General features: G+C 48.7%; 2 protein-coding genes, 1 long non-coding RNA gene and 1 pseudogene across 12 annotated transcripts; 2 read left to right on the forward strand and 2 right to left on the reverse strand.

Moving 5' to 3' along the window:
- Positions 1-7,639: 7,639 nt before the first annotated feature.
- On the reverse strand, positions 7,640-9,419 carry LOC123066395 (uncharacterized). Its single transcript, XR_006431332.1, has 3 exons — positions 9,278-9,419; positions 8,881-9,167; positions 7,640-8,798 (listed from the first exon to the last, which is right to left on the reverse strand). It is a non-coding gene; the product is annotated as an uncharacterized lncRNA (long non-coding RNA).
- On the forward strand, positions 8,120-17,784 carry LOC123066383 (putative disease resistance protein RGA1; annotated as a pseudogene).
- Positions 17,785-32,126: 14,342 nt separating this feature from the next.
- LOC123066402 (putative disease resistance protein RGA3) lies at positions 32,127-39,020 on the forward strand. Of its 10 annotated transcripts, none has more exons than XM_044489513.1 (11): positions 32,127-36,236; positions 36,309-36,385; positions 36,724-36,852; positions 36,938-37,071; positions 37,141-37,240; positions 37,325-37,452; positions 37,534-37,773; positions 37,852-37,965; positions 38,355-38,523; positions 38,669-38,803; positions 38,877-39,020. In XM_044489513.1, the coding sequence occupies exon 1, from the start codon at positions 32,181-32,183 to the stop codon at positions 36,228-36,230; it is 4,050 nt and encodes a 1,349-aa protein (XP_044345448.1). In that variant the 5' UTR covers positions 32,127-32,180; the 3' UTR covers positions 36,231-36,236; positions 36,309-36,385; positions 36,724-36,852; positions 36,938-37,071; positions 37,141-37,240; positions 37,325-37,452; positions 37,534-37,773; positions 37,852-37,965; positions 38,355-38,523; positions 38,669-38,803; positions 38,877-39,020. The 10 variants fall into 10 exon arrangements, with proteins under 10 accessions (XP_044345448.1, XP_044345438.1, XP_044345471.1 ...); XM_044489503.1 differs by having other exon boundaries at positions 37,913-37,965; XM_044489536.1 differs by having other exon boundaries at positions 37,913-37,965; positions 38,719-38,803.
- A 1,242-nt stretch (positions 39,021-40,262) lies between these two features.
- On the reverse strand, positions 40,263-41,717 carry LOC123066474 (reticulon-like protein B9). The gene is made up of 4 exons (XM_044489550.1): positions 41,380-41,717; positions 40,975-41,297; positions 40,810-40,879; positions 40,263-40,723 (listed from the first exon to the last, which is right to left on the reverse strand). The coding sequence occupies exons 1-4, from the start codon at positions 41,513-41,515 to the stop codon at positions 40,548-40,550; spliced, it is 705 nt and encodes a 234-aa protein (XP_044345485.1). The 5' UTR covers positions 41,516-41,717; the 3' UTR covers positions 40,263-40,547.
- Between the last annotated feature and the right edge of the window lie 29,891 nt (positions 41,718-71,608).

Raw genomic sequence — 71,608 nt, forward strand, 5'->3', positions numbered from 1 at the left:
CTTGCCCGAGATTCGATCGTCGGTATACCGATACCTTGTTCAATCTCGTTACCGGCAAGTCACTTTACTCGTTCCGTAACACATCATCCCGTGATCAACTCCTTGGTCACATTGCGCATATGATGATGTCCTACCGAGTGGGCCCAGAGATACCTCTCCGTTTACACGGAGTGACAAATCCCAGTCTCGATTCGCGCCAACCCAACAGACACTTTCGGAGATACCTGTAATGCACCTTTATAGCCACCCAGTTACGTTGTGACGTTTGGTACACCCAAAGCATTCCTACGGTATCCGGGAGTTGCACAATCTCATGGTCTAAGGAAAAGATACTTGACATTGGCAAAGCTCTAGCAAACGAACTACACGATCTTTGTGCTATGCTTAGGATTGGGTCTTGTCCATCACATCATTCTCCTAATGATGTGATCCCGTTATCAACGACATCCAATGTCCATAGCCAGGAAACCATGACTATCTGTTGATCACAACGAGCTAGTCAACTAGAGGCTCACTAGGGACATATTGTGGTCTATGTATTCACACGTGTATTACGATTTCCGGATAATACAGTTATAGCATGAATAAAACACAATTATCATGAACAAGGAAATATAATAATAATACTTTTATTATTGCCTCTAGGGCATATTTCCAACACCTCCTTGCTGAGGGAAAGCTCGTCAACCGCCACCACCTTGCCCAGGATCCAGGACATCTGGCGGATGACGGGCTCAGACCGAGTGATGTCTGGGAGACCGGCCACAAGGATCCAAGCCGTGTCCAAGACGACCACCGCCTTAGGGTCGAGGACCAGCTCGGTGATGGCGACGACGAGCTGGTTGAGGGCGAGGGTGATCTGGCCGCTACAGGTGGCATAGCCATAGCTGATGGCGTCGGGGAAGATCACAGTGAAGATGTTGCCGGCGGTAGGCGTGACCACCGAATCTCACTGGCGCCGGTAGAGGTGGTTGAGCTCGGCCTCGATCATCTCTGGGGAGGCCACCCCATCCTCCATTGTGACAATCGCCTGGAGCGAGGGGGTGGGTGGAGGAATGTCGGGGACCTCGAGGTGGAAGAATCCCAACCCCTCGATGCCGTGGCCATACATCATGAGCTCAGAGGTCAGAAACGGTCTATCCGGGCATAGAAGGGCGAGGTGGCCCGGGTCCTTGCAGATGTAGCAGCACTCGGGGTTGACGCAGTTGACTTGGGAATGACCCGCCACCCCGCAATTGAAGCACGGGACGGGGGAGGCCAAAGACGGGCCCCGGGGCAGCCGAAGAGCCCGGGGCGAGCGAGGCAGGGGCAGCCGGGTTGCCCCGACCTTGACCGCGGCGCTTATTCTTCTTATTCGGCCCTTGGCGGCCACGAGGTGGTCCACCGCCCGCAGCGCCTCCGGAGGTCGAAGCTGATGATGCGGCCGCGTGGGGTGGCACGTATTTCCTGGCCGCGGTAGGCGGCGAAGGAGCTTGGGGACGAGGGGACGGTGGCTGGGGTGTGTGAGCAGGCGACGGACTGCGGCCGCGTCGAGGTGAAGGCGAGCAGCACTGGGAGCGCCAGTCCCCGCAGCCGCCGGGGGCGAGCGGGAGCGCCCGCGCCAGTCGGAGCGGCCAGGGGAACGGCGATCATCACGACGCCCGTCCCGGAGCTCACGCAGCTCGCGCCGGAGTTCTTCTTCACGACGAAGCGCATCCGGGGAGGGGCGGGGAGGGTCGCGCCGGTCCTCGAACCTCCGCTTGTGCCTGGCCTCGCCGTCCTCCCACTCACGCTTCATTGTAGGCCGCACCGTGGGAGGAGGGGGAGGAGCCGGGACGGAGGAAGGAGGGGGAGGAACCGGGACGGAGGCCGGCAGGGCAAGGGGCAGGGGCGGTGAGCCGGGCGGGGGAGTCGGGGAGGAAGGAGGTTGCATGTTGGTGGCGGCTGGAAGAGGGGACGAGGCTCTCAGGAGACCGCATGGAAGCCAAACCCCAGGGGATGGCTGGGTGGGCCTAGGGCACGGGGGGAGCCCAGCCAGACCTGGGCGGCCCAGCCCACAAGAGCTAGGCCCAGTCAGAGCCAACGAGCACTGCGTCGGACTACGGCCCAGCAGGCCACGACCCACCGAGGCAGGGCCTAGGGGGCGGAACGGGGCAACCACCCAGAGGGTTTTCCCTCGACTGGCGGCCGCCACCGCAAGCGCCGACGCCTGCGTGCCGCCACCGGACGGGAGCCAGGGTCGCCGGGGAGGAAGGATGAGCCGAAAGCCGCGATGAACGGCCGGAAGGGCGAGGAGCGGGCGACGGGGTTCGAATGGTCGCCGACGAGAGGAGCCACCGGAGGGGGCGATGCCGGAGCAAAGGAGCCAGCCAGGGGGCGGCGCCAGGAAGCACGTGCCCGCCCCACCTCGGAACGACTGAAGACGCCCCAGGAGCGCTGGCGGCTTTGGCGCACTCCTCCACCTCGCCAGGCCGCACCTTGTCTCCCGGGCGCCCGAGCAGAGCTCAGCGGCGGGGTCTATGGCGGCTGCCGCGAGCCAGTAGCTGAGCGCCGCACAAGGGGGGCTGAGCGACCGGCCACACAAGGCGGCTCGACAAGACAAGGGGCCGAAGAGGGGAGGGGAGGCCGCAAGGCGGAGGGGACAGCGGGGGAGGACTCGGCTTCCTCTTCGACTAGGTCAGCCCACCGAATTCGCGCCGGGGCGGCAGGGGCAATCTCGGCAGGGGCAGGGTGAGGCGACACCGGCGAAGGCGGGGATGGCGGGAGCGCCGCCGAGGAGCTGGGGAGGGCAGGGGCGCCGGGCGCGGCGGTCGCCGCGCAGGGGGACGCGTCGCCAGAGCCCGCTTCCATCTTGTCAAAGGGTTTCCATCTTGCAAAGGATCCACTAGAGGGAACATTTCTCACTTGGATCAAGCAACCACTCCAACGGCTACATGTTTTCTTGATAGTTATTCAAGGAACGGCCCGAAGGAACCGGCACAATCTTGTGATATTTGTCTTCAATGCGTTGCCAATACTTCTTGCCATTTTAATTTTTGCTGGTCACTGCTTCGAGAGACATACTCTCCCATGCTTGAATCAAGCAAGCATCCTCCACCTCGGTGTAGTTTCCGGACCTTCTCCTGAAATTGGCTTGGCTAGCATCTCCTCCTCATGAAGCTCTTCCACTTTGTCATTGTCGTCATCCTTCTCCTCTATCTCCGGAAAGGACTAGCCTTGCAGTTGCATTCCCGATTTAAGATCATCAAGTGGCGCACTCAAGTCCACCACGTTCTCCTCCAACAGTTCGCTATATGTTGGATCAACATGGTAGCTACAAAATCAAATGACTGGAACACCAAGAATCTGTTGCAATGTTCAATCAAATTTGATCGGAGCGATTTTTTACCTCTCTAGCATTTCATCGAGCACGTTGCGGGCGTCAGTGGAGTCGAAGGGATTGACCGGCTCATTGACGACCAAAGGGGGTGGAGGAGGGGCCCCGCCTCACGCCGCCGCCTTCTTCTTCTTGGGGCCCTTCGCCTGCGTCTTTGCATGACCGCCGGAGGGGACAAAGGAGGCGGCCACAGGAGGGACATGGGGCACGAGGCAGTGTCAGTGGTGTGGCGGCGGCCATGGCTCCATGGATAACGTGGATGCCCTGCCGCTTCTGTTTCCCGTCGGTGGCTGACGGAAGTTGCACAGCGGCGGGCACCGCCTCGTGCCTGTGGCGACGATGGGAGGACGAGGAGGCCCCGATTAGGCCACTGGCGAATGGAAAACACAGGTTGGTGCCTACAGCAGCTCCATGGCAGCGATTGGGGGCAACACGGAGGCGAGACGATGCGGGGGCGAATGGAATTGCGGTGGCAATGACGCAGGAGGGCGGCGTAGAAGAGGGGTAGTTTCCCTCCCGCAAAATCACAGATAGGATAGGGCGAGCAGAAAATGGAGGAGGGAAAATGCAAGATTTGGCGGGCGGAGAGCGTTTTTTACAACTCGCCCTACAAAATTTTGCGAGCCAGTCGGATATATGGTACATGTTCGGGCTATTTTTCTGGTCCTTTACCGTATATGCGGTTATTTTGCAGGCCGGATGGATATAGCGGCTCTGCTAGAGATGAGGATCTAGCAGGTACGCTATATATCCCGCTGCCGGCCCATATATTTGCGGGCGGGATAGCGTATCCGGCTTTTTCGAGCCAGAACAGGTGCACCAAATTTGCAGTGCCCCGTAAACATTATACGGGCGTATGGCAAACCGACCCCTCTAGCTGCTATATATATGGGGAGGGGGACAATCTAGGGTCCCATCTCGCATCTATATCCGCCACGTTCCTTCCCCTCCGCCGCTTTCCTCTTCTTTTCCACCACACTTTTCACGTAGCTCCGACAAGCCATGCCGGGAGAAGGCCGCGAAGGAGGTGCGTGGCCGGCAGCTCCAGCGGCCACGCTGTCGAGCCGTGGCGCTGCCAGCAGGCTCACAACTGCGGCGCCCTCTTGCACAGCAGCGGGAGCCGCGGTTGGCGCTGCTTTGACGAGCTGTATGACGTGCTCTGGCCGGCGACGAAGGCTCTCTACGATGCGGAGGTCGCGCGATTTGCCGCGAAGGAGGCGCTGGACGCCGCGAAGAGGGCGCCGCCACAAGTTTCAAGGCGACACACGCAGAGTACGAGGTTGCCTACACCATCTACAAGTCCGCCTACGAGTACCACCTTGGCATGAAGCTGTGAGCAGCCGCCGCCCTCCGTCGTTTAGGGTTTAGTTTGTTTATGTGTGTGATGAACTCCGGCGAGGTCCGAACTATCTAAATGTAGTGGGAACATGTTTTACCTTAAGTTTTAATTTGTAAGTTCATTTACGGTCGCTCCCGCGACCCGCTCCCGCTCCCGAAACCCTCGCCGCCGCCACCTTCCCCTGCCCGTCTCCGGCGGGATTCGGCCGTCCTCGCCGGCGCGCGGCCCGGATCCGCCTCCCCTTCCCCCGCCCTTCCTTTCCCGCCGGTCCTTCCGCCCTCGCGCCGCCTCCCCGGGAGGCGGCCGGGGCGGCCGGCGGCCCCCGCGCCTCTGCTCTAGGCGTTGCCCCCTCATCCTCTCCCCTGCCGTCGCCGGCGGGCTCCCCCGGCTCTGGCCCGGGGGCTGCCGGCGGCAGCAGGATCTCCTCTCCCCGCGCGCACATCCTCCTGGCCCGCGGCAGGGGGCGACGGTGGTGTCGCTCGGCTTGGCGGCGGTCCGGTGACCCGGCGGGTTGGCCGGCGGCGGACGTGGTGGCGGCGCTGCTCCTTGGCGGCGGGGCGGCATGGTGTTGCGGGGTGGCCGACGTTGCGCCCCCGACCCAGATCTGGGCCCGCCGGGCCCCATCTGTGTCCTAGCGGGCCGGCCCTCCGGCGTGGCCTCGTTGTCTGCGGCGCGGTGAGGAGGAGGAGGAGCGGCTCGGATATGGGGCGTCGGCGCCGATTGCGTGTCGGCAGCAGCGCGAAGGCGGGAGCTTTACGGGCCCACGAGGGCTTGGCCGGGCCTGTGGGCCCACGGGCCTGGTGTGCTTCTGCTATTGCGTCCGGACGTCTACCGTCGCTGACGGTGGAGGTGGGGCCCTCTCGCGTGCCGATGGTGCTGGTGCCCTAGTCCCGGCTCTGATTCTTCGCCGCCCTGTCCTCACTTCGCGGTGCCGTGGTGAGACGGCGTGGGGGCCTCATGACCACGTTGGCGCAGGGTGGTGGTTGGTTTGGTGGCTGGATCCGGAGCGCCCGAGGAGCGGGTTGGGATCGGGGGAAACCCCTGTCGGCTTGACCGACACTGGCGCGGTGGTGCCTGTGGGTGCTACCTGACCTTCCGGGAGGGCGTCAGGGGCTACCCTTCCTCTCACCTCGTCGTGTACCGGGGGAAATCCTTGGCAGCAGCGGCGTCCTCGTCGCGATCCTTTTTGGAGGTGTTGATAGGTGCCGGCGCTTCGGAGTTTTGGAGCCTAGTGAAAGATCCCGGTGGGCGCAGCGATCGCGAGACTTCTTCGTTTTTGTTGATCCGTCGTTGTCGGCATTGTTTCTTTTGCTCTTTCTCTGTCGTTTCTTTTGGGAGCGCATGTGCTGCTTCCGCCCCAGTACCTATTCCTGTATGGTTCGATTGATTGCTTTATATACAAAGCGGGGGAAACCTTTTTTTGGTAAGTTCATTTACAGTATTTGTTCTTGCCGGGCAAAAAGTGCCCGTCAAAATCGAAATAGGATGAACCATAAATCAATTTTGCAGGCCGAGATTATAGCAGCTCTGCTAGAGATGCTCTTAGACGAAGTTCTTTTACACCAAAAAACGTCTATCTTGAATAGTTCTTCCTACACCATGCGAGGTATACTGGATTTGGGTTCACACAGGCCGTCTCCTCAAACAAATGGTTTCACGTGCGCCGGCCTTCCTTTGCGTTCTGCCCACCACACAAACCAATTATTGCAAAGGCTAAAGTATAGTGTTCCTCGCTACTTTTGGTGCCTTTAGCTGATTAAAGCAAAGCTGAATTACTCTACTTTATTCGGCTGCGTGCATATATACTGATGCCCTCTACAGAATTATGAAAGCCCTCTTAGAGCATCTATAACCGCATACAAATATGACCTCTCAAATGCTCGCGGACGCGTCCGGACATCTCATACTAGATTCTTAAATTCATACAAAAGCATACAAACTAAATAACCTACGTAGTAGTACACGATCTAGCTACTCCTCATGGGAGATGTCGACAATCTCCGTGCCCGGCTCCACGTACATGGGTGGGAGCTACAACTCCGGCTACTCCGCTCCGGCCTCCTCCTCCTCTATCTTCACTCGAGTTCGACGAAGAGCACGTCGGACGCCGCCTGCTCCTGCCTGAGGAACTGCAGGTTGGCCTCCACATAAGCCTCATCCTGGATGGACTCCAGGATGGCCTGCTGCTCCGCCATTGCTGCGGCTTGGGCGACGGCGAACTCCGCCTCCGCCATGTTGAACCCCGGAGCAGGCTGCTCCGCCTCCTCCTTCTGATCCGCTACCTCCATCGGCTCCGGTAGCTGCTCTCCCTCCTCCTCCTCCTTCAACTGTTACTCCTCCTCCTCCTCCTCTGCCTCCGGTGAGTCCGGAGGCAGCCTAGCAGCGATGTGGGCGGCGCGCCTTGCCTGGATCTCCTCCACGATATGCTTCGGGCGCTCCGGCGTCAGCATATCGTACGTCGTGATCTTGCGCCGGACCATGATGATGCCGAAGAGCGTGGGAGAACGGGGAAGAGGAGGTGGACGGGCTCGAGTGGCGGCGCAGAGGAGGAGGTGGATGGACTAGGGTTGGGAACGCCGGCCGGCATAAATAGCCGGATTTGGCCTCGGGCGGCGAGCTGGAGCGGTGCCACGCGGTGTTCACACCGCGGCGACGGAGAGGCGTCCGTCGGACCGCCGGCTTTCCGGGCGATTCCACCTGGGACCCCACCGTCAGTCCTACGTGGCGGGTGCCCTCATATCCGCCCATATTTGGGCCAGATATGAGGGGTGCCGGTCAGCCCGGGCGATTCAGGCCCGTTTGGGTCAGATTTTCGTGACCGGTTAGTGGCCGGCAGGCCGCCCAGGCATTTGGCCGGTTTGAGGCACCCGGCTGTAGATGCTCTTAGGGCATGAACTATGGTGGCATATGGAGCCTCATCAGTGAATAGAAAATAGGGACTTTAGTACATATGCATCTCTACTCTTCACTTCAACTTTTTAAGCTTTTTACATCGGACCATATTTTTTCTCGTCAAGCACCCGTCTCCTGCAGAAGATTCCGCTTCCCTATCCAAAACTACTTTTTCTGACATATAAAAACGAACAGAGGTCAGCGTTCGGGAGAAGGAAGTTGAATGCCATGTGGCTAAAGTAGATGCCTTGCCTAATTGCAATTCTCCTTTTTTGTGGGGTGCTTTGTACCTAGATCTGGGAGCTTGCTTGAAAAAGAAAAAGAAGTAGATGCCTTGCCTGGCCTGTAGAAAAAGGAGATCCAAATCTTGTCTCCTCACTGCTTTTAGTAAATGTAGTTTATTATAAGTGCATTACCTGACCTGCGAGGAGTGAAGCTCCATGATTATTTTAGGTTGAAGACCAGTGTATATATATATAGGCGCCATAGATAGATAGCTACCATCTCTGCTCTCAACTCCCAAGTCCCAACTTCTCTCTGAATAAGAAAAAAAACTTCCCAAGTCCCAACCACTTCATCTCGGCAAGGTGAACCGAAGCGCAGATGGAGGCGGCCGTCGGCGCGACCAGCTCGCTCCTCGGCAAGGTGCTCACGAAGCTGTCCGAGGGCCTGGTGGCTGCGTACGTTGACAGCCTTGAGCTCGGCCACAACTCCCAGCAGATCAAAACCAAGCTGCTGCAAACACAAGGGCTGCTGCAACTGCGAAAATATAAAATAGCACAGCTGCACCCCGGCCCTCTTATCCGGGTCGTCCATATACATCGGGATATGCGTCAGCCTTTACCGTAAGATGGCATGGCCACGGTTACATCGGGTGGGTTAGTAGTACCCGTCGCCCGTGATATGCCTATCTCATAGCCTAGGGTACTGTTCAGCTAGAGAAAAGTTCAGGCACTATCGGACACGGGGGGAGGCGGCCCGTGACAAAGGTATGTCTGCGTCCCCACTCGTACCTCCAGGAGCATGCTAGGCGGCGGGGGAGGGGGGTCCAAGGATCGCAGAGCATGAACTGAAGCCAAATCCTTGCGGGAGGCAGGAGTGGCTGGTGAAAGAGGAGTCGCCGGGACGGGTGGGCCGCCGGGGACGACCAGTGCCGGGCCACGGCGGGCACCGCCGCCCAGGTCATCTCGCGCCGCCAGCCATTGGACGCCGCTGCACCAGGTAAACTTGTGATTTCAGCTAATCGCATAGGTTTTGTAGATGGTCGGGATTTTTTTGGGGATGGGGCGCATACCAGGACTGAGATTATTCATGGATTTGTTTCTTTGGCAGGCAAGGTTAGGGTCAGGTTTGGGGCAGCAAACAAGCGTCAGGTGTTTGTCAGTAATCAGCCATTATGCAGGTAAGATGGCATGTAATCTTAAATTTTTGAATCTCGGACTGTTTGATAATGGGATCCGGGGATGCAAAACGATGTGCACATTATGTAATGATTGGATAGTGCAGGGTAGATCCGACCCCGACCACCCTCCATCGATCGGCCTGACTGCGGAGGACGGGTCGCCGGCGCCTTGGTTGGATCTGTGCTCCGGCTCAGGGACAAGAAGGAGAGGGGATTCAGAAACTCGCTTGGGGAATCTTAAGAAATCGACTATATCGCATCCCGGACGAGCGTTGCGATTGATACGTACCTGCAGACGGCCGCCGGGGAGATTCCCAGTGCGGCGAGCGCCGGCGCCATTGACTCGCCTCCTTGGACCCAAGCCATTACATCGAGGAATCAGGAGACCGAGCAGTGCGCTGTATGGGGGAGAAAAACCAGCCGTGGCTCACGGGCCGCGTCGGTACGCAAGGGGTCGGGTAGAGTCAATAAAATACAGAGGATGCGGTGTAGCTGTTACCCTACGACGACAGGAACCGTGACAGGAGTCTGACACGATAATACATGCACTAGATCGCTATCCTGAGGTGGGCATCTCGAGGGAAAGCGCGTCGCATCGACCGCTAGGATAGCGCGGCCCCGGTGCAGCTGTACGAAAAATCCGCGTCCAACGCTGCAACTGGCCGAGGGGAGGGACGTGAGCAACGTCGCCGCCCTTCAGGCCTTGTTGGAGGAGCTGAGCAAGAAGGCCGACGAGGCGGAGGACTTGCTGGATGAGCTCCACTACTTCAAGATCCAGGACCAGCTCGACGGCACCAACTATGCTGCGTCGGATCTCGGCGATGGCCTCCGCGGCGATGCTCGCCATGCTCGTCATGCTGTTCGCCACATCATCGGTAACTGTGTTTCATGCTTTTGTTGCTCTCGCACACAAGATGATGGTTCTGCTCCTACTGCTGTTGCCAATAGCTCACACCAGCATGCAACCAACTCTGCTACTGCTAGTGCTGATGATGGTGGCCATGTCGATAGGTTACATTTCGACAGACTGGCCATGTCCAGCAAAATCAAGTCTGTGATAGAGGAAATACACTCCCTATGTGAACCCGTCTCTGATTTGCTCAACAAAATTCCAAGCAGCAGCACAGTTGTCACCCTAAAACGGCCTCACATAGGGTCCACAATTATACAAGATACACTGCACGGGAGGAGAGACATTTTTGAGAAAATTGTCAATGATATCACAAGTGGCACACATCACGGTCAAACTGTTTCTGTTCTTCCTATAGTCGGCCCGGGGGGGATTGGAAAGACAACTTTCACCCAGCACCTGTATAATGATAGTAGGACTGAAGAGCACTTCACTGTTATGGTTTGGGTGTGTGTATCGACTGATTTTGATGTGTTGAAGCTCACCCAACAGATCCATAACTGCATACCTGCAACTGAAAGCGAAACTGCAATTGAAAGAGTTATTTACCCAAAACCACCACACTTGGGGCTAGGGTAACAAGTCAGTACCAGATTTGAGCCAGGTCACAAAAAACCACCAGTTCTGGGCCTAATACGTAACGCGGAGCACTGACGGGATGATTTGGCCGCAAAAACAGCGAAACTGACAAGTTGGGCCCACCTATCAGGCTGACGTGGCGTGCTTGTGTGGACATTATGCTGAGTCGGACGAGGGTCCCACCTGTAAATGACTCAAGTGCTTATATTTTTTTCCATTTTTCTTTTTCTTCTGGACATTTCAACAAACAGGTAACGTGCGCTGACTGACATTTGCGCACTGCACGCCGCCAACGCCGCTCGCCGCCCTTGCTCGCCGATGGTGGCCGCGCCCGTGCTCGAGGCGCCCGCCGGGAGGCCCTAGCCGCGCTCGTGCTCGCGGAGCCCGCCCATTGGCCTTGCCCGCGCCCGTGGTCGCGTGCACCATGGTGGAGCGCCATGGTCGCGCCCGTGCTCGCGGTGACCGCCAGAGGCCCTGGTCGGGGGTGCGTCATGGTGCAGCGTTCTGGTCACGCTCGTGCTCGAGGAGCGGCCCTTGCCGTGCGCACCGTCATGGAGCGCCATGGCCACGGCCACGCTCGCGGCAGTGCCCCGTGGTGGCTTCCCAGACCGAAGCGCGCCGACGACCTTTGGACCCGGAGAGGTGCTCGGCATCGAGACGCCTCCCAGCATGCGCGGCCGCGCCTTTGACTCTGACGCCGGTGAAGCCCTCCCCGTGGCGGCGCGGCCCTGGACTGCTAGCCACAGCGGCTCGGCTGTGATTTGGGTGGCGTGGCGGACAAGAGCTGGAGGTGCGGCTGGGGTTGGATCTCGCCCGGGGCAGTGGCTTGTGGTGGCGGGTTGTAGGTGGCTCGGGCGGCGGGTGGTAGGTGGCTAGGAAGGCGGGGAGGCTCTGGTGGTAGGGTGGCTCGCCGGGGTAAGGCTCCGGCGGCGGCGATGGATATGGTTGGGTTGGTGGGGAAGAAGATGCTTGGGGGGAGAGAGAGAGAGAGGCCGACGGGTGGGCCTTTGGCCACCTCAGCAAATTATCCATGTAGGCATTGCCACGTCGGTCCGACTGGTGGGTCCTACTTGTCAGTTTTGCTGTTTTTGCGGCCAAATCAGCCCGTCAGTGCTCCGCGTTACGTATTAGGCCCAGAACTGGTAGTTTTTTGTGACCTAGCTCAAATCTGGTACTGACCTGTTACCCTAGCCCCAAGTGTGGTGGTTTTGGGTAAATAACTCCAATTGAAACAACCAATCTAGATTGGCTTCAGAAATCCATTGCATAGAGACTTAAGTCCAAAAGGTTTTTAATTGTCTTGGATGATATATGGAAATGCAATAATGAGGACGAGTGGAAAACCCTGCTAGCTCCCTTCACAAAGGGGGAAGCCAAAGGCAGCATGATACTTGTCACAACTCGATTCCCAAAACTAGCAAGAATGATGAAAACAGTTGACCCAGTAGAGCTGCAAGGCTTGGAGTCTAATGATTTTTTCACATTCTTTGAATCATGTATATTTGGTGAACATAAGCCTAGGCATTATGAAGATGAGTTAGATGGTATTGCAAGAGAAATTGCCTGCAAGTTAAAGGGCTCCCCACTAGCAGCCAAAACAGTTGGTCGACTATTGAAGAAAAATCTTTCCCGGGAACATTGGAATGGAGTTCTTCACAATCATGAGTGGCGAAACCAGAAAAATGATAACGATATTATACCATCTTTGAAAATTAGCTACGATTACCTCCCTTTCCATCTGAAAAAATGCTTCTCATACTGTGCCCTTTATCCTTAAGATTATAGGTTTAGTGATTCAGAAATTAATTGTTTTTGGATTGCAATAGGCATCATAGACTCTAGCCACCCAAGCGATAAGAATTACATGGAAGGTCTAGTGGAAAATGGTTTTCTCATGAAGGGGGTTTCTAAATCTGGTCTTGTTGGTGAATACTATGTAATGCATGATTTAATGCATGAGCTATCTCAGAGTGTCTCTGCACAAGAATGCCTCAATATAAGTGACCTAGATTTTAGAGCTGAAGCCATCCCACAATCTATTCGGCACCTATCCATCACCATAGAGAATAGATATGATGAAAAATTTAGGGAAGAAATGGGTAAACTAAAAGGAAGGATAGACATTGTAAATCTACGGACGTTGATGATCTTTAGAGAATATGAAGAAAGAATCGTTGAGATCTTAAAAGATACGTTTAAAGAAACAAAAGGCCTGCGCATCCTATTTATAGCAGTGAAGTCCCCAGAATCTCTGCCACAAAGCTTTTCAAAACTTATCCACCTTCAGTACCTCCAAATTCGATCACCCAATGACACAGAAATGATGTTACCTAGCACACTATCCAGATTTTACCACTTAAAATTCTTGGACCTAACTTGTTGGTTTGGTAGTTCTAATTTGCCTAAAGACATTAGCCGCCTTGTGAATTTACGCGATTTCCTTGCTAAGAAAGGACTCCACTCCAATGTTCCTGAGGTTGGAAAGATAAAGTATCTGCATGAGCTAAAAGAATTCCATGTTAAGAAAGAAATTGTTGGATTTGATTTAAGAGAGTTGGGGGAATTGGGAGAGCTTGGGGGAACACTAAGTATACATAATCTTGAAAATGTGGCAACCAAGGAAGAAGCTAGTGATGCCAAATTGATGTTGAGAAGGGATTTGAAAGAATTGACATTAGTATGGGGCAGAGAGCAACCGACTGATGTAGATGCTGATATTCTTGATGCTCTTCAACCACACTCTAACCTTACAGCACTTGGCATTAGAAATCATGGTGGCACCACTTGTCCTGGTTGGCTGTGTCCTGAGATAAGGGTAAACAATTTAGAGACTCTCCATTTACACGGCGTGTCTTGGGGAACTCTTCCACCTTTTGGGCAGCTACCATATCTCAGGGAACTCAGCTTGAAGAGCATTTCTGGGCTGCGTCAGTTTGGTCCTGACTATGGTGGTGTTACAGGCAAATGTCTTTTGCAGTTGAAGAAAGTTGTGTTTTATGACTTGTCAGATTTTGTCCAGTGGGTTGTGGAACCTAATTGTGATATGTTTCCAGGTCTTGAATGCATCAATTGCAGATATTGTCCCAATCTATGTGTGATGCCCTTCTCGGAGTGCTCTTGTGCCAGTTTGTGCAGGCTTTACATTGATAGTTGCCCAAAGTTGTCTCTGCCCCCCATGCCTCACACCTCCACACTAATTGATTTTGCTGTTGAAAATCGTTCAGAAAGGTTTTCTTACCAGGGAAAAAGAATGGATGTTAGGAATTATGCCGGTGCTTTGGCATTCCACAATCTGGGTGAAGTAGAGGATGTGTGTATTCGAGATGAATCACACATTTCGTGGACAGACCTCAGAAAGCTTAAATCCTTAAGAAAACTAGCTGTCACAAGATGCGACAGCCTGTTTTCCGGAGAAATGGATGGCAGTGTTGTCTTCCACAACATGAATATTGAGACTCTCAGTGTAGATCTATCCCATCTTACCGGAAAATTGCTGTCAAAAGTGTTCAATAGTTGCCCAGCTCTTGGTGAATTGGAGATACATTCTTCACTGGAAGACCAGGAGGAACGAGTACTACAGTTCTCATCATCCAGCTCACTACGGACACTTGTTTTCAAGAAGTCAAAGGGCCTGGTTCTTGTGCCTGCGGAGGATGGAGGAGGAATCCAGGACATCACGTCGCTCCAATCATTAATAATAGAATATGGCGGCAAGTTGTTGTCTCGGTGGCCCATGGGAGAAGCAGGAGGAGCTCCGATGACCAACCCTTTCCCTGCTTCCCTCAGGAAACTAGTTATTACCGAAGAGTCAAGCATGCGGTCAATGGCTCTGCTCTCAAACCTCACGTTTCTCACCCATCTAAGTCTAATTGGCTGCAAGAATCTAACACTGGATGGGTTCAATCCCCTTATCATGGTCAACCTCAAGAAAATGGAGGTCTGCAACAGTGGCAGCAACTCTCTAGCAGCGGATCTGCTCTCAGAGGTGGCAAGGACCAAATCAATGCATGCGGGTTCCTTCCAATTGGAGAAACTGACCGTGGATAGCATCTCGGCAGTGCTCGTTGCTCCCATTTGCAACCACCTCTCCGCCACCCTCCACGAATTGCAATTCTTTGATGATGAGCTGGCTAAAGGCTTCACGGAAGAGCAAGAGAATGCCCTTCAGCTCCTCACCTCCCTACAGACACTTAAATTTTTTTGCTGCAAGGTTCTGCAGTCTCTCCCTCATGGATTACAACGCCTTTCTTCTCTCAAAGAATTACATGTCATTGAGTCTCCTGAACTACGATGCCTGCCAGAGGAGGGCTTCCCCACTTCGCTGAAAGTTCTGCGTCTATGGAATGGCAGTGCCGAGCAAAAAGAGCAAGCTGAGAAATTGAAAGAAACATACCCAAATTTACGACTAGATTATTATTATTTTTAGCCCAAGGTAACACTTGTCACCTCCCTATTCTAATTATCTATAAAGTGAGGCTTCCCCGTATTCCTGCTTTATCTTAACTTCTAAATTCTGACAGGCTCCACTGTTGCAATATGGACATAGCTTCTGAAATCTGAAAGGCTGCCAGGCACCTTTGGTCTACATCTGCATGCCAATCTGCCAGTTAGTAACGGAAACCCAACTTCAGCTCATCAATCTGTATGATTTAATTCACATTCGATTCATGACTTTGTTTCTGTATATACACGTACAGCTGTCCTATAATCAATTCTTATCCAGCTTCCCTTTTCCTAACCAGAACTATTAAACTTCTTATATGCAGGAGGCGAGGTAACCAGAACCCTTGTTCCGCGCATACTTTTGAAATGGCGCATTACAGCTTTCATGTGCCAGCTGCATGGTAAATACAAAGACTAAGGCGACAGCTGATGGACCTATAGATGAATATGTCTATTTTTTATTTACCTTCTTTTCACAGAATCTCATCAGGTAACCAATTTGCACCTCTGAATCTGCAATCTAGTTGCTCGTGTATCAAAATTTTAATGCCATGCATTCTGCTATCTTCTTTCAGGACAGGAAGCAGGCTTGTTGATAATTGGACCTTTTTTTCAATAAGTCAGATCGATTCTGAAAATATTCCTCTAGTTCTGCTTTTATGGAATTATTAATCCAGTGTGCTTGCCAATTTTGATTGAAAAGTAAGTATCAAGTAGCACATATCTTCACATAACGCTTCTAACACTTCTTGGATATTGAGGCACTTACCTTTTGCTGTCAGGTATCAACAAAATGAAGGAAACCCACATTTTTTTTCAAGTAAGCGGCAATAGGAACTGAGGGTGTAGGATCTGGTCTTATTCCTCAAGTCCCTATGAAGGATCAACTGTATGAGCATTCGGAAGCTTAGAATGACATCACGTTCAGTGTCCAGGCTGCTGATACTTTGCCACGATAATTCGCAACAATCAATGGTACGTCTGTCCGGTGTTTCCGTTTTACACATACAACCACCCTATAATTCCTATGCAACTTCCCTTTCTCTACGGAATGATAGAGAAATTTTAACATGCTCCCAAACTATTCTGTGCTGTTGTAGAGAAATTTTAAGACGCTCTTAAAATATTCTGGACTGTTCATTCCTTTTGATCCAAACGTTTAGATTCAACGTGGTGACTAGGAGGTAATAGGTCACTCATAAGTCATAACTCTTAAATAGGCATCATTGGCATTTATATTTGAATATTTAACATAGAAGGAAGCAATGCATTTGGAAAGTATCAATTGACAGTATGAAAGCATATCGCTATACGTTATCTAAGACATTTTCTATAACATATTAAGCCATACTAACTAATTTAATGTTTTCTGCTAGTGTGCAATATGATAATTATCAGTATCCTTCGTGTTACAGAAACATTGCAGGTTCTGTGCTTTGCTTTCTTGGAGCATTCAATTTGCTTATGCACTCATTGGCCGTCTTCATCTAAGTTATAGTGAAGCTTATCCAACAGCATGTGTTTCAAGAGATCAACAGTTTGGGTGGATGAGCATCACCTAAGTTATAGTGAAGCTTCATTGCCTCCATTTCATCCTCTGGTATGTTCATTTACGTAAGCAGTTTTTAGATGATGACCATGCTTGTTACTTCATATGGTTTATTAGGTAGCAGAACTCCCTTATTGTTGGCTTAATGCAACGATGTTTGCTTAGCCTTTTCTGAACCACTTAATAATAAGACACATTTCTTTTCTCTTTTCATTGACTCATCAGTCTGTGCTACAATCAGGTTTATGTTCCGGCAAGTACTGATCCTGCGGTAACCAACTTCCATCTGGTGTGGATTTCATATAAGCTGACGTTTCACCGGCACCCTTGACAGTTCTAGCCTTTTAGGTAATGATAATTAAGCATCCATATTTGTGAGTTCCCTTTCCTTGTCCAATTTCTGACCTTAAGTTCATTACTCCCTGCACAACGATTACAGCCAACAGTGAGTTTCGCAGTTGGCATTCAGGACATAGCTCCTCTGTCTGAATAATAAAAATAAATAAAACATTTGGCCTGATGTTCTGAGTGAGGCTGAGCCTTGGAGTCCTGCAGTGACCGTATGGTTAGTAGGTCAATCTTCCTTTTCTGTTAGTTCTTTACTAATAAAGCTCAAAAGTGGTAAAATATCTCCACTTGTGTCCTGAAAGTCCTGAGTTCAAGACAGCCTCTTTGCAGAAAGGAGCAAGGTAAAGGCGTCTAGAAATTCCCTTCCCCAGATGCCACAATGTGTAGCAGCTTTCGGCAATGGGTACACCCTTGTCGAAGCTTAAAAGTGAGGATGTGTCATGCATCAGAAGTGGTAACCAAATGTTTACAGAGCTCACATTACATTTGGCGTGATCATTCAGTCAATTGACACTGACTCGTTTTGGTGTGATCGTCCAGGTGTTTCTCTCAATTTGCTCCCTGTTGATGAACCCATAGCCCGAGCATGATTTCAAGGTCAGCTTCTTGGCGAAGGTGTGGCGCCAAGATGAGATGAGATGGAAATGTGCCACCAACGGTTGATACTCTGCATCGAGCGCATACCACAGTCAGTTTGTTGGCAGAACTAACCCTGTATGTCTTCCTTGATTTGATCAGGCATGTCATAACAAATGCTGCGATGAACTAAGCCCATTCACTGCTTGTGTCTCACGAATTATTCCTTGGATTTTTAGTCGTCCTCACACCTACTAATAGTATGTGCCTCTAGTATAGGTATTCCCATGAGTTCCCTGTGAAGGCGAATGAGAATTCCTAGTTTGAGTTTGTAGGCAGTGGGTGAGGTTGTGCGTGTTGTGCTGCGAGCACTACGTTCCGTTAAGTGTTAGCTGTTATGTGTGGACCGCAAGGGTTTGTCCTTAGAGCAACTCCAACGGGCCGACCCAAACGGACGGCGATTTCGTCCGCCTTTTGTCCATTTGGGTCGGCCTCCCGCCCGCCGCCGCCCTGTTTTTCATATGGGTCGGCACCGCGCCCAACGCGTCGACCCATATGTGCAGGCGTGGCCGGCTGGCCGCCCAATTTTGCATTGCATTCAACATATTGTGAAATGAAAATTTAACAAACAAAATAGTCCGCTCAAATAAATAATATAGTTTACAGGTCAAATAAAAATAAAAATGTTTCACATAGTTTTACAAACGAATAAAAAAAGATACATCTATTGGTTGCCAACATGAGTCCACATATGCTCAACCAAATCATTTTGCAGTTGCACGTGAGTTTCCCAATCACGCATGTCTTCATGAAACTGAGTGAACTGCTCAAATGTTGCCGCTACTCCATGCTCAGGCACAACATTCTCACCCTGAAACTGAATGCCTTGATCGTACAGACGTTCCGGGCGCTCGTCTTCTACGATCATATTGTGCATGATCACACAAGCAGTCATCACCTCCCATAGTTTCTGCGTGCTCCAAGTATTAGCAGGATACCGAACGATGCCCCATCGAGATTGCAAAACACCAAAGGCACGCTCGACATCCTTTCTAGCACTCTCTTGCTCTTGGGCAAATCTTTTCCTTTTCTCTCCGACAGGGTTGGGTATTGTCTTTACAATAGTGGTCCACTGAGGATAGATACCGTCACACAAATAGTACCCTTTGTCGTAGTTGTGGCCGTTGACAGTAAAGTTCACCGGTGGGCTGTTGCCTTCGGAAAGCCTAGCAAACACCGGCGAGCGCTGAAGCACATTGATATCACAGATCCAGCCATGCCAAAGAAAGAGTGCCAGATCCAGAGATCTTGAGACGCCACGGCCTCTAGTATGACAGTGCAAGCCCTGACATGTCCCTTATACCGCCCTTGCCAAGCAGAAGGGCAGTTCTTCCACTCCCAGTGCATGCAGTCTATGCTGCCAAGCATCCCCGGGAAGCCCCTGCTAGCATTCATCGCCAACAAACGGGCTGTATCTTCAGCTATCGGCTCTCTCAAATACTCAGGGCCAAACACAGCAATCACAGCCTTGCGGAACTTATACAGGTACTCTAGGCATGTAGACTCGCTCATACGACGTACTCGTCAATGAGATCACCGGACACTCCGTATGCAAGCATTCGAATGGCGGCAGTGCATTTCTGATAAGAGGAGAAACCAATCTTGCCGACGACATCCTCTTTGCACTCGAAGTAGTCATCATAGCCGACCACTCCCTCTCTAATACGGTTGAGAACATGCCCACTCATACGGAACCGGCGGCGGAATTTGTGATGTTTGAACAATGGGTTTGTTGTATCAAAGTAGTCCTTCCAGAGAAGGAAATGCCCGCTCTCCCGGTTACGATTCAGCGCCGGAAGGTGGGCCGGAATGGAGCCACGAAACAACGGCCGCTGGTTGTTGAGGTGGTGATGGACCAACACGGCAGCCAATATCTCCTCCTTGTCGTCGGACGACGAATCGTCGGAGTCGCAAAGGAAATTGTGGAAAAAGAACTCGTCGGCGGAGTCCATTTTCGTACCTTGGCAAACTGTCGAACAGCTTGCGGGCGTCGAAGAAGGAGACGGCCGGCGAGGGGAGATGCTGCGCCCACAGACCAGCTAGCTGCCCGGCCGGCGTCCGACGAGTGTGACGGCGTCCGACGAGCGTGCCGGTCATATGTGGCGGGGGCGGCGAGGCGTCTTCTTGATCGCGGGCGGCTGGGCGGTGGGGGAAGCGGCGGTGGGAACCAGCTTGCTCCCTGGCGGCAAAATGGCGACGGCGGGCGACTGGGGGCAGGGGCGGCGTTGCTGGGCGTATGTGGAGGCGGCGACAGCTGGAAGAGTCGCCGGCAAAATGGGCGGCGGCGGCGGTGACGGAGGAGGCGGGGACGAGGGTTGCTTGTTGGCCGGGGAGAGGGGAGGCCAATGTGCCACAGAAGAGCGGGCCCGGGGACAGGAGTAGGCGAGCGCGCGCGCCTCCGTCGCGTGTCCGCGTCGACGCAAATCGGGCTCAAAAATGGGCCGGGAATGGGTCGCCCGCGGACGAAAAACGGACGCGCGTCCGTTTGGGTCGGCGCGTTGGGCCGCCTTTTCTGTCCGCGCCGACCCAAACGAACGGCCGCGGACGAAATGGGTCGTCCCATTGGAGTTGCTCTTAATCCATGAGGATTCTTTTGGTTTCATTTTGTGATTCTATCAAATTCCACAAAGTACCACCATGGTTTGGGTTGTGTTGTCTTTTCTGTAAACCAAGCTAATTACCTGTTGCAATGTATCTGAGACTCCATCAATGGTTTCTACTGTGTGTGCGCTACTTATGGTGACCGGACATAGAGGGGGAGGCGGCGGTAGTTGCAGCAAAAAAAACAAGGGGTGTATTAGAGCATCTCCACTCATTCGGTCCCAGCGCAGCGGCCGGCGCTATTTCAGACCATCACCCGGCGCTTTTTAGGCCTTGGGGCGATCTAGGTCTCAGTCACAGTCACGCCCCATGGGCCGGCCCCAAAACGTGTAAATTCAAACCTCACATATCCCGCTACCAAAAACCGCCACAAGTCCGGCGATCAGCGCCACAAGTCCGGCGATCATCATGCCATAGTTCGGCGATCAAATGACATAAAAGTTTGGCGTTCAAAAGGAAGGATGCGTAGGCAATTCATTAAACAGAGGCACCGTCCAGCGCCGCGTCCAGTGGCGTCGGACTTGCGGGAATCAGCGAGGTCGGCGAGGCTTGTGTGCTTGGCATCGCAGAGGCGTCGCTTGGGCTTGGCGGTGGCGTTGGGGTCGGAGTGGGAGTTGGCGCCGCCGTCGACGTCATCTGGTTCAGGATGAAGTCACGCTCCGCCAGGTACCACGCCTTGACCTGCTCGTCCATCGCCGACATGTCCGCCCCCCCCCCCATCAGGAAAGCCAAGTCGGTGTTCCTCTTCTTCGTGGCGACATTGGTCCGGAGCAAGTCGATCTTGACGGCGCTGTTCATCATCAACGCCGACCTTCGCGCCTCAGTTTTCTCTTCCCTCTGGGCGGCCCGGGTCTTGGTGTCGGCGATGCAATGGTCGATGGACTCTTGCAACTGCGCGGTAGCCGGCTCGGCGTGTTTTGCCGACTTGGCCCATTTATTGCCGTCCGAGCGCCCATCGGCCGCGCCCGGCGTCGGCGTGTCCGGCTTGTACGTCTCCTTGGCCTTGGCGAGGATGCGCCGGACTTCCGCCCACTTCTCGCACTTCTCGATCCGGGAGAACGCGTGGAGGTACTTGAAATCTTGGTCAGTGCTGCTGTCCTGCCGAAACATGGCGAACATCCGGACCATCTGTGCCGAGGAACAAGTGTCGACGACGCACGCACAAGGCGAAAATGAGCGAGAGACCGGCGGCATACCTGACCCTCGATGTTGGTGCCGCTCTCCGATCGACCGACGATCTCCTCGACGATCCCATATGCTATTTGTTGCACGCTGTTTGGATGAGCCCCCAATGGTTCGCCATGGCCTTCGAGCCGCGCTGCATGTGAACACCGGCGAAGTACGGGTCGACCAGTTTGCGCTCATCGAACTCCGACTTGACGCGCTCCCAGTACGTGTCGGCGCTCTGGTTCGTGCCGGTGATCGGGTCGAGGCAGACGATCTTCCACGCTTCGGTGAGGCACTCGTCTTCTTTGGACGTCCACTTGACGCGCGGCTCGCCGGTCCTGGCCGCGCGCTTCTTCTTTTTCCCTCTCCTCGCCGGAGCAGGCGCTGGCTCCTTCTCCTCCTCTGACTCCTCCTCGTCGTAGTTGAGCTCGTAGTCCATGTCGTCGTTGAGGTCCATTGTATCTTCTTGGGCATTAAAGCCGGGGGAGGCGGCTGCAGTGGCCGAGCCAGTCGTGATGATGTCTCCATGTCGGCCTCCTTCGCATTGGGGTTGCCGAGATGCAACGACGAGCCTTGTGAGAAGAGCCCGCCACGGCGCAAAGGCGGCGTCGCGGAGGATGCGTAGGCCGGTGGGGAGTAGGTGTACGGGGGGTACTGGACGCCGGCGAACGCGGGCGATGGCGTGCGCTGGGCGGTGTGGCCATGTGAAAAGGCAAGGGCACGTAGCCCCAGGGAGACGCCGAGAAGCTAGCCGGCGACCCGACGCTCTGTTGGCTCCAGGGAGCGTGCGGGCCGTGACCGCCGGGCGGATTCATCATCCCCGCGCGAGATGCCTCTGCCTGTTCCGCCGCGCGATCCGCCTGCTCCGCCACAGCAGCCGCCTCCACCGCCCTGTCTCAGGCCTTCTTGGCGTTGAGTCTGTTCCGCCGGTCGGTGGTGACAACCTCCCAGCGCTGAACCTCCGCCTTCCAGTCGGCGTTTGACATGCCTGGGGGTTTGGACGGTTGCGCCCTCTGCTTCCTCTGCTTCGGATGGGCGACGGTGGCATCGGTAGCGGCGCGAGGGGCGGCGTACTTCCTCGGCGGCATGGCGGACGGATGGAGGGCAGAGGAAGGAGAATGGCCGGAGAAGGCGGGAGAAGGGGGAGATGGAAGAAAACGGAGGGGGAAAAGCGGGGGGATCGACAGGAAAAGGTCTTTCTCTCGCCGACAGAGCGAACCCACGCGCCTTTTCGCTTCGGCCGGCGCTCTCAGGTGCCCCCCGGGCTTGGGTTCGGTTCGAACTTGCCGGCTGTTATTTTCGCCTAAACCGGCGATAAACGAGATTCTAGGAGCACGACTGGATCGATATTTGGGTGCCGGCACTAAAAAAGGGTCTTGAAAGGGCCTGTTGGAAGCACGGCTGGAGATGGTCTTGTAGCTCCAACATCAGCGGCACGACAGTGGTGGTGTAGCGGCATCGACGGCTCGGGAAAGGTCAGGAAAACTCGAGCCGAGGATGGCTTTGGTTCGGTTTGCGAAAAACAAAGTCCTAAAATCGCGCTCGGGACGGCTTGCGAGCCCAGCCGTTACAGACATAAACGAGCCTAGCCAGCGCTGGCTTGGCTCGATCCCCTCTCCCGCACGATGAACGCCGTCGCTTCTGCCGCCGCGAGACTCTTCCACCGCTGCCCCCCAGTCGCAAGAGACCCTGGCCCGAGCCGCCCTCTCCTCCGATCACCGCCGCGCCTCCACTGCTAGTCCGGCCGCCTCCCGTCGAGCGCCTCCGCCGGGTGTCCAAGGCGGCGGCCGGTACCTCTGCGCCGATCGCGCCCTGCACCCCGCCTCGAGGACGTCGCCCACATCCTTCACATCGTTCTTCTACTTGTTCTGTTTTAGCTAGCCTAGCTGTCTCGTCTTGTGTGTACCTCAATTCCTAGGACTGAACAGTTTGGAACATGCGAATTAACCTGCAACAGTTTAGAAAATCACTTTTGACATGAATGTCAGATTTGACGAATCATTTTCTTGTGCTAATCATCAATCAAATAGACCGGTTTGAGCGTGTTCCCACACTAGAGAAACAGAAAAGAAACAGCACATACCTCTAATCCTGAACTTCCCCTTGTTCTTCTGATGTAGATCTAGCTGGCACCATCCCATTCCCCTCTAGTAGAAAGACAATCAGTGTTCATAATTACAGCCTCTTGAATCTGGAAGCACATGCAAACTAAAACCCCGCTGACTTCTTATTTGTGTAACAAATCATGCAACAAATACATTTTAGAGTGAGTTTAGCGCACACGCAATAGTACAGACTACATACTCTTTGTCATCTCTCTCGTTGATCACATTGTGTTACTACTGACATAGCCCCCTGAGCTTACGGCAACGTCTTGCACAACCCTGCCGAATCGATTCCATTCCATCTCACGCAGCCCATGAGCAAAATTAGTCAAATAAACAAATACGAATCCAGCCCCCAAATACGGGAGAACCACAACTGAACACATGACATGTATACTGAGCTGATGATGCAATATACCAGTATTACATTGCCATTTTACTACAACTCAACAGGTGACCCTAGAGGACCACTAGCACAACAACTAACAGAAGTACAACTATACCAACTCTGCACGGTGGTCTCTTGGACACACCAAAGCATCACAAGATTCAGAGTGAATTACATCTATAGTACTCAAACTTGACACTAGGGTTCACTTTCATCACTGTATTCAGGAAGTGTCAGAATACGGTCACTGAAGTTGCGTAAATGTGTCACTCTACGATCACTGCTACCGTATCCAACGTATTTCACTGATGTGATACATGTTCACCTGTCCTAACAGTTGACTTGCTTACGTGGCAAGCTCATCCTTCTCATCTCTCTTCGCATCCGATGAATGAACCTGAGCACTGGCTGCCGTGTATGTCCACCAGCCGTGGAGCCCGTGACGATGTACCACATGGCTGCTCGGCTCTGTTCTGTCAACAGCCTCTACTTCCCCACCGCCCTTCTTCACGCTGCGCCGTCCTTGTTAAGGCGGAAGACCGCCCTACTCGAGCTCCTCTCGTGCGACGCCTCGCTCTTCCTCAAGCAGTACGGCGGCTCGCTGCACCCGGACGAGCTCGCCTTCTAAAACATGCTCTGAGATGACTACGAGGTCTGCTCGCACCTCGGCCGCCTGCGCGCCTCCGCCTCCTGGAAAGCCGGTTCCCCTCACATGTACCTCATCTGCTTGCCTAGCTAGTGCGCCACAAAGAGCATTTCTCCCACCCGGGAACCTCCTGCAAGCGGCCAGCACTCACGTAGGCCATGTCGCCGCTGTCGCCGCAATCTACGTCCCCTCCAGCGTTGCCAAACTCATCTGTGGTGTTCAAAATACAGAGCAAGCCGCCGTGCTCAATGGGAGGCATACGATGGTTAGCCTCGCCGAACCCGTGGAGCTCGACACCGTCACCCGTCGGCGGAAGAAAGAACAGGCGGACATGATGTTCCGCCGAGCGAAGCCATACGCGAGAAGTCCGAGATCGTCGCAGCTCTCCGCGTCAAGTCCCCGCGCATGTACAACATCACGCTCTGTAATCCCTTTTCAACAAAGACGCCGCCCAACTTGGCATCCGGCGTGCCGACTACTACACCAACCGGGAGTATGCCTGTGAGGTGTGGGGGTGTAGCTAGACGAGAGGTGGGGAAAGAACATGTCGATAGCCACGTCAGACAGGCAATGAAGGTTGAGCATATGCGAAGGAGCATGGTAGGGTGGACGACCTGTGTTGACGAAATCGCAAACATGGGGCCGATCGGCGCCACGCACCCGTGCACTTGCAAATATGGCGCCGGCAGTCGGCCAATGACGCCGATGAACTTCAAGTTGGGCGTGGCGCGGGAGTTGGGGATTCAAGTTAGAATCGTTCATGGACCACACGAGGCTTCGGGAGCTCTAGAACGCGGCGCTGGAGAGCTACAACAGCGGTTGGAGCTCGGCGTGCTATTCAACGGTGAATGCAGATAAGACGTTCGACAGAATTTCAGAGAGGAGTGGAAGTAGAGAGAGCGAGAGAGGAGTATTTGTCACGTCAGCGAAATACAAAGGATACGGTACTAGTGACCGTAGAGTGACACGTCCTGGTAACCTCGGTAACCGTATTTTGATCTTTCCTAAATACAGTGACCAAAGTGAACCCTAGGATCAAGTTCAGGTACTATAGATGTAATTTACTCCAAGATTCACCATCGGCATGCTTGCCTTTGGATCTCGGAATTCATGGCGCCCTTGCGGCCTTGTAACTGTTCCTTGAGGTGAGATGCCTTCTCCGCCCATGGGCCGCTGCCTTTGCGCTTCTCCTTTGCTTGTTCAGCTGTCCTGTCAGCACCGTATCATCTTCATCATCAATATCCTCCAATGACTCATCACCACTTCTTCCTGATTCAGATCCCTTACGGACCCCAAAGATATCAGCAGCTGTAGTATTTGCCAATTTGTTCTCACCACTGGGACTTGTGCTTGTCACATGTTTCAAGGTAAAGCAATATCCAATGAAAGTTTGTCTAGTTAGTCAGGTGAACATACTACTAACCTCTTCAGAAAAAAATTTCAGGTTTATTTGAACTCATCACGAAAAGATCAGGCAAACCTGCAGAGTGTTGATATTATTTAAAAAATTCAGATTTATTTGACTACGGGTGAGCGCCCCTGGTGGCGCCGCCCGATCTCCTCCCTCCGGCATCCCCTGCTGCCGCTGGGACTAGATCCGAAATCTCCGTCGCGCCCTCTCTCTCTTCGGCCCCTTGAAGCCCTCGATATGGATGCTCGCCGGCCCGTGGTGGCCCCCTTGCCCGCGACGGCTACGCCGTCGTCTGCGCCCGCGTCCGCGCCGGCCCTAATGTCGACCGCTCCGGCCCCATCCCTCACTTACCTTGCTCTGGCTGCCGCGCTCGCCGCGGCCTTCCTTGCCGGTCGTAAGGCTGGCCCAGCCGTACGAGGACGTCTTGACTCCTGCAAGCTCCGCTCAATGACTACGGCGCCGGCCAGCCAATCTCCGCCAACCGCCGGACCCGGCCACCTTACCGGCGCCTCCTCCGTCCATCTGCCGGTGCTCTCTGGCCTCCTATGCCCGTCGGCGTCGTCGCCTCGATCCACGGCTCCCGCGTCAAGCACCCATCCGCCCCGGTCAAATATGGATCGGGGATATGTGCCTCCGCCGCCAGTGCCATGTCTGCGCCCTGCGGTCCCTGTGACCCCTCCGGAGGTTTCAGCTGCGCTGCCTTGCCATAATGGCGGCCACATCCGCCCGTCTGCCGAGCTGATGAGCCCCTGCTGCCTCACCTCTGCTGTGAATGCCGGCCAACTCAACACCTGTGGGCATGAGGCGGGCCGCCCAAGCATTCAAGGCCGTTGTTGTCGCTACCTGGCCCCTGGTCACTGCGCCTTCGTCTGCCGCGACCCCGTTTGATGTGCACGTTGCTTGGTAAACGACCAGCGGCGCGCAGCTGCTGCAACAAGTGCAGGCTTCTTAGCTCCCTCGCGAGCCTCATCGTACCGCCGCCGCTTCCTCGCCCTTGACTTGCTGCTGCGACGGTCCAAGATCCTGCTCCTCGGTTCGGTCTAGGCAGGGGCTGGCCTCTTCCCCAACTTGGCCAGCCACATCTATCAAAATTCCGCCGGCATCGGTTCGATGCCACGACTTGATGACTTTGTAGTCGTCTCGGCCACACCGGAGAGGCAGGCCGAGTCGACATCGCTCATTGTGGGGCAGACCAAGCTCCTCCGCGCTGAGCTTCGCGATTGCATTGCGCGTGTTGGGAATGTTTTGGCAAGTGCAGAGGCTGTTCTCGCCAAACTCTAGGTTGTGCCCATTGTGACCCCGCTTCCCGAGATCTAGGTTGTTTTGTCAATGGGGAGGCAGGAATGTATGGAGATCTCTCCCCTCGTGTTACATCTTGCCCGTTGTCACTGCCTGTCATGCCGATTGCTTCCGAGGGTGAAGCTGTTGTCGAGGTCGTGGCTTCGGTGCTGTAGATTATGCTTGAGTTGTAGAAGCTCTGTGAGGAGCCCACTTCGCCTATTTCGATGGTGCTTCCTAAGGAGTCGGGGTTGCTTGGAGGGGCCTTGACGATGCCAACAGCAACCTCACCGCAGTCGTTGGAGCCCAGTCAACCGCTCGCCTTTGTGGACCGTGAAGGTTCGAATGCTGTTGTTGCTCTCTCACCTGTGGTTGTTGGGCAGGCGACGCCTGGCGTGGTAGGTACTTTGGCTCCTAATTCTATGACGATGAAGCCCGTCTTGGATCATGAAGCTATGTTGGCACGTATTGACGAGGCGGTCTTCAAGAAAAAGCTTTGTGGCTTGCTCACCTCCTTGGAGGCAGCTAGCCCTGGGTCTGGCAATGTGATTGCTTGCCTCCTAGCGGAGGAGGCTTCTACGGGCAAAATTAGGAAGGTGAAGAAGGTTCTTAGGAGCATAGGCGAAAAGAGTGGCACCCTTGGTAAGGTGTCCGTGGCTGCTTAACAGATGATACATAGTCTCTTCGACCATCATCTCCAACTGGCTCGCCTTTGTGGATTTGGTGGTATGTGTTGTCTTCAGCCTTGGTTTTGTTGGGGGTTTCTTTGCGACATAGAAGTGTGAGAGATTGTGGTTGTTGCGACTTATGTGTGTTTGTCGGGTTGACCGTGGGGTCATGGAGTTTCTCTCTTAGCGAGTAGTCCGCATGTGATCTATATGTAGCGGTTTTCGCCCAGTTTTCCGTTAATCAACTGGGCAATTATCTTCTTCTTAATTAATCGATAAGGCGAATCTTTTGCCTCCGTTTAAAAATAATAATATCAAAAACTGATAAATTAAGATTTTTTTTCTGAAACTGAGTTGGATATCTTGGCAGTGGGTGAATCTTGGCGACACATGTGAGTTACAGAAAATTTGGTGTGCAGATCAATACCGGGTGTGCCATTATCAAGGAATTGATCTTAACAGAAACGACATCATCACCTTCACTTTCTCATTCTGATGTTGAATCATGGTTACCGAACCGGAATCGTATTCTTTAGCATTCTCGTCAGTGAAGTATGATCAGGTGAAAGAAGGAGAATGTGACCACTCTGCATCAGCAGGCTCTAAATATCTGATTTGCAATGCCAAATTAATACAACTGCGCATGAGAAGGAGCATTCCATGGCAACCACCAGCGGTGCGGCCGGTAAGTTGTGCGTGAGCAGAATGCAAGAGTGACTCCGCAGTTGTATTCTCCCTGCAGATCGAGTGCGGGAGCGCTCACGGGTACCGTCGTCCAGTCCACTGCACCCCGTGGATGCCGTTGGGCGGACCACCGACGGCTCTAGGTCACAGGCACCGTCAAAAGGCACCTCGACCCGAGATTTCGTACTTCCTCTGTTCACTTTTATAAAATGTTCTAGACAATTTAGACAGTGCCCAAAACAGTTTAAAGCTAGCTGTCCAAAACGTCTTATAATAATAAACGGAGGGAGTACTAACAAAGGAAGGACATGGTTCCGTTCACATCGCATGCATGCATAATAAGCGTCTCACTTTGCCTGTTGCCGACATGCTCCAGTTGGAGTATTTTCTTTAGTTTTTGCACCGAAAGGAAAGGTTGCCGCGAGCTTTACCACTCATTGCCGTTCACATCACATGGTGCTGCCCACCCACCTCTGAAAGGCATTAGAAAACGTCTATCTTGAATAGTTACTTCCTGCAGCATGCCAGGTAATAGTAGTAGTGCTTGGATTAGGTTCAGACAAGCTGTCTCCTCAAAGCTCCAACGAATGGACGCTTCACGGGCGCCGGCGGGAATAGCTAGGACCCTGTGGAAAAAAGGATCCCGTCGGGGGCCTGTTTACAAACCAATTATTATTAGTCGGTGTCGCTCCTCCCAACGTATAGTGTTCGTCCCTGCTTTTGGTGACTTTAGCTGATCATTAAAGCAAAGCTAAAATTACTCTACTACTTCATTTGGCTGCCTGCATGTATACTCCTGCCTCAAGCGCTTTGCAAAGACAAGTTTTTAAAAGACCTCTCATAGTCGTCGTTGTCTTGGTCCTCCGCACAGCTATGAACAATATGGAATTTCTTAAGATTTTGTTAGTTGATATTTGAGACAATAAAAACATCAACCAGGACCCCAAAATGCTCTCCGTATGCCAGATGGATAGGAGAGACAAAAGAAAAAACTTCTCAAACTGAGGTTATCGAATCCTTTTCATTTGTCCATACGTCTTCAAACCCCAACTTAGCCCATATGTGCGAAGGAAATGAGGTGCCCGGACGTGTTTGGATAGCCCGCCATGTCGGACTCTGCCCACCCTGGACCACTTTCTCTCTTTTCTTTTTTTCTCTCTCCATCCACATCAACCATATTCATGTGTCCGGATAATTTGGAGGGCCACAACCGCATGCTTGAACAAACGAGAGGTGTGATGTGAACACACGAGAACACTCTGAGAACATTGTTCATGGACAAATGGCGGGGGGGGGGGGGGGGGGGCAAATTAGCCAGTCTGGGAGGCCATTTCCAACGCGGATCATCAAACAGATGCCCTCCAAATGTCCGCGGACATGCCAAGACGTCATCCTTTTCGAGCGGATCCGGGAGGCGGTGGACCAGCGGCGGTGGCCTCTCCGTCCTGCTCTTTGGCCTCATCTCCAAGGTCCGCAAAAAGCATGATGCGCTCAACTTCACAAATGAAGATTTCTTGGCGATCGTGGTAGACAACAAGCTTCGAGTTGGCGAGGAGCACCACCAGGGCAGCATCATCCGCCGCTCCATTTATTTGCTCCTCTGCTGCGAGGTGCTATGCCTCATCCACCTTCATGAGGCAGTATTGCTTCATATGTCGTCACCCTCGTTTGATGCGGCGTCAGACCACCTCGAACCTAACGGATGCGAACTCTGCGACGGGGTCAAATGCCATCGCCTCCTCATCTGCAGGATCCATGAGCGCCATGGGGCCATCCCCTCCTCTGAAGTTGGCTTTGCAGAGCTCGAAGATTGGGCAGCCGCAATTCGGGCCGCACCCACCTTGGCGGCAAGCACCGCGCGGTGCTTCGCCATGAGTATAGTTGATTGCACCGCATGATCCTCTGCCACACCATGGAGATGTCGTACATGGCCTTTAGTCTTAGAACGTCGGGCCTGCGCGAGCTTGGATAAGAGCAGTGACGCCATGGAAGTTTGGGGAAAAAAAGGGGGAAATGGGTCGGCTAGGGTTCGGGGGTCACCGACCTCCTTTTAATTGTCTGGAAGACTCCTCAGGTGCCACGCCATGAATATCGATAGGCAGACTGGTAAGCTTCGGTGCGGAAGAAGAAAAACACAGGCTCATATGGGGTTTTAGGTGGTCCGAGCTGTTGGAGTCCGATGTGGCAAACGTCCGGACTCTCCCGCTCCGCCCCTTGAGGCCGGACCAAGAGATTTTAGACATCAGCCTATATCCGATCCAATCTGAGTGTCCATGTTAAAGTACTAACAATATCCAGACCATCTAATCTAAACATACGAGGATGGAGCAGAGGTCCGAGTTGGGGATGCTTAAAACCTTGGCGAGGTGAACGAAGTAGAATGAGTAGATGCCTTACCTGATTGTAATTATCTATGTTTGTGTGGTGCTTTATACCGTTGGTGTTCCTTAATAGATTTGGGGGCTTTGTTCGGAAAAAGAAAAAGTTGATGGATGACATGACCTACAAGAAGATCAAGATCCAAATCATGTCTCCTGACTGTGTCCCCTTGTGCATTGACTGACCTGCGAGGACACACTTAAGGTCCCTTTGCTTAAGAAGGAAGGGACAAGATCCAGCTACAGCTGGCCACAAGCATATTCGCAGAAGGCCCCTGAAAACTTCTACAATGGTCCTCGCATTATGCAGAATGGAGCAAATGAAAGAACGCTTTTTTTTGTTTGAAAGTGATTTTTTAAGAAAAATTTTCGATCTATTCATTTTCAATCACGATAGTGAAACGAATATCAGAAATAATAAAAAATACATCTAAATTCGTATACCACCTAGTAATGACTATAAGCATTGAAGCGAGACGAAGACGCGCCGCCGTCATTGCCCCTCCCCGCCCAAGCCGGACAAAATTTGTTGTAGTATACAGTCGGAAAATCATCGTGCTAAGACCCATAAAACTAGCGCACCAGAACATCAACCGCCATCGTCGAAGACTAGCGTAGATCGCAAGGATACAACCTAAAGACACACATAAATAGACGTAACTGGGAATTATATGTACTACTAGCTCAGCTTAGCTCTCTTCTCTTGGAACCTACTCTCCGTCTCAAAATAAGTGCACTAATTTAGTATAGCTTTATAAAGTTGTACTAAACCAGCGACACTTATTTTTGGATGAAGAGAGTATAATTTGTTTGAACATTTCTTAATGAGATGAGATGTTACAAAAAGTAGTTTATGACAAGAAGTGTTCTAACAATGGTAGTACTGATTACCTTTTTGTGCCAAGAAATATTCTAACAATATTCTAGGTGTGTTAATGACGCTCTATTTTTGAGGAAAAAGCCAACACTTTATTCAAGTAGCAGCACACTTGTATTTTTGACATCAGAAATACAGAACTTCATGCAGACATTTTTTTTGGTTGCGGGAATTTCATACAGATATTTCACATCCGAGACATGTTTGCTTACATATACGCACCATGGCATTTGTTTACCGGAGGAAGACACCTGAATACTAAAATAGCACAAGGATCATTTTGTAAAGTATATCAGTAGCCCAGCTTGTTGATGGATCCCGTCTCTCCAATACTACAACAGCACAAACTCCTTGGTTGCACTTGCACAGGATACGTCCTCGGGTAGAAGCTCCATGATAATTGACGACCAGCCTATATATAGGCTCCATCGATAGCTGTCCTCTGCTCGTATTACTCATTCTCTCAACACCCAAGTCCCAAGTCCCAACCACTCCCATCCTCGCAAAGTGAACCGGAAGCGCGGATGGAGGCAGCCGCCGGCGCGGCGGGCTCGCTCCTCGGCAAGCTGCTCACGAAGCTGTCCGACGACCTGGTGGCCGCGTATGTCGACAGCCTCGAGCTCGGCCACAACTCCGACCAGATCCAAACCAAGCTGCTTCACACACAAGGGCTGCTGCAACTCGCCGAGGGGAGGGACGCGAGCAACGTCCCTGCCCTGCCGGCCTTGTTGGAGAAGCTGAGCAAGAAGGCCGACGAGGCGGAGGACGTGCTGGATGAGCTCCACTACTTCAAGATCCAGGACCAGCTCGACGGCACCGACTATGCCGCGCCAGATCTCGGCGATGGCCTCCTCGGCCATGCTCGTCATGGTGGCCATGCTGCTCGCCACACTATCGGTAACTGGTTTCCATGCTTTTCTTGCTCGCGTGCCCAAGATGATGGTTCTGCAACTACTGCTGCTGTCAATAGCCCACACCACATTGCTAGTGCTGATGATGGTGGCGATGTCAATAAGTTACATTTCGACAGAGTCGCCATGTCCAGCAAAATCAAGTCAGTGATAAAGGAAATACACTCCCTATGTGATCCCATCTCTGATTTGCTCAGCAAAATTCCAAGCAGCAGCACAACTGTCACCCTAAAACGGCCCCGCATAGGGTCCACAATAATACAAGATACACTGCACGGGAGGAAAGACATTTTTGAGAAAATTGTCAATGATATCACAAGTGGCACACATCACGGTCAAACTGTTTCTGTTCTTCCTATAGTTGGCCCAGGGGGTATTGGAAAAACAACTTTCACCCAATACCTGTATAATGATGGTAGGACTGAAGAGCACTTTGCTGTTATGGTTTGGGTGTGTGTATCGACTGATTTTGATGTGTTGAAGCTCACCCAGCAGATAAATAACTGCATATCTGCTACTGAAAATGAAACTGCAAGTGAAACAACCAATCTAGACCGGCTTCAGAAGTCCATTGCACAGAGACTTAAGTCCAAAAGGTTCTTAATTGTCTTGGATGATATATGGAAATGCAATAGTGAGGACGAGTGGAAAACCCTGCTAGCCCCATTCACAAAGGGGGAAGCCAAAGGCAGCATGATACTTGTCACAACTCGATTCCCAAAACTAGCAAGAATGATGAAAACAGTTGATCCAGTTCAACTGCAAGGCTTGGAGTCTAACGAGTTCTTCACATTCTTTGAATCTTGTATATTTGGTGAACATAAGCCTAGGGATTATGAACATGAGTTAGATGGCATTGCAAGAGAAATTGCAAGCAAGTTAAAGGGCTCCCCCCTTGCAGCCAAAACAGTGGGTCGGCTATTGAAGAAAAATCTTTCCCGAGAACATTGGAATGGAGTTCTTCACAATCATGAGTGGCGAAACCAGAAAAATGATGACGATATTATACCAGCTTTGAAAATTAGCTACGATTTCCTACCATTCTATATGAAAAAATGGTTCTCATATTTTTCCCTTTATCCTGAAGATTATAGGTTTCGTGATTCTGAAATTAACCGTTTTTTGATTGCAATAGGCATCATAGACTCTAGCCACCGAGCCGATAAGAGGTACATGGAAGATCTAGTGGAAAATGGTTTTCTCATGAAGCGGGTTATTTGTTATCACTCTTTTCGTGAAGAATACTATGTAATGCATGATTTAATGCATGAGCTATCCCGGAGTGTCTCTGCACAAGAATGCCTCAATATAAGTGATCTGGATTTTAGAGCCGAGGCCATCCCACAATCTATTCGGCACATATCCATCACCATAGAGAATAGATATGATGAAAAGTTTAGGAAAGAAATGGGTAAACTAAAGGGGAGGATAGACATTGTAAATCTACGGACACTGATGATTTTTAGACAATATGAAGAATCAATTGTTGCTATCTTAAAAGATATGTTCAAGGAAACAAATGGCCTGCGCGTCCTATTTATAGCAGTGAAGTCCCTTGAATCTCTGCCACAAAGCTTTTCAAAACTAATCCACCTCCAGTACCTCCAAATTGGATCACGCATTGGCATAGAAATGACTTTACCTAGCACACTATCCAGATTTTATCACTTGAAATTCTTGGACCTAAGTAGTTGGTATGGTAGTTCCAATTTGCCTAAAGACATTAGCCGCCTTGTGAATTTACGCGATTTCCTCGCTAAAAAAGAACTCCACTCCAATGTTCCCGAGGTTGGAAAGATGAAGTATCTGCAGGAGCTAAAAGAATTCCATGTGAAGAAAGAAAGTGTTGGATTTGATTTAAGAGAGTTGGGTGAATTGAGAGACCTTGGGGGAGCACTCAGTATTCATAATCTTGAAAATGTGACAACCAAGGAAGAAGCTACTGGCGCCAAATTGATGTTGAAAAGGGATTTGAAAGAGTTGACGTTAGTTTGGGGCAGAGAGCAACCTACTGATGTAGATGCTGATATTCTTGATGCTCTTCAACCACACTCTAACCTTACAACACTTGGCATTATAAATCAAGGTGGTACCACTTGTCCTAGTTGGTTGTGTCCCGAAATATGGGTGAACAATTTAGAGATTCTCCATTTACATGGCGTGTCTTGGGGAACTCTTCCACCTTTTGGGCAGCTACCATATCTCAGGGAACTCAGCTTGAAGAGTATTTCTGGACTGCAACGGTTTGGTCCTGACTATGGTGGTGTTACAGGGCAGTTGAAGAAAGTTGTGTTTCATGACTTGTCAGATCTTGTCGAGTGGGTTGTGGAACCTAACTGCGATATGTTTCCAGGTCTTGAAAGCATCGATTGCAGCAATTGTCCCAATCTATGTTTGATGCCCTTCTCGGAGTGCTCTTTTACCAGTTTGTGCAGGCTTCGCATTGATGGTTGCCCCAAGCTGTGTCTGCCTCCCATGCCTCACACATCGAGACTAACTGATTTTGCTGTAAAACAAGACGCAAAAGCATTCTCAGACATGTTGTCTTACCATGGGAATTCCTTTGTTGTTGGTGGATATGCCGGTGCTTTGGCCTTGCAGAATCTGGGTGAAGTAGAGTTTCTGCGTATTGGAGATGCATCACACATTTCGTGGGCAGACCTCGAAAACCTTAAATCCTTGAGAAAAGTTGTGGGTCTCAGTATAGATGTATCTCGTCTTACTGGGACATTGCTGTCAAAAATGTTCAATAGTTGCCCAGCACTTGCTAAACTGTATGTAAGTTCTTCATCTGGAGACGATGAGGAACAAGTAATACAGTTCCCATCATCAGGCTCACTGCAGGCACTTAGCTTCTCCTTCTCGGATGGCCTGGTTCTTCTGCCCGCGGAGGATGGAGGGGGAATCCAGGACATCACGTCGCTCCAATCATTAAGTATATCAGGATGCAGGAAGTTGTTCTCTCGGTGGCCCATGGGAGAAGCTGGAGGAGCTCCGATGGCCAACCCTTTCCCTGCATCTCTCAGGAAACTTGATATTTTGGGAGAGTCAATCATGTTGTCAATGGCTCTGCTCTCAAACCTCACGTCTCTCACCCATCTAAGTCTAGTAGCCTGTGACAATTTAACACTGGATGGGTTTAATCCTCTCATCACAGTCAACCTCAAGGAATTGGAGGTCCGGAACTATTTCTGGAGTGGCAACTCTATAGCAGCAGATCTGCTCTCACAGGTGGCAAGGACCGAATTAATGCATGCGGGCTCCTTCCAGTTGGAGAAACTGGTGGTGGATAGCATCTCGGCGGTGCTCGTTGCCCCCATTTGCAGCCACCTCTCCGCCAACCTCCACGAGCTGCAATTCTATGATGATGAGCGGGCAAAAGGCTTCACGGAAGAGCAAGAGAATGCGTTTCATCTCCTCACCTCCCTCCAGACACTAGCATTTCATCGTTGCAACGTTCTGCAGTCCCTCCCTCAAGGATTACAACGCCTTTCTTCTCTCAAAGAATTACATGTCTTTAGTTGTCGTCAACTCCGATGGCTGCCAGAGCAGGGCTTCCCCACTTCGCTGCAATTTCTACGTCTATCGTGTGGCACTGCCGAGCAAGAAGAGCAAGCTGAGAAATTGAAAGGAATGTACCCAAATTTAGAAGTATATTTGTAGCCCAAGGTAACACTTGTCGCCTCCCTCTTCTTGTTAATGTGCTTGTGCTTTATCTTAACTTCTAGTAAATTCTGACAGGCTAGCAGGCTCCACTGTTGCAATATGGACATAGCTTCTGAAATGTGACAGGCTGCCAGGCACACGCCAATCTGCCAGTAAGTAACGGAAAACCAACTTCTGCTCAGCAATTTTTATATTTCATTCACACTCCATTCAACTGAATAGGAGTAGCGACAGATGTTGTCTAGACGGTGGCTTTAGGCTTACTGTTGTATGACTTTGTAAAGTCTTATGTGAATTCTTAATAAAGTGGCTGCATGCATCGTCTAGATGCAGACGCCGGGGGTCCTCCTCCATTTATAAAAAATAAATAAAAAAATTCACACTCCATTCATGACTTCTGTGTTTCTGTATCTATACAAACATCTGCCCTATGGTTAATTCTTATGCAGCTTCCCTTTTTCTAACCAGAACAATTAAATTTCTTATACAGACGTGGTAGCTTTTGTTCTGCACTTGCCTTTGTTCTGCTTTCATCTGCTAGCTGCATGGTAAATATGAAGACTAAGGCGGCACCTGATAGACCTATAGATGAACGTCTATTTTAAAAGAATCTCAATAGGTAAGCAACTTGCACGTCTGAATCTGCAATCTAGTTGCTCATGTATCGAAATGTTAAGGCAATGCATTCTGCAATCTTGTTTCAGGACAGGAAGCAGCACCTGTATAATGGGACATTAGTTAGACACGAGACATCAGATATTGATTCTGCAAATTTGCCTCCAGTTCTGCTTTTATGGAATTATTAATCCTGTGTGTGCTTGCCAGTTTCGATAGAAAAGTAAGTATCAAGTCGCAGCTATCTTCTCATAACCCTTCTACCACTTCTTCACACTGAGGCGTATTACAGTTTTCATGTGCCAGCTACACGGTAAATATGAAGACTAAGGCGACACCTCATGGACAAATATATCTATTTTTATTTACCTTTTTTAACAGAATCTCATCAGGTAAGCAATTGCACCTCTGAATCTGCAATCCAGTTGCTCATGTATCAAAATTTTAATGCAATGCATTCTGCTATCTTCTTTCAGGACAGGAAGCAGACTTGCGAATAATTGGACTTTTTTTTCTGATAAATCAGATCGATTCTGCAAAATGGTCTCTAGTTCTGATTTTATGGAAGTATTAATCCAGTGTGCTTGCCAATTTTGATTGAAAAGTAAGTATCAAGTAACACCTATTTTCTCATAATGCTTCTACCACTTCTTGCATATTGAAGGCACCTATCTTTTACTGTCAGGTAACAAGTATAAACACAACGAAGAAAACCCATATTTTTTTCAAGTAAGCGGCAATACGAAGTGAAGGTGTAGGATCCGGTCTTATTTCTCCGGTCCAGGCTGCTATCACGTTCAAGTAAGCGGCAATACAAAGTGAAGGTGAAGGATCAACTGTATGAGCATTTCTGAAGCTTAGAACGGCATCACGTCCAATGTCCAGGCTGCTAATACTTTGCCACAATAATTTGCAACAATCAATGGTGTGTATGTCTAGTGTTTCTGTATTTACATATACACAGCCACCCTATAATTCTTAAGAAACTTACCTTTTTCTACAGAATGATAGAGAAATTTTATGCTCCTAAACTATTCTGGACTGTTCATTTTTTTATCCAACAGTTTAGATTGAACATGGTGAACTACATAGGCTGCAAAGTGACAGTTTGTGGACTGTAAGTAGCCCTCTTGTAAAACACAACTTGTTTTCCATCTTAATACATAGGTGCGCGATCTCCTGTGTGTCTGAAAAAAACATGGTGACCTACTACCTATACTAGGGATCAAGGAAAAACTAATTGCACTTTCCTCAATAAGTCTAGATAACTATCCATTTGGCTGTGACGAGCACATAGATCCATCGTCTATAACTATGATATTTCTATAAGCATTGCTTCTGTGTTTAAGTGTTGGAGATTTCGAAATTCTAAAATTTTGAGACAAAAAATATATTGTGAAAAACTTCATGTAATAAATTTTCTATAAAATAATAAGCCATAATAACTAATTTAATGGTTTCTGCTGCTGTCTAGTATGCTAACTATCAGTAACTTTCATGTCGCAGGTTCTGTGCTTTGCTTTCTTGGATAGTTGGACAGTTTGCTTCTGCACTTGTTGTCCGGCTTCTTACTGATTGGGTAGCATGTATTTCATGAAATTAACAATTTGTGTGGAAGAGCATCACCTAAGACCTAAGTTATAGTGAAGCTTCATTGTTTACATTTCATCCTCTGGTATGTTCATTTATCCAAACAGTTCTAGATGATGATGTTTGCTTATATGGTCTAGGTAGCAGACCTCCCCTCTTATTGTTGGTTTAATGCAATGATAGACTTTTTTTAACTGCTTAATCCTAAAACACGTTTCTTACAATATCAGTGCATGGTGATTATCTGTTCATGGACTTGATCAGTCTGCGCCACCATCAGGTTTATGATCCTGTGGTAACCAACTTTCCATCCGGTGTTTCTTGCATATAAGCCGACGTTTCACCGGCATCCTTGACAGTTTTAGGTAATGATAAAGCATCTATATTTGTGAGTTCCCTTGCCTTGTCCATTTTTCTGACCTCAAGCTCATTACTCAGGTCCTGCAGAACAATACAACGTGAATTCGGCAGTTGGCATTCAGGACATAGCTGTTCTACCCGAATAATAACAGCAAAGGAAACTTTTGTCCTGATATTCTGAGTGAGCCGAGCCCGGGGTCCCCTGCAGTGACCATTTAAAAGGTTAGTAGGTCAATCTTCCTTTCCTGTTTGTTCTTTACTATTAAAGCTCAAAAGTGATAAAATATCTCCAATTGTGTCTTGGAAGTCCCAAGTTAAAGACAGCCTCTTTGCAGAAAAAAGCAAGGGAAAGGCATCCAGAAATCCCCTTCCCCAGACGCCACAGTGTGTGGGAGCTTCCGGCAGTGGGTACACCCTTACCGAAGCTCAAATGTGACAACGTGTCATGCGTCAGGAGTGGTAAGCACATGTTTACAGAGCTCACATTACATGTGGCGCGCGTGATCATTCATGCATTTGACACTTGGTGTGATCGTCCAGGCGTTCCTCTCAATTTGCTCCCAGTTGACGAACCCATACCCCAAGGATGTTTCCAAGTTCAGCTTCCGGGCGAAGGTGTAGCACCAAGATGGGGTCTGATGGAAATGGACCGCCAACGGTTGCTACTCCGCATCGAGCCCCCACTTCATTCAGTTTGTTGGCAGAACTAAGCCCTGTCTTCCTTGAGCTGAGCTGGCATGTCACAACAAATGTTGCACGATTTAAGCTCTTGAGTCAAAACTTATGCAATTTCCGTACAAGCGGTCCGAGAATTAATTGCTGCAAAGACTCCGCAAGTTTGCTCCATCCACTGCTTGTGTCCCACAAATTAATCCTTTGTTTTTAGTTGTCCTCAAGCCTAACTAATATGGACATCTAGTATAAGTATCACCACATGTTCCTTGTGAAGGTGAATGAGAATTCTGAATTTGAGTTTGTAGGCTTGTGTTTGTTGGTGCTGTGCTGCAAGCAATAGATTCCGTCGAGTGTTAGCCGTTGTGCGTGGATCGAAGGGCTTGTCCTTAATCCATATAGGATTCATTTTGGTTACATTTTGTGATTCTATCAAAATTCCACAAGTACCATGGGTTGTGTTGCCTTGTTGCACACCAAGCTAGTTATCTGCAGGCTGCAGCAGTAAATCTGAGAGTGGTTCCTGCTGTTGTGTGCTACTTGAGAGAAATTAGTTGTTGCTGCTCATGAATTGTCTCATGCCTTGAAATTAAGATCGGTCGCAATAGTGCCCGGCATCAGTAGGGCGGCGGGAAGATAGCGTTAATCGAGCCCTAGGCCCATGACATGACGGGGTGTGGTGCCGTCTAATCCCAATTTTTTATCTTCTCTATTTTGCTTGGCACTGCGTTTTCTTTCACTTTGAGAAGGGGGAGAGACGAAGCCATGCATCAGGACACCAACAAGGAGTAATTCTCACAGGAACATCACTCAACTCAACTCTCATTACTTCCATCATATCCGTAGCACAATAATAACAGTTTATAACAGGCACACACACACACACACACACACACACACACACACACACACACACACACACACACTTTGCCACGACTCGCAACTGAACAAGACTTAATTTGTGAGTCCATTGCCATTTCCCCTGAAACCCAACTCCGTATGCACGCACCGGGACACCATCACCATCACGGCCTCCTCAAATCAACCATGTACGATGCATTGGTCGATGAACCCTAGCTAGTGGAAGTGCGCTCTCTTGCTCTTGACGGGGCCTCTGGGGATCTTGTCCAGCACGTTGGCGTCCACCTTCCTGTAGAACTTCTTGAGGTCCTCGCCGCCCTTGGCCACCAGGTGGTCCACCTCCGTCCCGTACCTCTCGTACAGCACCGGCAACGTCAGAGCGCACAAGAATCCTGCAGCACAATGAACAAAATGTTTTTTGTTGTCGATCATCATGTCTTTTTTTTGTTGTTGTTGATCAAAATTCGGGGATGCTTACCAACGTAGACCAGAGTCGTGAAGCTGCAGTTGTCCCCGATCACCGCCACCACCCACAGAGATCCAATCACCTTGCGTTCAGAACAAGAATAATGGACGAAATTAGTTCACTGAGCTCAGATGATGCATGGGGCACGTGCAAACAAGGGAGAAGAAAGCATGGTACCGAGAGGAACTTCTTGAGGTCCTTGCCGCAGGCGATGTCGTAGAGCACGGCCACGGAGCGCTCCAGCTTGCGGTGCACCGCCATGGCCGTCTCCCTGAAGGCGTGCTCCGACACGATCACCTCCGGAACGCGCGGCGGCGCCCTGTCGAAGAGCGGCGCGGTGACGGACCAGAGGAAGAGCAGGAGCATGCCGAGGAGCGCGGCGTGGCAGAGCAGCGTCACGAAGTTGTACTCGGCCACGTCGAACAGGAACCACACCGCCGTCGCCCCCGCCAGCATGCCCGCCGACAGGTTCCGGTCCCGCCACAGCAGCACGTCCGCCACTGCCACATATATTGCCGACGTTCAGAAATTGAACAGCTCAGAGGGAAAAAAAAAGATGCTCGATACGAGCGCCGGCCGCACCTTTCCGGCCGCCGAGGAACCTGTGCACCGGCCGCTGCCGGCGGAAGACGCTGACGTTGGGCGCGCGGCGGCCTTCGTCATCGGACTCGGAGTCGCTGCGGACGTGAGGAACCGTCGCTCTCTGAGTCGTCGCCATCGCTGCCGTTCTCTCGTGGCGTGTTGTGCAGGTGTGATCTGGTGAGCGCGCTGGGCATGCAGGTCACAAAAGTTTCTCAGCTTATAAGCACTGCCATGCCGGAAAGAGCATGGGAGGTCGATCAGTCCGGGAAGGAAGGGATAGCTTTGAGCCGGGGGCACACGGGGGTTGGAGGGATGCCGGGGCAAGTCTTTTGCTTCCGGCAGAGGTTTGCCGGGGACCGGGGAGATGCCCTTGCTGGAGCCTCCAAGACTCGGGAGCCAGCCAACTCTCTCACGGTAAAAGATTTGTGCATGCTTTTTAAAACAGTGTCTTGCGTCTGCATCTTGTTGGTTGCTACGTGCGTCCGTGAGTGCAGCTCCGTCAAAGCATTTCTACTTTGCTTGGACGAGGGGGGTTCCCCCTGCATCGCCTGCCTCGAGCATTTCTACCAACGGCATTGGGTTCAGAGTTCAGACTGTTCGTAAAAAGCTTTGTTCTTCGGTTATAACCACTAGGAGGCTTATCCACGGCGTGCACGATTGCCAAATTCACCAGGCATTCAAATGACGCAACACCGTCCTCTCTACCTTTTTTTTTTGACTGCCACCGTCGTCTCTACCTGATAACTAGCTGAATGCCCGTGCGTTGCCACGGTTACGAAAGAATTAATTAAGATAAATATGCCAATACTTGAAACAAATGTAATGGTCTTAGGCTTTGAAATATGTTTGTGATGAGTAAGAATAATTTGTTATACTTGGTTTTCTGCACCTTTGACTTCATCATGTTCCATCTCGTGTGACGCATTTTTGTAGGAATTTCCTCTTTCATCTCAAATTAAAACCCTCATTTTTCTGCTTCTTTTCCTTCTGTAAAAACTATTTACGAAATTGTTTTAAGACAAAAAGAAAAATAGCAAAAGGAAAAAAAAGAGGGAGTGAGGGAGCAGCCCAGCCTATCAAGTGTAGCCACTGATACATCGTCCCTATTGTATCTACCTTTTCAAATACTTTTGCTCTTTTTTAACTCTAATTTGGATAATTTGGATGAAATTAATCCGCACTGACGATGTTTTCAGCAAAATTACCATAGTCTTGTTTTTGTGTAGAAATAAAAGTTCTTGTAACCAGACGAAACTTTGCGGAGATTTTTTTTATTGAATAAAAAATATACTGAAATGAAGATCCACTGGAGGGGGCCCACCAATTGCTCAAAAGGCAACAGGGCGCACCTACCCCGCAGGGCACACCCTGATGCCTCTTGGATCCCATAGGCGGCCGTCTGACCTAATTTCAAGCCTATAAACTCAGTTTTCCCGAGAAAAAAATAGAGGAGTGTCATCGCGTTTTAGATACGGATTCGCCGCCACCTCTGGGAGGGCTGTTCTGGAGTCCATTCGGAGCTCCGGAGAGGGGAATTTGTTGTCATCGTCATCATCATCATCAACCCTTCTTCATCAATAATTCCATGATGCTCACCACCAGGAGCGAGTAATTCCTTCGTAGGCTTGCTGGGCGGTAATGGAGTTGGATGTGATTTATCATGTAATTGAGTCAATTTGTTACGGCTTGATCCCTAGTATCCACTATGTTCTGAGATTGATGTTGCTATGACTTTGCTATGATTAATGCTTGTCATTAGGGTCCGAGTGCCAGGATTTCAGATCTGAATCCTCAGTGTTTCATGAATATATTTGAGCTCTTGATCCTATTTGCTATTTGTATGCATTTATTATTGTTCTGATCCGTAGACCTCAAGGTGACAATAATTTGGATACTCTCCGGGGATGACTATAATTCAAGGAGCACATGTATTCATCATGTGTTAATGCTTTGTTCTGGTTCTCTATTAAAAGGATGCCTTAATATCCCTCAGATTTTCTTATGGACCCCACTGCCACGGGAGGATAGGACAACGATGTCATGCAAGTTATTATCATAAGCACGTATGACTATATACATAATATATGCCTACATTGAATTGATGAATTGGAGCTATTGTGTATTGCTCTAGGCTGTGACTGTCACATGATGAATGTCATCCAACACAAATATCTATCGCTGATCCAATGCCGATGCTTTGCTCATATTGATCTTTGCTAAGTAACTACTATTGTTGCTGTTGTTACAATCAGTACAAGACTGCTACTGTTACTGTCATTGCTATCATTGCTACTGTTACCGTTACTATCAAAATTATCATACTACTGTGCTACTAAATACTTTTCTGCAGAAATATTATTCTTCATGTGTGGTTGAATTGACAACTCAACTGCTAATTAAGACTCATAAATATTCTTTGGCTCTCCTTGTGTCGAATCAATAAATTTGAGTGAAATACTACCCTCCAAGACTGTCGCGATCCCCTATACTTGTTGTTTATCACCCACCTCCCATCCGGCCAGTGTCGGCCTTCTCCCAGCCCAAACCGGCCCAAGGCCCAACCGGTGCAAACCCTAGAGCCCATCCCAGCTGTCCCCTCCTAACTCTTACCGCCACGAACGGTGGCCCTTCTCCTTTTGCACTTAGCCCCCCGCCGCTGGCTCTTTTCTTCCAATCGGGTCCCTCCCCCTCTCACTCTCTCTTCCTTCCTTTCCGACGCCACCATCTCCCTCTATTGTGTCGTCGGCCAAAGCAAGTCGAGCACGCCGAATCCTCCATGCGAACCACCCACTCGAGATCCTCTCTAGCCATCGTTCTGCTTCGTCCCCATCGCTCCCAGTCCGAAGCCAGCCTGCCGACCTCGTCACCAGCTAGCCGGCCGCGGGCCCTATTTGTCCATGATGGCAGTGTCGCTCTCGCTGACCTACGGGAGCCCGTCGTCCCTCCTCCGCGATCCCCTGCCTGCTCACAGTGCCGGCCGCCTCACCTCCAATTCTGATTCCCGTGAAAGGGTGCCCCGGCTTGAGCACGCGGCCACCGTTCGGCTCTTGGCCCCGCGCGCGGTCCTGGCGAGGACCATGCCTGATGTGGTCGGCATGCGCGGAGTAGGCTGGGCGCGACGCTTGCGTAGCAGGGGAGAACTGCGAGCGCGCACGGAGAAGGCCGATGGCGGTGCAGCTGTGGAGACAGATGTTGGTCCTGCGGCATGGTTTCCTAGTGGGGCGGTAGAATGTTTCTCCATCCGACGGAGGCGCCACAACCCCTTCTGACGGAGGCGTGGGGTCCATCCAGTAGCGGCGCAAGAGCTCCTTCCGCCGAAGAGGGATTGACCCGAGCAGGAGGTTGAGAAGGAAATAAATGAACCGTTCAGTTTGACTTAGCGGTGGCAGACCATGTAAAACATCCGAACCATCACGGAAAAATTTGGAAAGAAAATGTTGGAACGAAAACAATGAACCTACCTCAAGCAATTTAATAGTAAAGATAATCACTAATTAATGGCAAAAGACTATACTGCCCTTAATGAGTTTTGGGTTGGGGGTTGTACAAGAGCAGACCTCATATCATAACCGGTTTACACTAAACCTTTGGTGTTGGGTTAGATTGCTACAGAATATACACCAAAATCCAACAACTAACATCGTAAAGATTTGAAAGTGTTGTTTACTATTGGACCATTGCAGATTCGCATTTTTTTTACCCCCTTTCACACAGCGGTGAGGCGGGTTTGCATGTCAACCAATGTTTGTGAGATACACAGTTGTTTTAGTTGGAACCTTGCTTCTGTTCGCCTGTCTATCATTGTCTTCCCGTGGTCCATATGTCGGCGACCCATTGGCCACCCTGGAGTCAACAAAACCCTAGAATCGATTTTCCTTAAAATAAGGCATATTCGTACAACAAAATTCGAACTAAACATAAATCTAAACTACTCCCCGGCCTCGACGTCATTTGGGAACGAGGACGCGTGTTGTACCAGCCTTGCGAGCGGCCGCCTTGGCCCACCTATTCACCATGCCTTCCGGCGCCCAGTGATGCGCCTCCATCGCTGCTGCACAATGAGGTTAACAGCGGAAACCCACCCGCCTGCATCATCCCCCAACTGTAACAATGCCAATTTTAACGAGCGGGTCCGAAAATAAAAAGTCAAGTAGCCAGCAATCACGGGTAACAAATTACTCGACATGCTTGTACAGAGAGACTAACATCGGGGACCTACCAGCTAGACCATGCACGGCTGTATGGAGCAACATTAACAAGGTCAAAATAGCGGGCATGACTGAAAAAAAGAGTCAAACTGGGCACATGTTTCTTGTTCAGAGATGCTGGCATCGGGTACCCAGTAGTCATACCATGCACGATTGCATGGAGCAACGTTAACAAGCTCAAAACAGCGGGCGTGATAGAAAAAAAGTCCAATAGAGTACAAGTTTCTTGTACAGAGAGGCTGGCATCGGGACCCGGCAGTCAGACCATACACAGCTGCATCAAGCAACGTTAACAAGGTCTAAACAACAGGTGCGATAAAAAAAGTTCGACAGACAGACACACTCACACACATCGCGGCATCAGAAGTTTTGAAAGACTGCGAGGTATCAATCAGAGTTAAAACGTTCAAGGGACCGAGCATCTATCACGTTTTTTTTTCTAATCCGTGGCCAAACAAAATAAATGCATTTCCATCTACCACGATAAAATGAACAAAGTCGTGTGACCATTTCATCACCGATGGCTACTTTTTTTTTGGCCCACTAAAAAATAAGGGTGGGCATAGCCCATTACCGGTTTGCTTCGGGCGGCGAGAGGCACTAGTGCCGCTTAGAGCGATGTATAGGATTTACGTTCACTTGTCTCGATCTTTTACGATCGGCAATCGATATATAGACACGAATCATATAGAATTGTAAACATAATATAGATACGAATCACATAAATCTATAGGTAAAAAGATATGAACAGGAATTAGAGCAAAGAATAAGTAACAAAATATGAATAAATAGGAATTTGTATCGATCTTTTCCGACCGTCAATCGATATATAGAACCGAATCATAGAGAATTATAAGTAAAGAAATATATACAGGAATCAGATAAAATTGATAAATAAAGAATGTAAATAGAAATCTGAGAGGAGTAAGTATAAAAAATATAAATAAACTGGAATAAAAAAAGAAAGAAAGGATAAAAAAATGACGGTCCTACTTCTCCCCACTTGTAATTGGGCTAGGGGCCGACACGACCGGGCCCGGGAGCCTGCTCCCCTCATGTAATTGGGCTAGGGGCCGACACGACCGAAGCCTGCTCCCCTCATGTAATTGGGTTGTGGGCCGACACGACCGGGCCAGCAGTGACTGTCAATTGCCCCCTCAGCATCTGGGTTACAAGTGGGCTATTCTACGCATGCCTAGAATAGGTTTCCCCTCAAGTTAGGGTTTAGGTTTCCTCTCGGCGGCGGCGATATGCGATCGCCTCCCTCGTAGAGAACTCGACTCCCCCACCCTCCTTCCACGACGCCTTCGACGGGGGGCGCGGCTCTCCCAGGCGGCGAGGACGACGGGAGGGACTGGGGCTGTACCGCCCGCGGAAAACAGATCTCGGGCGAGAGATCCAATGAATATCGCGTCTTCATGTTGGAAATATGCCCTAGAGGCAATAATAAATTAGTTATTATTATTATATTTCCTTGTTCATGATAATCGTTTATTATCCATGCTATAATTGTATTGATAGGAAACTCAGATACATGTGTGGATACATAGACAACACCATGTCCCTAGTAAGCCTCTAGTTGACTAGCTCGTTGATCAATATATGGTTACGGTTTCCTGGCCATGGACATTGGATGTCGTTGATAACGGGATCACATCATTAGGAGAATGATGTGATGGACAAGACCCAATCCTAAACATAGCATAAGATCGTATAGTTCGTTTGCTAGAGTTTTCCAATGTCAAGTATCTTTTCCTTAGACCATGAGATCGTGTAACTCCCGGATACCGTAGGAGTGCTTTGGGTGTACCAAACGTCACAACGTAACTGGGTGACTATAAAGGTATACTACGGGTATCTCCGAAAGTGTCTGTTGGGTTGACACGGATCAAGATTGGGATTTGTCACTCCGTATGACGGAGAGGTATCACTGGGCCCACTTAGTAATGCATCATCATAATGAGCTCAAAGTGACCAAGTGTCTGGTCACGGGATCATGCATTACGGTACGAGTAAAGTGACTTGCCGGTAACGAGATTGAACGAGGTATTGGGATATCGACGATCGAATCTCGGGCAAGTAACATACCGATTGACAAAGGGAATTGTATACGGGGTTGCTTGAATCCTCGACATCGTGGTTCCTCCGATGAGATCATCGAGGAGCATGTGGGAGCCAACATGGGTATCTAGATCCCGCTGTTGGTTATTGACCGGAGAGCGATCTCGGTCATGTCTACATGTCTCCCGAACCCGTAGGGTCTACACACTTAAGGTTCGGTGATGCTAGGGTTGTAGGGATATGTATATGCAGTAACCCGAATGTTGTTCGGAGTACCGGATGAGATCCCGGACGTCACGAGGAGTTCTGGAATGGTCCGGAGGTAAAGAATTATATATAGGAAGTGCTATTTCGGCCATCGGGACAAGTTTCGGGGTCACCGGTATTGTACCGGGACCACCGGAGGGGTCCCGGGGGTCCATCGGGTGGGGCCACCTGCCGCGGGGGGGCACATGGGCTGTAGGGGGTGCGCCTTGGCCCATATGGGCCAAGGGCACCAGTCCCAAGAGGCCCATGCGCCTAGGGTTCAAGGAAGGGAAGAGTCCCAAAAGGGGAAGGCACCTCCTAGGTGCCTTGGGGAGGAGGGATTCCTCCCTTGGCCGCACCCCCCCAGGGAGATTGGATCTCCTAGGGCCGGCGCCCCACCCTTGGACTCTATATATAGTGGGGGAAGGAGGGCCTCTCAGACCACGCCTTTGGTGCCTCCCTCTCCCTCTCCAACACATCCTCCTCCTCCATAGAGCTTGGCGAAGCCCTGCCGGAGTACTGCAGCTCCACCACCACCACACCGTCGTGCTGCTGTTGGAGCCATCTTCCTCAACCTCTCCTTTCCCTTGCTGGATCAAGAAGAAGGAGACGTTACGCTGACCGTACGTGTGTCGAACGCGGAGGTGCCGTCCGTTCGGCGCTAGGATCTCCGGTGATTTGGATCACGTCGAGTACGCCTTCCTCATCCCCATTCTTTGAACGCTTCCGCGCGTGATCTACAAAGGTATGTAGATGCAATCCAATCACTCGTTGCTAGATGAACTCATAGATGGATCTTGGTGAAACCGTAGGAATTTTTTTTGTTTTTCTGCAACGTTCCCCAACCGTGGCATCATGAGCTAGGTCTATGCGTAGTTCTCTTGCACGAGTAGAACACAATTTGTTGTGGGCGTTGATGTTGTCAACTTTCTTGCCGCTACTAGTCTTATCTTGATTCAACGGTATTGTGGGATGAAGCGGCCCGGACCAACCTTACACGTACGCTTATGTGAGACCGGTTCCACCGACTAACATGCACAAGTTGCATAAGGTGGCTGGCGGGTGTCTGTCTCTCCCACTTTACTTGGAGCGGATTCGATGAAAAGGGTCCTTATGAAGGGTAAATAGAAGTTGACAAATCACGTTGTGGCTTTCACATAGGTAAGAAAATGTTCTTGCTAGAATCCTATTTCAGCCACGTAAAACTTGCAACAACAATTAAGGACGTCTAACTTGTTTTTGCAGCAAGTGCTTTGTGATATGATATGGCCAAAGTTGTGATGAATGTATGAGATGTTCATGCTATTGTAATAGGAATCACGACTTACATGTCGATGAGTATGACAACCGGCAGGAGCCATAGGAGTTGTCTTTATTTTTTGTATGACCTGCGTGTCATTGAGAAACGCCATGTAAATTACTTTACTTTATTGCTAAACGCGTTAGCCATAGTAGTAGAAGTAATAGTTGGCGAGCAACTTCATGGAGACACAATGATGGAGATCATGATGATGGAGATCATGGTGTCATGCCGGTGACAAGATGATCATGGAGCCCCAAGATGGAGATCAAAGGAGCTATGAAATATTGGCCATATCATGTCACTATTTGATTGCATGTGATGTTTATCATGTTTATACATCTTATTTGCTTAGAACGACGGTAGTAAATAAGATGATCCCTCACTAAAATTTCAAGAAGGTGTTCCCCCTAACTGTGCACCGTTGCGAAAGTTCGTCGTTTCGAAGCACCACGTGATGATCGGGTGTGATAGATTCTTATATTCAAATACAACGGGTGTTGACGAGCCTAGCATGTACAGACATGGCCTCGGAACACATGCGAAACACTTAGGTTAACTTGACGAGCCTAGCATGTACAGACATGGCCTCAGAACACAAGAGACCGAAAGGTCGAGCATGAGTCGTATAGAAGATACGATCAACATGAAGATGTTCACCGATGTTGACTAGTCCGTCTCACGTGATGATCGGACACGGCCTAGTTGACTCGGATCATGTAATCACTTAGATGACTAGAGGGATGTCTATCTGAGTGGGAGTTCATAAGATGAACTTAATTACCCTAAACATAGTCAAAAGGTCTTCGCAAATTATGTCATAGCTCGCGCTTCAGTTCTACTGTTTAGATATGTTCCTAGAGAAAAATTAGTTGAAAGTTGATAGTAGCATTTATGCAGACAGTAGAAGGCTTATGTCCTTAATGCACCGCTCAGTGTGCTGAACCTCGAACGTCGTCTGTGGATGTTGCGAACATCTGACATACACGTTTTGATGACTACATGATAGTTCAGTGCGTAATGCTAAATGGTTTAGAATTGAGGCACCAAAGATGTTTTTGAAACATCGCAGAACATATGAGACGTTCCAAGGACTGAAATTGGGATTTCAGGCTCGTGCCCACGTCAAGAGGTATAAGACCTCCGACGATTTTCTTAGCCTGCAAACTAAGGGAGAAAAGCTCAATTGTTGAGCTTGTGCTCAGATTGTCTGAGTACAACAATCATTTGAATCGAGTGGGAGTTGATCTTCCAGATGAGATAGTGATGTTTCTCCGAAGTCATTACCACCAAGATGCTAGAGCTTCGTGATGAACTATAATATATCAGGGACATATATGATGATCCTTGAGATATTCGCGATGTTTGACTCCACAAAAGTAGAAATCAAGAAGAAGCATCAATTGTTGATGGTTAGTGAAACCACTAGTTTCAAGAAGGGCAAGGGCAAGAAGGGATACTTCATGAAACGGCAATTCAGCTACTGCTCTAGTGAAGAAACCCAAGGTTGAACCCAAACCCGAGACTAAGTGCTTCTGTAATAAGAGGAACAGCCACTGGAGCAGAATTACCCTAGATACTTGGTAGATGAGAAGGCTGGCAAAGTCAATAGAAGTATATTGGATATACATTGTGTTAATGTGTACTTTACTAGTACTCCTAGTAGCACCATGGTATTAGATACCGGTTTGGTTGCTAAATGTTAGTAAACTCGAAACAAAAGGCTACGGAATAAACGGAGACTAGCTAAAAGGTGAGATGACGATATGTGTTGGAAGTATTTCCAAGGTTGATCAAATATCGTACGCTCCCTCTACCATCGAGATTGGTACTAAAACCTAAATAATTGTTATTTGGTGTTTGCGTTGAGCATAGACATGACTGGATTATGTCTATCGCAATACGGTTATTCATTTAAGGAGAATAATGGTTACTCTGTTTATTTGAATAATACCTTCAATGGTCTTGCACCTAAAATGAATGGTTCATTGAATCTCGATCATAGTGATACACATGTTCATGCCAAAAAGATATAAGATAGTAATGATAATACCACCTACTTGTGGCACTGCCACTTAAGTCATATCGGTATAAAACGCATGAAGAAGCTCCATGTTGATGGATCTTTGGACTCACTCATTTTTGAAAGGATTGAGACATGCGAACCATGTTTGTTGGTAGATATGCATGAAGAAACTCTATACAGATGGATCGTTTGGACTCACTTGATTTTGAATCACTTGAGACATGCAAATCATACCACATGGGCAAGATGACTGAAAGCCTCGTTTTCAGTAAAATGGAACTAGAAAGCAACTTGTTGGAAGTAATACATTTTTTATGTGTGCAGTCCAATGAGTGCTGAGGCGTGTAGTGGATATCGTTATGTTCTTATTTCACAGATGATTTGAGTAGATGTTGAGTATATTTACTTGATGAATCACGAGTCTGAATTATTGAAAGGTTCAAGTAATTTCAGAGTGAAGTTGAAAGATCGTCGTGACAAAAGGATAAAAGATCTATGATATGATCATAGAGATGAATATCTGAATTATGAGTTTGGCACAGAATTAAGACATTGTGGAAATTGTTTCACAACTAATACAGCCTGGAACACCATGGTGTGATGGTGTGTCCGAACATCATAACTGCACCCTATTGGATATGATGCTTACCATGATGTCTGTTATCGAATTACCATGATAGTTTATGGGTTAGGCATTAGAGACAACCACATTCACCTTAAATAGGGCACCACGTAATTCCGATGAGATGACATCGTATGAACTATGGTTTAGAGAAACCTAAGCTGTCATTTCTTATAAGTTTGGGGCTGCGACGCTTATGTGAAAAGGTTTCAGGCTGATAAACTCGAACCCAAAGCGGATAAATGCATCTTCATAGGACACCCAAAACAGTTGGGTATACCTCCTGTCTCAGATCCGAAAGCAATAAGGGATTGTTTCTGGAATCGGGTCCTTTCTCGAGGAAAAGTTTCTCTCGAAAGAATTGAGTGGGAGGATGGTGGAGACTTGATGAGGTTATTGAACCGTCTCTTCAACTAGTGTGTGGCAGGGCACAGGAAGTTGTTCCTGTGGCACCTACACCAATTGAAGTGGAAGCTTATGATAGTGATCATGAAACTTTAGATCAAGTCACTACCAAACCTCGTGGGATGACAAGGATGCGTACTACTTCAGAGTGGTACGTAATCCTGTCTTGGAAGTCATGTTGCTAGACAACAATGAACCTACGAGCTATGGAGAAGCGATGATGGGCCCGGATTCCAATAAATGGCTCGAGGCCAGAAAATCCGAGAGAGGATCCAGGTATGAAAACAAAGTGTAGACTTTGGCAGAACAGCTCGATGGTCGTAAGGCTGTTGAGTGCAGATGGATTTTAAAAGGAAGACGGACAATGATGGTAAATGTCACCATTAAGAAAGCTCGACTTGTCGTTAAGAAGTTTCCGACAAGTTCAAGGAGTTGACTACGGTGATACTTTCTCACTCGTAGCGATGCTAAGAGTCTGTTGGAATTATATTAGCGATTACTGCATTATTTATGAAATCTTGCAGATAGGATGTCAAAAACATTGTTTCCTCGACGATTTTCTTGAGGAAAGGTTGTATGTGATACAACCGGAAGGTTTTGTCAATCCTGAAAGATGCTAATAAGTATGCAAAGCTCCAGCAATCCTTCTAAGGACTGGAGTAAGCATCTCGGAGTTGGAATGTATGCTTTGATGAGATGATCAAAGATTTTGGGTGTATACAAAGTTTATGAGAAACTTGTATTTCCAAAGAAGTGAGTGGGAGCACTATAGAATTTCTGATAAATATATGTTGTTGATCAGAAATGACGTAGAATTTCTGGAAAGCATATAGGGTTATTTGGAAAGTGTTTTTCAATGGAAAGCATGGATTAAGCTACTTGAACATTGAGCATCAAGATCTATAAGGATAGATCAAAACGCTTAATGGTGCTTTCAAATGAGCACATACCTTGACATGATCTTGAAGGTGTTCAAGATGGATCAGTCGAAGAAGGAGTTCTTGCCTGAGTTGTAAGGTATGAAGTTAAGACTTAAAGCTCGACCACGGCAGAATAGAGAGAAAGGACGAAGGTCGTCCCCTATGCTTAAGACATAGGATCTACAGTATGCTATGTTGTGTACCGCACCTGAAATGTGCCTTGCCATGAGTCAGTCAAGGGGTACAAGAGTGATCTAAGAATGGATCACAGGACAGCGGTCAAAGTTATCCTTAGTAACTAGTGGACTAAGGAATTTTCTCGATTATGGAGGTGGTAAAAGAGTTCGTCGTAAAGGGTTACGCCGATGCAAACTTTGACACAGATCCAGATTATTCTGAGTAGTAAACTGGATTCGTATAGTAGAACAGTTATTTGGAATAGCTCCAAATGTAGCGTAGTAGTTGCATCTACAAGATGACATAAGAAATTTGCGAAGTACATACGGATCTGAATGTTGCAGACCCGTTGACTAAAACCTCTCTCACAAGCAAAACATGATCAAACCCAGAACTCATTGAGTCTTAATCACATGATGATGTGAACTAGTTTAGTGACACTAGTAAACTCTTTGGATGTTGGTCACATGGCGATGTGACCTGTGAGTGTTAATCACATGACGATATGAACTAGATTATTGACTCTAGTGCAAGTGGGAGACTGTTGGAAATATGCCCTAGAGGCAATAAGAAATTAGTTATTATTATTATATTTCCTTGTTCATGATAATCGTTTATTATCCATGCTATAATTGTATTGATAGGAAACTCAGATACATGTGTGGATACATAGACAACACCATGTCCCTAGTAAGCCTCTAGTTGACTAGCTCGTTGATCAATAGATGGTTACGGTTTCCTGGCCATAGACATTGGATGTCGTTGATAACGGGATCACATCATTAGGAGAATGATGTGATGAACAAGACCCAATCCTAAACATAGCATAAGATCGTATAGTTCGTTTGCTAGAGTTTTCCAATGTCAAGTATCTTTTCCTTAGACCATGAGATCGTGTAACTCCCGGATACCGTAGGAGTGCTTTGGGTGTACCAAACATCACAACGTAACTGGGTGACTATAAAGGTATACTACGGGTATCTCCGAAAGTGTCTGTTGGGTTAACACGGATCAAGATTGGGATTTGTCACTCCGTATGACGGAGAGGTATCACTGGGCCCACTCAGTAATGCATCATCATAATGAGCTCAAAGTGACCAAGTGTCTGGTCACGGGATCATGCATTACGGTACGAGTAAAGTGACTTGCCGGTAACGAGATTGAACGAGGTATTGGGATACTGACGATCGAATCTCGAGCAAGTAACATACCGATTGACAAAGGGAATTGTATACGGGGTTGCTTGAATCCTCGACATCGTGGTTCATCCGATGAGATCATCGAGGAGCATGTGGAAGCTAACATGGGTATCCATATCCCGCTGTTGGTTATTGACCGGAGAGCAATCTCGGTCATGTCTACATGTCTCCCGAACCCGTAGGGTCTACACACTTAAGGTTCGGTGACGCTAGGGTTGTAGGGATATGTATATGCAGTAACCCGAATGTTGTTCGGAGTCCCGGATGAGATCCCGGACGTCACGAGGAGTTTCGGAATGGTCCGCAGGTAAAGAATTATATATAGGAAGTGCTATTTCGACCATCGGGACAAGTTTCGGGGTCACCGATATTGTATCGGGACCACCGGAGGGGTCCCGGGGGTCCACCGGGTGGGGCGACCTGCCGCGGGGGGGCACATGGGCTGTAGGGGGTGCGCCTTGGCCCATATGGGCCAAGGGCACCAGTCCCAAGAGGCCCATGCGCCTAGGGTTCAAGGAAGGGAAGAGTCCCAAAAGGGGAAGGCACCTCCTAGGTGCCTTGGGGAGGAGGGATTCCTCCCTTGGCCGCACCCCCCCTAGGGAGATTGGATCTCCTAGGGCCGGCGCCCCCCCTTGGACTCCCTATATATAGTGGGGGAAGGAGGGACTCTCGGACCATGCCTTTGGTGCCTTCCTCTCCCTCTCCAACACATCCTCCTCCTCCATAGAGCTTGGCGAAGCCCTGCCGGAGTACTGCAGCTCCACCACCACCACGCCGTCGTGCTGCTGTTGGAGCCATCTTCCTCAACCTCTCCTTCCCCTTGCTGGATCAAGAAGAAGGAGACGTTACGCTGACCGTACGTGTGTTGAACGCGGAGGTGCCGTCCGTTCGGCGCTAGGATCTCCGGTGATTTGGATCACATCGAGTACGCCTTCCTCATCCCCGTTCTTTGAACGCTTCCAAGCATGATCTACAAAGGTATGTAGATGCAATCCGATCACTCGTTGCTAGATGAACTCATAGATGGATCTTGGTGAAACCGTAGGAATTTTTTTTGTTTTTCTGCAACGTTCCCCAACACTTCAAGCACGGGCCAGTCGGCGGCCGAGCTGGAGGCGATGATGGCTGAATTGGGCCTGAAAGAGGATGATCTTCAGGATGTGGTAGTAGAAGATGATGAGCTACCTGATGAAGCAACACGCTGGATGGCCGTTGCCCGCGTGCACACACCAAAACCGTACAGCCAGTATTGGTTCTACAGAACCATGAGGGCAGCCTGGGATCTAGCGCAAGAGGTAAAGATCAGGCCACTGGAAGAAAATTTGTATACGCTGCAATTCTCATGCCTAGGTGACTGGGAGAGAGTTATGGAAGAAGGGCCCTGGAACTTCAAGGGGAAGGCAGTGGTTCTGGCTCATTACGACGGATTTACAAGACCTTCCTCCATAGAATTGAAGAAGATAGATATATGGATGCAAATCCATGACTTTCCAGATGGCTTCTTCTCAAAGGTCAAGGCACTGTCAGCAACAGTTGGTGAGTTGATCTATGCGGAGCCCAAATCACAAGATTTTGAGGGGAACTTTGTTCGGGTCCGGGTAAGGATTGACGTGACAAAACCTCTGAGGAACGCCGTGTCTCTGGTGGTGAAACAGAAGCGAGCGATCTTTGGGGTCAAGTATGAGAGACTACCAGATTGGTGTGCCGTGTGCGGCAACCTCGGGCACCTGTTTAAGGAATGTGGGGATGGAGTTCACCCCCCAAAGGCACATGTTTTCAAGGACCTGCGAGCTGAATGGTTCAGAGGACCTGGGAGAGGACCGGGTGAAGGCAAGGGGGCGAACAGAGGCAGAGGCCGTGGCCGCTCCGGGCGAGGTCCGGGCCAAGGTGGATCACAGCATAACCAGCAAGATAACTCTGAGGATCTTTACCAGGAGAGGTACCATTGGAGTGAGCAGATGGAAATGACAGACATGATCGTTGACGCAAGAGGGGAAGCAGATGGGAATAGGAAGAGGGGGCCCGGTCGTGGTACTGAGCCACCAACGCTAGTCCCGGATGTTACTCAAATGATGTCAGGTACAGAGGATGATCTCCTTGCAATTGTTGCTAGACCGGTGGCCCAGAGCCCTTCCAAGCATGAACCCAAGAGGAACAAGCTGACACCTCAAGGGCAGGAGAGATCGAATGTGATGACAGTGGTTACAAATATAAACAATGATGCGCGTTTGGCGGGCCTCCCCGGGGGGGTCGCGCCACGCGCAATGAGTCTCCTGGTGTGGAACTGTCGTGGGGCTGGCAAACCCGCGACAGTTCAAGAGCTTCGTAATATGACGAAGCAATTTGCCCCCTCTATAGTATGTATTTTAGAGACTCAAATAGAGGGATCCCGAGTGGAGAGTTTAGCTAATACGCTAGGTTTCAATAAATGCTATGCTGTAAGCAGTTCTGGTAGGAGTGGAGGTCTTGGTATATTTTGGAACGATATAATAAAAGTTGAAGTTATTGGTTATTCTGAGTATCATATCGATGTGATAGTGGATGATTTTGGTGACACAAAGAGCAGAGTGACATTTGTGTATGGTGAAGCGCAGGTGCCAGAAAGATATAAGACATGGGATATGCTCACGGGAATTGTAGTGCGGAGCATCCTTCCATGGGCAGTGATTGGTGACTTCAATGAAGTTTTGCATGCACATGAACACGACGGGGTTGGTCAGCGCAGCCAGGCCCAGATGGATGCTTTGGAGATGCGATTGATACATGCATCCTTGTGGACATTGGGTATACTGGAAATAGCTGGACCTTTGAAAAAAAGGTAACCGGTGACACGTTTACGAGAGTCCGTTTGGAAAGGTGCGTCGCAACGCCGGACTGGATGTTGGCATTCCCTCAGGCAGAGTTGGAAAACAAGGTAGCAGCTATTGGGTTTCATAGTAATTTCAAAAAATTTCCTACACACACGCAAGATCATGTGATGCATAGCAACGAGAGGGGAGAGTGTTGTCTACGTACCCAACGCAGACCGACTGCGGAAGCGCTGACACAACGTAGAGGAAGTAGTCGTACGTCTTCACGATCCAACCGATCAAGCACCGAAACTACGGCACCTCCGAGTTCGAGCACACGTTCAGCTCGATGACGATCCCTGGACTCCGATCCAGCAAAGTGTCGGGGAAGAGTTCCGTCAGCACGACGGCGTGGTGACGATCTTGATGCACTACAGCAGCAGGGCTTCGCCTAAACTCCGCTACAGTATTATCGAGGACTATGGTGGCAGGGGGCACCGCACACGGCTAAGGAATAGATCACGTGGATCAACTTGTCTGTTTCTGGGGTGCCTCTGCCTCAGTATATAAAGGACTAGAGGGGGGAGGCTGGCCGGCCATAGGAGGCGCGCCAGGAGAGTCCTACTCCCTCTGGGAGTAGGATTCCCCCCCCCCCCCCAATCCTAGTTGGAATAGGATTCGCGGAGGGGGAAAAGAGAGAGAGGGGGCCGGCCACCTCTCCTAATCCTAATAGGACTAGGGGAAGGGGGAGGCGCACAGCTCATGTAGGGCTGCCTCTTCTCTTTTCCACTAAGGCCCATCATGGCCCATTTAGCTCCCGGGGGGTTCCGGTAACCTTCCCGGTACTCCGGTAAAATCCCGATTTCACCCGGAACACTTCCGATATCCAAACATAGGCTTCCAATATATCAATCTTTATGTCTTGACCATTTCGAGACTCCTTGTCATGTCCGTGATCACATCCGGGACTCCGAACAACCTTCGGTACATCAAAATGTATAAACTCATAATATAAATGTCATCATAACCTTAAGCGTGCGGACCCTATGGGTTCGAGAACAATGTAGACATGACCGAGACACGTCTCCGGTCAATAACCAATAGCGGGACCTGGATGCCCATATTGGCTCCTACATATTCTACGAAGATCTTTATCGGTCAGACCGCATAACAACATACGTTGTTCCCTTTGTCATCGGTATGTTACTTGCCCGAGATTCGATCGTTGGTATACCAATACCTAGTTCAATCTCGTTACCGGCAAGTCTCTTTAATCGTTCTGTAATACATCATCCCGCAACTAACTCATTTAGTTGCAATGCTTGCAAGGCTTTAATTGATGTGCATTACCGAGAGGGCCCAGAGATACCTCTCCGACAATCGGAGTGACAAATCCTAATCCCGAAATACGCCAACCCAACATCTACCTTTGGAGATACCTGTAATGCTCCTTTATAATCACCCAGTTACGTTGTGACGTTTGGTAGCACCCAAAGTGTTCCTTCGGCAAACGCGAGTTGCATAATCTCATAATCATAGGAACATATATAAGTCATGAAGAAAGCAATAGCAACATACTAAACGATCGGGTGCTAAGCTAATGGAATGGGTCATGTCAATCAGATCATTCTCTTAATGATGTGATCCCGTTAATCAAATAACAACTCATTGTTCATGGTTAGGAAACATAACCATCTTTGATTAACGAGCTAGTCAAGTAGAGGCATACTAGTGACACTTTGTTTGTCTATGTATTCACACATGTATTATGTTTCCGGTTAATACAATTCTAGCATGAATAATAAACATTTATCATGATTATAAGGAAATAAATAATAACTTTATTATTGCCTCTAGGGCATATTTCCTTCAGTCTCCCACTTGCACTAGAGTCAATAATCTAGATTACACTGTAATGATTCTAACACCCATGGAGCCTTGGTGCTGATCATGTTTTGCTCGTGGAAGAGGCTTAGTCAATGGGTCTGCAACATTCAGATCCGTATGTATCTTGCAAATCTCTATGTCTCCCACCTGGACTAGATCCCGGATGGAATTGAAGCGTCTCTTGATGTGCTTGGTTCTCTTGTGAAATCTGGATTCCTTTGCCAAGGCAATTGCACCAGTATTGTCACAAAAGATTTTCATTGGACCCGATGCACTAGGTATGACACCTAGATCGGATATGAACTCCTTCATCCAGACTCCTTCGTTTGCTGCTTCTGAAGCAGCTATGTACTCCGCTTCACATGTAGATCCCGCTACGACGCTTTGTTTAGAACTGCACCAACTGACAGCTCCACCGTTTAATGTAAACATGTATCCGGTTTGCGATTTAGAATCGTCCGGATCAGTGTCAAAGCTTGCATCAACATAACCTTTTACGACGAGCTCTTTGTCACCTCCATATACGAGAAGCATATCCTTAGTCCTTTTCAGGTATTTCAGGATGTTCTTGACCGCTGTCCAGTGATCCACTCCTGGATTACTTTGGTACCTCCCTACTAGACTTATAGCAAGGCACACATCAGGTCTGGTACACAGCATTGCATACATGATAGATCCTATCGCTGATGCATAGGGAACATCTTTCATATTCTCTCTATCTTCTGTAGTGGTCGGGCATTGAGTCTTACTCAATTTCACACCTTGTAACACAGGCAAGAATCCTTTCTTTGCTTGATCCATTTTGAACTTCTTCAAAATTTTGTCAAGGTATGTTGTTTGTGAAAGTCCAATTAAGCGTCTTGATCTATCTCTATAGATCTTAATGCCTAATATGTAAGCAGCTTCACCGAGGTCTTTCATTGAAAAACTCTTATTCAAGTATCCCTTTATGCTATCCAGAAATTCTATATCATTTCCAATTAACAATATGTCATCCACATATAATATCAGAAATGCTACAGAGCTCCCACTCACTTTCTTGTAAATACAGGCTTCTCCAAAAGTCTGTATAAAACCAAATACTTTGATCACACTATCAAAATGTTTATTCCAACTCCGAGAGGCTTGCACCAGTCCATAAATGGATCACTGGAGCTTGCACACTTTGTTAGCTCCCTTTGGATCGACAAAACCTTCTGGTTGCATCATATACAACTCTTCTTCCAGAAATCCATTCAGGAATGCAGTTTTGACACCCATCTGCCAAATTTCATAATCATTAAATGCGGTAATTGCTAACATGATTCGGACAGACTTAAGCATCGCTACGGGTGAGAAGGTCTCATCGTAGTCAATCCCTTGAACTTGTCGAAAACCTTTTGCGACAAGTCGAGCTTTGTAGACAGTAATATTACCGTCAGCGTCAGTCTTCTTCTTGAAGATCCATTTATTCTCAATTGCTTGCCGATCATCGGGCAAGTCAACCAAAGTCCATACTTTGTTCTCATACATGGATCCCATCTCAGATTTCATGGCTTCAAGCCATTTTGCGGAATCTGGGCTCACCATCGCTTCTTCATAGTTCGTAGGTTCATCATGATCTAGTAGCATGACTTCCAGAACGGGATTACCGTACCACTCTGGTGCGGATCTTGCTCTGGTTGATCTACGAGATTCAGTAGTATCTTGTTCTGAAGTTTTATGATCATTATCATTAGTTTCCTCACTAACTGGTGTAGGTGTCATAGAAACAGTTTTCTGTGATGTACTACTTTCCAATAAGGGAGCAGGTACAGTTACCTCGTCAAGTTCTACTTTCCTCCCACTCACTTCTTTCGAGAGAAACTCTTTCTCCAGAAAGTTTCTGAATTTAGCAACAAAAGTCTTGCCTTTGGATCTGTGATAGAAGGTGTATCCAATAGTTTCCTTTGGATATCCTATGAAGACACATTTCTCTGATTTGGGTTCGAGCTTATCAGGTTGAAGCTTTTTCACATAAGCATCGCAGCCCCAAACTTTCAGAAACGACAACTTTGGTTTCTTGCCAAACCACAGTTCATAAGGCGTCGTCTCAACGGATTTTGATGGTGCCCTATTTAACGTGAATGCGGCCGTCTCTAGAGCGTATCCCCAAAACGATAGCGGTAAATCAGTAAGAGACATCATAGATCGCACCATATCCAGTAAAGTACGATTACGACGTTTGGACACACCATTACGCTGAGGTGTTCCGGGTGGCGTGAGTTGCGAAACTATTCCACAATTTTCAAATGTACACCAAACTCGTAACTCAAATATTCTCCTCCACGATCAGATCGTAGAAACTTTATTTTCTTGTTACGATGATTTTCAACTTCACTCTGAAATTCTTTGAACTTTTCAAATGTTTCAGACTTATGTTTCTACGATCATCTGTGAAGGTGAGAAAATAACGATATCCGCCACGAGCCTCAATATTCATCGGACCACATACATCTGTATGTATGATTTCCAACAAATCTGTTGCTCTCTCCATAGTACCGGAGAACGGCGTTTTGGTCATCTTGCCTATGAGGCACGGTTCGCAAGTACCAAGTGATTCATAATCAAGTGGTTCCAAAAGTCCATCAGAATGGAGTTTCTTCATGCGCTTTACACCGATATGACCTAAACGGCAGTGCCACAAATAAGTCGCACTATCATTATCAACTCTGCATCTTTTGGCTTCAACATTATGAATATGTGTGTTACTACTATCGAGATCCAACAAGAATAGACCACTCTTCAAGGGTGCATGACCATAAAAGATATTACTCATATAAATAGAACAACCATTATTCTCTGATTTAAATGAATAACCGTCTCGCATCAAACAAGATCCAGATATAATGTTCATGCTTAACGCTGGCACCAAATAACAATTATTTAGGTCTAATACTAATCCCGAAGGTAGATGTACAGGCAGCGTGCCGACTGCGATCACATCGACTTTGGAACCGTTTCCCACGCGCATCGTCACCTCGTCCTTAACCAATCTTCGCTTGATTCGTAGTCCCTGTTTCGAGTTACAAATATTAGCAACACAACCAGTATCAAATACCCAGGTGCTACTGCGAGCATTAGTAAGGTACACATCAGTAACATGTATATCACATATACCTTTGTTCACCTTGCCATCCTTCTTATCCGCCAAATACTTGGGGCAGTTCCGCTTCCAGTGACCAGTCTGCTTGCAATAGAAGCACTCAGTTTCAGGCTTAGGTCCAGGTTTGGGTTTCTTCTCTTGAGCAGCAACTTGCTTGCCGCTCTTTTTGAAGTTCCCCTTCTTCTTCCCTTTACCCTTTTTCTTGAAACTAGTGGTCTTGTTGACCATCAACACTGATGCCCCTTCTTGATTTCTACCTCCGCAGCTTTCAGCATCGCGAAGAGCTCGGGAATTGTCTTGTTCATCCCTTGCATATTATAGTTCATCACGAAGCTCTTGTAGCTTGGTGGCAGTGATTGAAGAATTCTGTCAATGACGCTATCATCTGGAAGATTAACTCCCAATTGAATCAAGTGATTATTATACTCAGACATTTTGAGTATATGCTCACTGACAGAACTGTTCTCCTCCATCTTGCAGCTATAGAACTTATTGGAGACTTCATATCTCTCAATCCGGGCATTTGCTTGAAATATTAACTTTAACTCCTGAAACATCTCATATGCTCCATGACGTTCAAAACGTCGTTGAAGTCCCGATTCTAAGCCGTAAAGCATGGCACACTGAACTATCGAGTAGTCATCAGCTTTGCTCTGCCAGACGTTCATAACATTCGGCCTTGCTCCTGCAGCAGGCCTGGCACCCAGCGGTGCTTCCAGGACGTAATTCTTCTGTGCAGCAATGAGGATAATCCTCAAGTTACGGACCCATTCCATGTAATTGCTACCATCATCTTTCAACTTTGCTTTCTCAAGGAACGCATTAAAATTCAACGGAACAACAGCACGAGCCATCTATCTACAATCAAACATAAACAAGCAAGATACTAATCAGGTACTAAGTTTCATGATAAATTTAAGTTCAGTTAATCAAGTTAATTAAAGAACTCCCACTTAGATAGACATCCCCCTAATCCTCTAAGTGATTACGTGATCCAAATCAACTAAACCATAACCGATCATCACGTGAGATGGAGTAGTTTTCAATGGTGAACATCATTATGTTGATCATATCTACTATATGATTCACGCTCGACCTTTCGGTCTCTGTGTTCCGAGGCCATATCTGTATATGCTTGGCTCGTCAAGTATAACCTGAGTATTCCGCATGTGCAACTGTTTTGCACCCGTTGTATTTGAACGTAGAACCTATCACACCCGATCATCACGTGGTGTCTCAGCACGAAGAACTTTCGCAACGGTGCATACTCAGGGAGAACACTTCTTGATAATTTAGTGAGAGATCATCTTATAATGCTACCGTCAATCAAAGCAAGATAAGATGCATAAAAAGGATAAACATCACATGCAATCAATATAAGTGATATGATATGGCCATCATCATCTTGTGCTTGTGATCTCCATCTCCGAAGCACCGTCGTGATCACCATCGTCACCGGCGTGACACCTTGATCTCCATCGTAGCATCGTTGTCGTCTCGCCAAGCTTATGCTTCCACGACTATCACTATCGTTTAGTAATAAAGTAAAGCATTACATCGCGATTTCATTGCATACAATAAAGCGACAACCATATGGCTCCTGCCAGTTGCCGATAACTCGGTTACAAAACATGATCATCTCATACAATAAAATTCAGCATCATGTCTTGACCATATCACATCACAACATGCCCTGCAAAAACAAGTTAGACGTCCTCTACTTTGTTGTTGCAAGTTTTACGTGGCTGCTACGGGCTTAAGCAAGAACCAATCTCACCTACGCATCAAAACCACAATGATAGTTTGTCAAATAGACTCCGTTTTAACCTTCGCAAGGACCGGGCGTAGCCATACTCGGTTCAACTAAAGTTGGAGAGACAGTCGCCCGCAAGCCACCTATGTGCAAAGCACGTCGGGGAAACCGGTCTCGCGTAAGCGTACGCGTAAGGTTGGTCCGGGTCGTCTCGTCCAACAATGCCGCCGAACCAAAGTATGACATGCTGGTAGGCAGTATGACTTATATCGCCCACAACTCACTTGTGTTCTACTCGTGCATATAACATCAACATAAATAACCTGGCTCTAATACGACTGTTGGGTTTCGTAGTAATTTCAAAAAAATTCCTACGCACACGCAAGATCATGTGATGCATAGCAACGAGAGGGGAGCGTGTTGTCTACGTACCCAACGCAGACCGACTGCGAAAGCGCTGACACAACATAGAGGAAGTAGTCGTACGTCTTCATGATCCAACTGATCAAGCACCGAAACTATGGCACCTCCGAGTTCGAGCACACGTTCAGCTCGATGACGATCCCCGGACTCCGATCCAGCAAAGTGTCGGGGAAGAGTTCCGTCAGCACGACGGCGTGGTGACGATCTTGATGCACTACGATGGTGGAAAAATTCCGCTACAGTATTATCGAGGACTATGGTGGCAGGGGGCACCGCACACGGCTAAGGAATAGATCACGTGGATCAACTTGTCTGTTTCTGGGGTGCCTCTGCCTCAGTATATAAAGGACTAGAGGGGGGGGAGGCTGGCCGGCCATAGGAGGCGCGCTAGGAGAGTCCTACTCCCTCTAGGAGTAGGATCCCCCCCCCCCCAAATCCTAGTTGGAATAGGATTCGCGGAGGGGGAAAAGAGAGAGAGGGGGCCAGCCACCTCTCCTAGTCCTAATAGGACTAGGGGAAGGGGGAGGTGCACAGCCCATGTAGGGCTGCCTCTTCTCTTTTCCACTAAGGCCCATCATGGCCCATTTAGCTCCCGGGGGGTTCCGGTAACCTTCCCGGTTCTCCGGTAAAATCCCGATTTCACCCGGAACACTTCCGATATCCAAACATAGGCTTCCAATATATCAATCTTTATGTCTCGACCATTTCGAGACTCCTCGTCATGTACGTGATCACATCCGGGACTCCGAACAACCTTCGGTACATCAAAATGTATAAACTCATAATATAACTGTCATCGTAACCTTAAGCGTGCAGACCCTACGGGTTCGAGAACAATGTAGACATGACCGAGACACGTCTCCGGTCAATAACCAATAGCGGGACCTGGATGCCCATATTGGCTCCTACATATTCTACAAAGATCTTTATCGGTCAGACCGCATAACAACATACGTTGTTCCCTTTGTCATCGGTATGTTACTTGCCCGAGATTCGATCGTCGGTATACCAATACCTAGTTCAATCTCGTTACCGGCAAGTCTCTTTACTCGTTCTGTAATACATCATCCCGCAACTAACTCATTTAGTTGCAATGCTTGCAAGGCTTTAATTGATGTGCATTACCGAGAGGGCCCAGAGATACCTCTTCGACAATCGGAGTGACAAATCCTAATCTCGAAATACGCCAACCCAACATCTACCTTTGGAGACACCTGTAATGCTCCTTTATAATCACCCAGTTACGTTGTGACGTTTGGTAGCACCCAAAGTGTTCCTCCGGCAAACGGGAGTTGCATAATCTCATAGTCATAGGAACATGTATAAGTCATGAAGAAAGCAATAGCAACATACTAAACGATCGGGTGCTAAGCTAATGGAATGGGTCATGTCAATCAGATCATTCTCTTAATGATATGATCTCGTTAATCAAATAACAACTCATTGTTCATGGTTAGGAAACATAACCATCTTTGATTAACGAGCTAGTCAAGTAGAGGCATACTAGTGACACTTTGTTTGTCTATGTATTCACACACGTATTATGTTTCCGGTTAATACAATTCTAGCATGAATAATAAACATTTATCATGATTATAAGGAAATAAATAATAACTTTACTATTGCCTCTAGGGCATATTTCCTTCAGCAGCTTCATCGGATCATGCACCTTTGCTCTTGCGACTTGACCATGTGCATGCATGCAGGAAGGGGCCCAAGCCCTTTAAATACGAACTCGCATGGGAACGCCACCCGGACCTGGTCGAGGTTGTGGAGACAGGCTGGAAAGATAAACCAGTCGAGAGTGTGGCGGGAATCCAAGGCAAGCTGTCGCTGCTGTCGGACGATTTGTCTGCATGGGAACGCAATCATTTCGGCAGTGTCAAACGGGAGATCAGCGAACTGAAAAAGCAGCTGGATATTTTACGTTCAGATCCGAGCAGATATGCCCCAACGCACTTGGAAACAAAGATAACTGACAGGCTGGTTGAATTATATCACCGAGAGGAAATTTTATGGCATCAAAGAGCAAGGTTAGATTGGCTGGTACACGGTGATAAAAACACTTATTTCTTTCATCTCCGGGCGAATAGGAGGCGTAGGAAAAACCAGATAAAATCCCTTCAACTTCCAGATGTCAGAATAACGCATGATAAGCGGGAGTTGGAAGAGGCCGCTACTGCCTTCTATGACAACCTGTACAGCTCGGAGGGGGTGCAGAATATGGACCATGTCCTGGATACGGTCCCGCGCAAGGTAACTGACAAAGATGAACGAAACACTAAATGCTCCGTACACCCAGGAGGAAGTGAAGAGGGCCCTTTTCCAGATGTTTCCGTTAAAGGCACCGGGCCCTGACGGTTTCCCGGCACACTTCTTTCAGCGGCAATGGGAAATCTGTGGAGAAGAAGTAACGAAGGCAGTGATATTAATAGTGGAAGGAAAGGAATCAGCAGAGTGCATTAATGACACCCTTTTAGTCCTAATCCCAAAGGTAAAGAACCTGACACTTCTGTCACAGTTTCGGCCAATAAGTCTGTGTAATGTTCTCTACAAAATTGCATCCAAGGTCATATCCAACCGTCTGAAGGTAATCTTACCAGATATCATATCAGAGGAATAGTCTGCCTTTGTCCCTGGCAGGTTGATTACTGACAACATTATCACAGCATATGAATGTCTGCACTTTATGAAGAGGAATAGAGCTAAGAAAAATCAACATGGTGCCTTGAAGCTGGATATGACGAAGGCTTATGACCGAGTCGAGTGGTCTTATCTGCAATCCATCATGCTGAAATTGGGCTTCTCGGCAAGGTGGGTAGATATTGTAATGGGGATGATCACATCTGTCAGTTTTTCTGTGATGTTCAATGGGAAGAGGCTTCAACCGTTCAAACCCACCCGTGGCATCCGACAAGGGGACCCAATCTCTCCTTACTTGTTTTTGTTGGCAGCAGAGGGCCTTTCGTGCCTGATTAAATCAAGACAACAGTCATCAAACCTTGGTGGGATACAAGTGGCTTCTTCTGCGCCACCCGTTAACCACTTACTCTTCGCAGATGACAGCCTGCTGTTCTTCAAAGCAAATGTAGAGGGAGCATCGGAGGTGCACCAACTGTTGGATACTTACTGTCAAGCAACGGGGCAAAGAATTAATTTTGAGAAATCGTCAATATTCTTTAGCAAAGGGGTCGCGGAAAGTGTTTGAGCAGAAATAAAAGGGCAATTGCATGTGCCCAATGTGACACTTAATGAGAAATATCTTGGAATGCCATCGGATGTGGGCTCATCTCAGAATGGGGCATTCAAATATCTCAAGGACCGTCTGTGGAATAAAATCCAAGGGTGGATCGAGAAAACAATGTCCACGGCGGGGAAAGAAGTTCTGGTCAAGTATGTTGCGCCGGCCGTCCCAGTTTTCTCAATGTCGTGTTTCAAGCTGCCGAGGGGGCTATGTGAACACTTGAACATGCTAGTCCGCAAATTCTGGTGGGGCAGTAGAGATGGCAAGCGTAAGCCAAATTGGGTTTCCTGGAAGGATAAGACCCAGCCCAAAGACATGGGAGGACTGGGATTTAAGGATTTTGAGTTGTTTAACTTAGCCTTGCTCGCTAGACAGGCATGGCGAATTCTGCAAAATCCAGACTCATTGAGCTCACGAATTCTGAAAGGAATTTACTTCCCAAATACAACGATTCTTGAAGCCAACATCGGTAGCCATCCGAGCCAAATCTGGAGGGCAATTGTTGAAGGGAGAGATATATTAAAACAAGGTTTGATTAGAAGGATAGGTAATGGTGCAAGTACTAATATCTGGAACGATAATTGGATCCCAAGAGAGGAATTTGTGAGACCTTATGGAAGTAGATTGGCAAACCCCCCGGCAAATGTTTCTGAACTAATTGATAGCACAGCGGCGTGCTGGAACATCCAGCGGATCAGAGAAGTCCTCTTGCCTATAGATATTCCTCATGTTCTTAGCATCCCTTTATGCACTATGAATCTCTCAGATTGCTGCTGGTGCTGGAACTTTGAGAAGAATGGTGTCTTCTCTGTACGCTCTGCGTATAATATGCTGGTAGCAACAAAGAAAAGAAGAGAAGCTTGGTTAGAAGGAACAGCAGGGACTTCGAATATACAGCAAAAAAAGAGCTCTTGGAAATCAATATGGCATGCCAGCGTTCCTGCAAAAATAAGGATGTTCCTCTGGAGACTCGCCAGGCACTCATTACCCACGGAAGATGTCAGAGAACACCGAAACATGGCAACTTCAAGCTCATGTGGTTTGTGCGGTGCACAAGATTCTTGGAGGCACTCGCTTCTTGACTGCTCTATGTCTAAATGCATATGGGCACTCGCGGATGCGGAACTAGCGGATCAACTGAGGGAATCAGGCGAGTTGAGCGCCAAACAGTGGCTTTTTTCATTAATACGATCATTACCACATGAAGTCTTTGTAAAACCGGCAGTAACACTTTGGGCAACGTGGACAGCAAGGAGAAAGGCAATTCACGAAGGCATCTTCCAGAGTCCTCATGCGACACACGCATTCATCAACCGCTACCTGGTTGATCTGGAAATAGTCAAGGAAAACAACCATGCAACGCCAGTATATGCGACAACCAGAACAGCAGTAAGGGGCAATGTAAGGCCAAAGGCTCCGCCGGCAGGTTTCGTCAAAATCCACGTCGATGCGGGGGTATCTAAATGCCATGGGAGAGGTGCGGCAGTGGTTGTATGCCGTGATGACCGGGGAAACTATATGGGGAGCTCAGCACTGGTGGTTGAAGGAATGAAGGATGCGGCGATTCTTGAATGTTTGGCATGCAAAGAAGCTTTAGCACTAGCTGAGGATTTATCAGTTCATAATCTGATAGTGGCGTCTGACGCAAGACAAGTGGTCAAAGATATATCCAGCAATAGTATGGGTCTTTATGGCATGGTGACACGTCGCTGTCGCCGCTCCCATACCGAAGCCGACTTTATCTTGACGATAAAGGTCTGGAAATCTTCGTGCACGTGCCCCTAAGGACCAACACCTTGAAGCCACAGTTGTCGCCATTGAACAAATAGATCTGAAGCAACTGATATGAAATCTCGTCACATAACGAGAAACCCTAACCTTATCGCCTTAAGAAGACGGTAGGAATCTACGTCAGAGCTTCATCGACTACGTGCAGATGAACAAACTCGAATAGGATCGGTGCCCAAAAGACAAACTCAAAGAAGAAGCGCGGCAATCCGTCCGAGCGCCACACCAACGAAGACTAAAAATCCTAAACTACTAACGCCAACTCTAGCTGATCCCCCATAAAATAGAGGAGTAAACGGCGGAGTAAACTTTTTGGTCGGACCTAGCCGATCCCTAAATATAACTGAGTAAAATTTTGTTTATTCCAACTTATACAATCTAGTTTACATTGCAGCTACTCCCTCTGCGCCATAATGTAAGATGTTTTTTGTATAAACAAACATCTTACATTATGGGATAGAGGGAGTACATATTAGAACACATATAGAAAGTAAACATAAATAAGAAGGTTCATGAATATCACGAATAAAGTTTATAAACCGAATTATTCAAATTTAAACACACCAAATAGTTCAAATGTAGCAAATAACATGTGAAAGCATAATTAGGAGGTGCTAGAAAGTTACCACTGATGCTCAATAAGATCTTGTTGGAGCTGAGTATGAACTTGTCAGTTCTGGATCCCGCGGTGCGCTGAAAGGAATGTCTGGATCCTATTCTGAAGCACACCACGAAGGCTCTCTCCACATCTTTCCTAGCCGCTTCTTGACATTGGGCAAAGTGAATATGTTTGTTACCTTTTGGAGTGGAATTGTTTTGAGTAATGCCATGAGGGATAGATGCAATCCGCAAGGTAGTAACACATTGACTAGTTGTGCCCATTGACTGATAGTTGCAAGGAGTAGCATCTCTTGTAATAAGCCTAGCAAACATTGATGATCTCGACATCACCTTTAGGTCATTGTTTGGGCCAGGCAAACCAAAGAATGAACGCCATATCCAAAGATCCTTTGTTGCAACTGCCTCAAGAATAATCATTGGATTGTTGCAGTGGCCTTTGTACTGATCTTTCCACCCTGCAGGACAATTCTTCCAGGTCCAGTGCATACATTCAAGTGATCCAAGCATCCCTGACCATCCTCTTAATTCACTCTCTGCCATTAGCCTTTCGGTGTCTTCCTCATTGGGTGCCCTCAAGTACTTCGGTCCAAAAACATCGATCACTGCTTTAGTGAACCTTCGAACGGCCTTCAAGATTGTGTCTTCACCAATGCGAACATAGTCGTCAATTGCATCGGTCGAACACACATATGCGGACATAGTCGTCAATTGCTTCTAATTTACTCCAAAACCAAGATTTTGGAATTCAGGTGCTCTCTCCTTTTTTTTGTCATAATGTTCCAAAAAAGCAATTATCATCGGTTGCGAGAAAAATAAAGGATCTAAGTTGTAAATCAATTAGTTGAATTTGGAAACGGTGCTAAGTCCTTCACTGGAAAAAAAATTGAGTATATTATAAGGGCCCATTATATGAAACTCGCACAAGGGCCTCTAAGATGCTAGGGCCGGCCCTGACTACGATCCTCTCCTCGATCGCCAAGAATGGTTTCAAAGTCTTCGCCGTCTTCTTCCTCTTCGGATGACAACGAGTGCTCGAAGATCATCTCTCTCAACCTCTTCATCTTCAAATCAAACGGCTCGGTTCAATTTGACTATACAAAACAAAATGAAAGGAAGTAAAAAATTCAAAAAACTCACCTAGGCAAACCGTCGAGCACTTGCAAGGCGGTCATGGTGCATCGGCCGGACGGCAATGTTTCAGCCAAACCAGCGGGCGGCGATGCGTGGGTACAACAAAGCATGAGTCGCCAATATTGGGTCAAATTCCTCTGATGATACTCTCTCCGATCCATATGATTGTCGCTGATGTAGTGTAATTTAATGTCTCTGTTAGTTTCATTAATTTTACGGAGAAATAGTAGTTACATATTGATAGATAAGATTTTCAACAACAAAAATATCTCACGCTCTAGTTGCTTTGGTAGGAGCGAGCAAAG

The sequence above is a fragment of the Triticum aestivum genome, chromosome 1A, assembly GCF_018294505.1.
Source record: "Triticum aestivum cultivar Chinese Spring chromosome 1A, IWGSC CS RefSeq v2.1, whole genome shotgun sequence".
NCBI classification, from domain to species: domain Eukaryota; kingdom Viridiplantae; phylum Streptophyta; class Magnoliopsida; order Poales; family Poaceae; genus Triticum; species Triticum aestivum.

What these genes read in the sequence shown, in the direction of transcription:
- LOC123066402 (XM_044489498.1), top strand. Translation starts at nt 32,181, where the DNA reads ATGGAGGCAGCCGCCGGCGCGGCGGGCTCGCTCCTCGGCAAGCTGCTC.
- LOC123066474 (XM_044489550.1), bottom strand. Translation starts at nt 41,515, where the DNA reads ATGGCGACGACTCAGAGAGCGACGGTTCCTCACGTCCGCAGCGACTCC. An exon ending in GTTCCTCGGCGGCCGGAAAG is followed by an intron (nt 41,298 to 41,379) that starts GTGCGGCCGGCG and finishes TATATGTGGCAG; the next exon opens with TGGCGGACGTGCTGCTGTGG. An exon ending in ACCTCAAGAAGTTCCTCTCG is followed by an intron (nt 40,880 to 40,974) that starts GTACCATGCTTT and finishes TCTGAACGCAAG; the next exon opens with GTGATTGGATCTCTGTGGGT.